This window comes from Bidens hawaiensis, unplaced genomic scaffold (assembly GCF_021521415.1).
Source record: "Bidens hawaiensis isolate Kalapana, Puna unplaced genomic scaffold, B.hawaiensis_p1.1 tig00051566_1, whole genome shotgun sequence".
Lineage (NCBI taxonomy): Eukaryota > Viridiplantae > Streptophyta > Magnoliopsida > Asterales > Asteraceae > Bidens > Bidens hawaiensis.
In genome coordinates, this window is record NW_027499260.1 from 1,595 (window position 1) to 73,683 (window position 72,089).

The window sequence follows — 72,089 nt, forward strand, 5'->3', positions numbered from 1 at the left end:
TGGAGAATTTACTTGTATAACCCACGAGTTGGGTCATATGGGCAAAGTCTTGGAAACAATTTCTTTTAATAAATATTTTGAGACTTAAAAGTTGATTTTGGGATGTAAACTATGGATTTTTAACTATGTATCCAATTTGTGTGTTTGTGTTTGCGATAATAATATGCTTTGACAACCATGTTCATCGCCCCTCGCGATTCCGTCATGAAGGGGTGTGACAGACACTAACTAAAATACTAATAAAAAATAACTAACAATCGACTAACAAATGTGATAAACTCAATCAATTTGCGATAATCTTGGAAGCACGATAGTAGCTTTACATAAACTCTAGTGTGTGATGTTCTTGTAATTTGACTGTCATGATGTTGTTAAGGTCATATAACTATATACACTTTAATATTTATAAAATTTGGGTTACTTAGGCTATGTGTAGTAGGGGATGATTTTTGACACGTCAGCAAAGAGACAATTTTATTTTAGGGGTGCAGTGGTGTTATAGCTCAAAAATCGCCCCAATGCTTGCCATTGGTTTATTTAATAAAATAATAATATCCTTTCACACTCACTGACGACAAATACATGTCACCCCTTGTCTCCTCTATTAAATCGCCTGGGGAGGAAGGGGGGGTTATCGCCACATATTGCTCAATTTTGGGCTATTTGACGCCCCCGTTACATTCTACCTTAGGTATGTTTATACCCTTGCATAGGTGCATCTAAGTTCACATGTTTATTGTTCTATAAACATACAAGTTTTATGCACACATTCTTGATAATTTTATCGAATATGAATAGTAAAAAAATAATAGGAATGATTAATTAAACAAACCGACTAATAACAAAATTGTTAAGATAAATAAATAAATATAATATAATAAGAAGATGCTTGGGTTTTGCGGTGGAGACCCAAGTTCGATTTTCACTTGTGTTATTTTTGATGGATTTGAAGTAGACGCAGTGCATGGTTGTCAGTTCGAATCCCGAGCCCACCGGGTTTTCGTCCCACCATGTGTTACACTAGAGAATTCCGCTCCTGAGGCGGCACAATGACTGTCAAGTGGTAACCTGCAATATGGTTTCCTGGGGAAACGTCCAAGCCAAACTCTGAAGCCAATGTGGACCCGGTTAAGACAACATAGTCTGGCCGGGGGGCAACACTAAAGGTGCACAAAAAACCCGAACCCGGAACCGCACCTGAAAAAAATACTCGGAACTTGTTTTAACTATACCCGAATACGTACCCGATCATATCCGTAGAGTATGGATAGGGTATGAATTTCAGTACCAAAACCCGTATCCGGAAATGACCCGATTTATACCCGATAATTACCGAAAACTGGAACCGGTCCCGTACCCGGAACCGGGTTTTTTCAATACCCGAAACCGGGTTTTTCAAAATACTCGATATTTACCCGAAAAATACCATAAAATACCTCTAAAAAGTGCATTCACTTAAAAAAAATCCCAATCTATACCTGGAAAAACGCCCCAAAAAACCCCGAAAAGAGGTTTTTTCAATACCCGAAAATAAGATATTCAAATACCCGGTTCTCCACCCAACCCAAACCCGATGCATAGGGTATTATTGTTTTTAGAGACAATACTAGAACCCAAACTCGACCTGGGTTTTGTCAATACGCGATTTTTTAATACCTGATCATACCTGAAACCGGGTATTTGAAAAATCGGATTTGTAACACGGAGAGTGAGGTAACCCAAGAAAGTAAAATTAATAAAATTACAAAATTAAGCGTTCCATTGGACTTAAAAAAAAAGTCAAAAACCTTTTTCTCTAATACACGTTTCTCGTTTGCTTATTATCATCAAAATCTTCAAGATCGACAAAACCCACATCAAATTCGAATTCTATTATTAAACTCATCATGTCCAGTGAAAACAAAGGCTCTGTTCTTCAATTTGCACCTTTTCAGAGTTCTATTGATGAGGGTTTTTGGCATGGATTATGTTCTTTAAAACTCAACAAGTTCAAAACCAATGAAGACCCAATTCAAATCATGGGTATGTTAGTATTAGTGATGAATTCATTTATAATAAAGTTAAGATTTTGGCTATTAATATGATGGTATGTATATGTTTTATTTAGGTTTTTATGCACCTTGTTCTAATCCTCATGTTTCAAGCCATTTTAATCTGCTTGGTGAATCTTTGCCAACAGAGTCAGGTGGTGATGAGTTTACGAACCCCCGTGGGAATCGAAATAAGTGTTCAGTGCCCGGGTCGATTTATAATACCAATACATTTGAAGGGTATCAAGCTATTGATAAAAAAAGTTTGTTAAAGGCGGAAGGAAAGAAGGTATATGTTTACGCTTGTGTTATCTGGATTACTATACCGTAGGCGTAAGAAAATAAGGTGCAAATGAGCCGAGACCAAGCTTGAAATAAAGCTCGTTTAGTTATTAAGCCTGAGCTAGAGCCTTGTCTATTTATGTTGTACCTCTTTTAGACTTTTATGCATTAGTTTTACATTACCTAGTTGAGCTTAAGCCAAGCTTAGGCTCGTTTGAAGTTTTTTTTTAAATATATAAAAATAGTTAAAAACGTATATAAATTCATTAATAAATATAAAGGAGCCGAGCCCGAGCTTAAAAAAACCAATTGACGAGCTGAAACCCTACTGATAGATTTGTTATGAGTAAGATTATACTGAGTACATCTGTTTGCTAGACCTTCTTGGTGAAATATGAATATCAATCAATCAATCAATCATGCCCAGTAAAATCCCACCGACAGCAAAGCTTGGTGAAATATGAATGTGATATCAAAATCTTGAATGCCAGATTTGGGACGATATTAGATCAGGAAAGGTAGAGGAGGACTGTTCGTTGCTTTTGAGGTTCCTTATTGTATCGTTTGCAGACCTTAAGAGATTTCACTTTGATTACTCGATTGCTTTTCCTGCTTTGGTTCTTGATCCTCCGGCAACGTTGGTTGATTTAAAGCCCGCATCGGAATGGTTTACCGGCGAAGAGGTTTGACCATATAGTTTTCTTTTGCTTGCAATCGGTTTATTATTATTTTTGGTTAAAATGTACAACCTTACTTTTGTGGCATATAGGCTGAATCTGTGTTAGCATGCTGTAATGAGTGGCGTAAGTCGAATTTAACAGCAGGTAGTCATTATGACTTTTTATGTGTATACGTGTGTTGATTATCGGTCCAACCAATCTCTTTGAATTAGAAAATTGTTAAGTACTTAACTTATTCATGTGTATGATTTTCTCACTATTTTATGTTATCAGTAGTTTACGGCTACTATTTTCAGTACCTTTTGTTTTGTTTTGGAGCCGGTAACCGGTTTATGTTATATGGTTAACTAGATAGTAACATTTGTAAACGGCATGCGGTTTTTTCAAATAACGTTACTAATATAATAATATATATATGATTTTGTAGACATACCGTTCTTTCTAGTTTGCATTTCTTCAAATTCACAAGCTACCATTAGACCCCTGAAGGACCTTAAAGCATGTCAACATAAAGATCATAAGGTGAAGACACATCTTTCTAAACATAGTACTAGGGCTGTAAATGAGCCGAGTCGATCCGATCCATGTTGGTCTCGGGCTCGGCTCGCTTTTGTTAACGAGCTGAAATGTTAAGCTCGAACTTGGATTGCCAAAAGTTTTCTAGCTAGTTATTTTGGTTGCAGATTTTATTTGCCTTTTATGACCCATATCACGGCCCAAACAACCCCGGATGGCCGCTTCGAAACTATTTGGCCTTTATTTCCGCTCGATGGAATATCAACATGGTTCCGTTTTTATGCTATCGTGAGAATCGCGGCTTTGCTGATTTGAGTTCATCTCTTGTTGGTCAAGCTCTCATACAACCTTCACAAGGTATGCAATTGTTTCTTCTAACATGTGAAAAAATAATAATTAATTTTTTTTTCTAAACTTGATTTTGTTTTTTAATAATCTAAATTAGCATGGAAAGATGATGAGCATGTGCCGAATGTTATTGGATGGGAAGTGAATAGTAAGAAGAAAGTATCGAGACACATTGACTTATCTACTTCTATGGATCCAACTAGGTCAGTCGGGTGGTTATTTTTTTTATAATATAAAATTCATGAATCAAGTAATTAAAATGTTTAAATTATGCAGGAGGGTTATATCGGCTGCAGATTTGAATTTAAAGCTAATGAGATGGCGTGCATTACCGTCTTTGAACTTGAACATATTGTCTAGTACCAAGTGTCTTTTGTTGGGAGCCGGGACTCTTGGATGCCAGGTGGCACGCATGCTCATGGTGAGTCACATTCTTCATTCTTGTTGACCCTTGTTGACCGTTTCCAACCATGTCGAGTTGGTGACTGTTCAACCTAAACACGACTTTTTTCAGTGTAAATCACTGGTAACCCCCACCCAGTTAAAAATTGTGTAACTTGAACATGATTTGTTTTCTCGTTTATATAAACTTGTCAAGTGGGTTGGCTGGTGTTATTCGTGTTGTAAACGTGTTAATCGAGTTGTTGGGTCGTAAAAGTGGGCTAAATGTGCCATAAATGGGTTTGTGGGTTGACCCGTTTAATTAAATGGGTTAAACAGGTTGACTAGAACCCGAACAAATGACCAATATTTCTATTTGTGTCAAAAACATCAACCTTAACCCGTACCCACTTAAAATCGTGTAACCCGAACATCACCTGTTTAACCCTTTTTTCAATATGGGTTGAACTAGTTGGCGAGTGATAACCATGTTGTAAACGTGTTAATCAAGTTGATGGGTTGTAAAAAAATACGTTAAATGGGTCATCAACAGGTTAGTGAGTCGACCCGTTACATAAATAGGTCAACCAGAACACATGACTTGTTCATCTAAACAAGTCAATCCAAACACGACCCATATTTTTTAAAAGGTTAGATACACCAACCCAAAACCTGTTATTCTCTTGTCGTGCCAGAAATTGCCGCCACTAATATTTCCCTATTGACCCTTGTTGACTTTTGTTGACGGTGTGCTTATAATCTTACGTTTATATGCAGGCTTGGGGTGTGCGTAAAATAACATTGGTAGATAGTGGTCAAGTGGCCATGTCGAATCCATTAAGACAATCGTTATATACGTTCGATGATAGTGTCAAAGGTGATAAAAAAGCCGTTGTAGCAGCCGAAAGTCTTCGTAAAATTTTTCCCGCAGTGGTAAATTAAATTTATCTAATAAAAATCTAAACATTTTAGTTAATAAATTTTTATTTGTTGAGTTGTATTTATTATAGGAAGCGGAAGGCATAGTAATGTCTATACCGATGCCCGGGCATCCTGTTTCTAGTAGAGACGAGAAAAACGTGCTCGATGACTGCAAGCATTTGCAAGATTTGGTCGAGTCTCACGATGCTGTTTTTTTGTTGACCGATACGAGGGAAAGTCGTTGGCTTCCGACTCTATTATGTGCCAATGCTAATAAGGTTAGTTTGAGTTCAATTTCAAAAGTCAAAGTGTAAATCTTTATGTTAAATGAATGTGAAAAGACGAAAAAGAAGCAATTTTTATGCTAAATGAGTGGCTTAAGCTTCACTTGCAAAATAGGCTGTGAACGAGCCGAGTCAGATTGGAATCGGGCTCGGCTCATTTATCTTAACAAGTTGAAATGTTGAGATCGAGCTCGGCTTGTAAAAAGCCTGAGCCTGCTCGTGGCTCATCAAGCCAACTCGTTTTCATAAAAATATTATGTATTTACAGATATTGTATATGTAAAGAAAAAAATTATTATTTTAACATACACATAATGCATAATTAATGGACTTCAAAATTTCAATATAACTTGGGCTTTAATTTAAACGAGCTGACGCGCGAGCGGACGATCTAGTTAAACTAGGCTTAAGAACGAGCCAACGAGCTGAGCTTACCTTGGCTCGGTCTCGGCTCATTTGAAAACCGATCCGGCTTGGCTTGCTCGTTTATCTCAACGAGCTGAGATCTCGAGCCAGCTAGTGGCCCGTTACACATTCTTGTTTATATTTTTTAAATAAAATAATTTTGAATCTTTACACATATTGATATATATATAAAGAAAAAAAATATTATTTTTGCATAATTGATATATTACAAAATTCATAACTTTTTATATATTAAAAATTTGGGCTTTAATTTAAACTTGGCTCGGCTCATTTACAAACAAGCGAGCTGCGTGCCTTTTGAACAGCCCTACTTGCAAACAAGTTTCTTATAATTTTTTGTAATATCGTAAATTACCATTATGCTCTTATGGGATTCTGCCGCCATGAATACTGACATTGATGTATTTTTAAACTATCAACTTCAGCTTACAATAACCACAGCATTGGGGTTCGACAGTTTCTTGGTGATGCGTCACGGTTCGGGTCCTCTTAGTGCAACTGATGAATCAAAAACCGAACCCGTTAGCTCGTTATCAGTTGGTGTTGAAAAAATGTCACTGTCACAGAGTGATAGCAAGCCGAGGCTCGGTTGTTACTTTTGCAATGACGTTGTTGCCCCTGTTGATGTATGTGACTTCTTCATTTGATCTTTGGCTGTGTGTTATACATGTTATATGTAAACACAAAAAGAGTTATCTTTATTAATTAGTCAAAAAATTTATCATGCAGTCAACCGCTAACCGAACTTTGGACCAGCAATGCACGGTGACACGTCCCGGTCTTGCTCCTATTGCATCGGCTCTAGCAGTCGAACTGTTTGTTGGAATTTTGCATCATCCTCTCGGGTAATGCGTCGGTTATAAACTTAATTATATTATCAAAAGTATTTACTTATTATTATCTTCTCATTTGCTTTTTTAAAGGATATCAGCAAAAGCCGAATTTGGCAACTCTATGGATAGTGGAGACAATGAGCAACCGCTCGGTATATTACCGCATCAAATCCGAGGCGCGCTCTCACAGTTTTCTCAAATGATACTTGTCGGACATTCCTCTAATAGTTGCACCGCTTGTTGCCCAACGGTTAGTCGAGTTATATAAGTTGTAAATATTTTTTTCCTTAAAATAGAAAAACAAAAAAGATTCTTGGTATTTAATTGGTTACATAATTCTTGTCAATTTTGAATTTGAAAAGTAACAGTTTTGACCTCAAAAGGCAACTTTTTTTCTTTATGCTTAATTTAGGGGTGCTAGATGGGTCGTGTTCACGGGTTGTCGGGTCGAATCTGAATATATGACTTGAACCCGGAAATTGTGTTAGACACATGAACATGAACAAGGGTTGACGCGAACACTTCTCGTTTAACCAGATTTTTTATGCATATTAATATTTTTAAAATATAAATTACGACAAAAAAAATGCAAACGTGCATAAAACAATTACGTTTAAGTTATATTAATTTCTCTTTTAGTTTTTGGCATAAACGTGCATAAATACACACTTATTTTAAGCCATGACGCTAAAAAGAAATAAATGGGTTAAACGGGTCAATGATTTTTTACAACACTGCTTACGCAAACACTTAATGATTTTGGAATTGTTGTGATTTGTAGGTGGTTTCAGAGTATAGAAAAAGGGGTCTGGAATTTGTTCTGCAAGCTATCAATCATCCAACTTATTTAGAGGATCTAACGGGACTAACGGAATTGATGAAATCAGCTCACTCTTTTGAACTTGACTGGGATGAGGCCACTGATAATGATGATGATGATGATGATGACTGTGTTGAAATCTAATTCTATTTGTGTTTTTTAGTACATGTTATTCCAATGTAAATTATTGGGTCATTTAGTAGAGGCCGATATTGTTAACTTTAGCGACAATTGTACAAAAACAAGCTTCATGATCATGATTTTAATTAGTTCGAATATACATTAATTATACATGGGCGTCTAGCCTTCAGGCAGTTGGATAAGAAGCCATCATAGCAATGCCGCACATCCCTTCTTTATATTCAACATCTCTTTGCATCCTGATGTACCCTGCTTCACCCCAATCCGTGCCCCACGAATTCTTCACGAGCCAGTACTTCATACCATCATCACTCGTTCCATACCCGACAACTGTGACTCCATGGTCTAAATCAGTACCGCAAGTTCCATTCAAAACACCGCTTCCATAAAACTGAAATTTAGACGCGTCAACCGCAACCGAAACTGGCTGCATAACCACCGCCTTTAGTAGTGCTGACTCATTGTTTGCGGGTACGTTTTCGTACCCGCTAATCGTTGCTACATGGATGGCTTCTTCTTTAGTGTTGCAAGTTCCGTCTGATCCGGTGTATGGGTATGCTGCCTCGGTGTTTATGCCGTTGTTTTGAACTATAAATTCAAATCCGTTAACCATGTATCCACCTTCACACCCGTGGTCTTCGCTGTTCGTGTCACAATCCATTAGCTCTTGCTCCGATAGTGAGATTAGTTTCCCGGTAGTGATTTCGTGAATTCCTTCGGTAGCAGCAATTGTCGAAAATGCCCAACAGCTTCCTATTTAGACATAAATGCATATATAATAATTAGATATATATTAAGATGTTAATTTTTTTATATTTATTCCTATAGGCTGAGCTCCGTTTGTGAGTAGTTTTTCAAACTCTCGAATTGGCTGGTTTGTTATTTGATAATTAATTTTTATACATATAGAATTATTATTTATAAATAAATAGTTTAATTTTAATTTTATGAACAACATAATATATATTATTTTTTGATCTCGAGTAGCTCATAAGCCATGCTATATGTATACGCGTATGCATATATAATGGAACAAGTTTATGATTGGCTTACCACATGGACCTTGATCCTTAACCGGAGTCACAGCTCCCTTCGTTCTCCAATCCAAGCTAGACGGAGCATCAGACACATCTTCATGCCTAAATGACGCGATTTGAACAGCCAATATTCGTGTGGACGAAACCTTTAGCCTGTTACGAGCAGCTTTGAATTCTTCATTTGTTTGGTCAGCAAATTTATTGACACTCAACTTGTAAGCCTGGTTTTGTGAGTTGAACTCTTCTATGTATGCCACATTGTTCTTGAATATCTTAAACCGCGCTTCTTGCTCATTCGGATCTTTATATACACGTCCATAACGTGCCATCCATTGTTCATGTTTATGTAACATGGTCTCTTCGTTTAGCACGCGTGAACGACGTGATGATACGTGACATGTGCTCGTTATAAAAACGAGCACCACGATAACTAGAGTGATTGATCTATTAAGTGACAAACACATAATATTTAGTTTTATAGTGTAGTTGAAGTTATTGAATAATGTGGAGGTTGCCATGAGAGTAAATACTAAATAGTGTATTTATAGATGGATAATAATCATTAATATAATATTTTTTTTGTCTTAATATAAGATTTCTTGTTTGTCTACATTTTCAAAGGAAAAACCAATCTAGAGTTCAATTTTCTGTTGGGACAGACAGTTTAAACGTAATTTGTCATTTGATCTTCTTTGCATGTCTACTACGTACGTAGTCTGTAGTGTGGTATGAAGTGTCTTTTATTAACATTGGTTAAATACGTTTGAATTATAAAGATGTTTGTTTTCAAGTCTAGATCGATAAACATACACGACCTAAACGACTAACTCTCTTTCATAGTAATCAGAAAAATATAACTCAAAAATCTGATTACAATCTCAAGCCCTGACTCGGTTTTACGCTTGACAAACCCTATCTTGGTTGCATCTTATGTTCTCTATAATGTCTAACCATACTCAGTTTATAAAGACTAACCTGGTTTGCTAGCTATTAAAGACATTACCAATTAAAATTACAAAAGAATTAGAAAACATAACCAACTATGACGTATCTGCCAATATTGGTCCCTCAAGTTTACCGACTTGTGACTTGAGTCCGAAATTACGTCCAACATGTTTAGCATCTAGCATATCTATATAAATTAGGAGTTTTTTACCACTTAAAGTTAGAGGTGTGCAAAAAAAAATGATAAACTGAAACCGGACAAAACTGAGAAATCCTAACCAAAATAACCAAGCCAAACTAATGGCTGGAGGTTCGGTTTTGGTTATGCCCTGCTCCAAGAAAACCGAACCGAACTGTATAACCAAGCATGTATTGCACCGAACGTGTTTGAATCTTTGTTATCAGAAATATGCCCCGAATTCATTATTTTGGGCCATAAGTTTCATATCGAAGTTCATTAATAGATAGTTAACAAAATTTCCAACTTATAAGTTTTAAGCACGAATTCATTATTTTGGGATCAAACATTCCAAGTCCAAATGTAAAACCCACAAGTCACAACCAACTCATAACCGAACCGTGCATACAATAAATGAAAAACCAAAACCGAACGTTTTTTAAAACAAAGAAAAAACCAAAACTTAGGTTTGGAATCAGTTTGAGCCAAAATTTGACCTATACGTACCCCTAATTAAAGTGTTCAATATGCCAATATGTGACTCACTATTTTATTCTGTCAATAGATGTTATATCATAATAAATATTTTCACCATAATAAAAGCACGATTTTTTTCTTCACGACTAAGAATATACATATCAAACTGTTTACAAAATTACAAGAATTGTTTTACAAAACTATTGTCTTTCATTCTAACGCCTAACTTCTATCCATACGTTTCATATTGTTACAAGAGACATGAACGATGAATGGCTAGTTATGTACGGGCATATAAAGTATAAACATCATTAGTTACAGAACGAAACATGTTTCAAGATATTCAAAATCAATGTGGCATAGGTAGAATCTTTCAACAAACGTTGGCAACCGAATCCATTGGTGAACCTGTTAATCACACTTCAATTGAATCCATTGGTGAACCTGTTAATCATCAACTGGTAACGTTTTTTGAACAATTATGTTGACTTTCAAAGTCAACGGACTATATTCCATCTTCTAAATTCTTGCAGACTGCTTATAATGATTAATAGACATAAAATCGCGAGGTTGAAAATCAATCATTATGACTTAAGAAACTAAACTTTGACACTAAAAATAAATAAAGATTAGGGTTGTTCAAAATCGTTGAAACTGGAACCACATAAACCGAGCTAAATTAGCCAATTTGGCCTGGTTAAGAGTGAACCAACCAAAGTATTGGAACTGACCATAACCCATATTTATACCAAACCCAAACCCAAACCCACAAATTACTTTCCGCATGCAAACACCCAACATGTTAATCCAATTATTTTCTATGTTTCCACCAATTATATTCTCTAAAATCAAAATCTTTTTGTCACTCGTGTCGGTATGTCAAATTCTAGCTGATTTTCTTGTCTCTCTTTGACTTCAAATTCAATCCAGTTGGATTCGGGCTTTACGAATTGACCCGTATTACTTGAGTATGGCTTAATAGTTAATCACACAATGCCTAAAACTAGATTTAGATAGGATTTTTCATGAACCGAGCCAAGCCGAGCTAGGGAAAGCTCGGATTAGACCCAGTTTCAAAACCGAGCTAAAAACTGTAGCTGAGTGGCAGTGGAGACGGTCGATGGGTGGTGGTAACGGAGGTTGTTGGGGTTTTATATTAAAGGAAACAGATGTGTGGGACCCACAACATGTTTTTTATTTATAAAAAATATAACATTAGCACGAAAACTAACAGAGTTAGGGCTCATTAAGTTCGGGAGTGCAAAAACAAATAGGGTGAAAGTTGAAAGTGATAGGTAACAAATCAAAAACTCAGAGTGTTATCAGACAATGAGTGAAAGTTGAGAGTATTAAAAATTAATATCCCAAAAAAATAAATATATATACAATGGGTTGAGTTATTCTCCAAAGGGTAACAAACATAAGAATGATGAGAAGTCATAATTTATTGTCATGTGTCAAGTGGGGTCCCAATAAGGAAATGACATAAAAGGAAAAACACATATTTTCGATAGTCACATGGAAGATACATGTTAATTCCCCCATCATTTTAAAACGTCTATAACAATTTCATTCGACATTTTTTTTAAGTTCACCATAATATCAAACGTTTTTTATCTTTATAATATGAGTATGACTTTATTTTATAAAAATAAAAAAATATGTTATTGTGTATTTCTGTTGGTCATTATGTTTTATGTTCATCATTGTGTTTCTTTATTTATTATTATGTCTTTACGCTTATCATTGTGTTTTTTTAAATGATGAAATCTGAAAATTGTAATAGTGAAATAATACCGTTATGTAATTATAATATTTAAATATAATGATAAAATAACAACTATATTAAATACTTAAAAGTATAAAACAGAATGATTAATGCATATTACATAATACACACAACACAATAGTTAAAACATATTACACAATAATTTGAAATGTAAAATACAATAATAATTACATAATACAAAATGATGGAAGAATTTACATCTGCGTTATTTGAAACATCTCAATTTCTTTATAAACATTCTACGAACCAAACACATGTCTTTTGCTTCCGGGTAACGTGGATGGAATCAAAGATGGTATCTTAATGTCTTTTGTTTTCGGGTAACGTGGATGGAATCAAACATTTAAAGTGGACATCAAAGTTTGTTGTTATTAGTGGAAATTGCAAACGTTGAGTACATAGCACGAAAGTGAGGCTGATTATATTTAACAATCAAAGTCCCTACACTAAAGAGAACTTATTATGGCTATTATTAATGCTGGCAATGGGTCTTTACATCCAAGATAAGCTTTAAGAATCAGGACCAATTATTTTCAATTATTTTTATTTTGTTTTTCATAATTAAATAAAACAATGTACACTTGTATTAGACAATTATATAGTGGAAGAGAACAATTGGCAAAATGGTAAATTATTAAATTACTCATTTTCAAATACTCAAAAGTTATATGCTAGTTCGATATGACACTTTTATAAAAGAAAAATATACTCTTGAGAGCAATATTGCAAAAGTCGCTAGACGGTCTCTAGGCGGCCGACCTCCTTGGAAGGAGTACTTGGAGTACTCGGGGAGTACTCGAAGAGTACTCGGACATGATAAATATAAAGAAAATTAATATTTGGTTATTATATATGTGTCAAATATCATAAGTTTACTGATATTTATAACAAAATAGGTGAATGTTAATATAAATAAAAAAATACATTTTTAAATATACAATATTCTAAAAATTACTAATCATTAATTAAAAAAATGATATTTGTTCTTTAATATTATTGAAATAACAATTATGTTTTATTTTTTTGAGTCAAAATCGGCCCAAGTTCACCGATAAGATGTGATTCTGGCTGAGATTGACCACATTTGACCGATTCTTAGTAACTAGGCGGATTTAAAAAAACTCGCCTCGGTGACATACCTTGTAGCGAGTATTCGGAGAGTACTCGATCTTGTAATCCTATTTTTACAACATTGCTTGAGAGAGAAAACAATATTATTTTTCTTATTCGCTTAAACTTTACATTTTTTAATTTTTTAACGTGAAAAAATGTAAAATTTAATTCAATATATTGGTGTATATGTTAAAATATAAAAACTAACGGACAGAGAAATGCCGCTCAAATAAAAAAGAGAGAGAATATACTAGACGACAAGGAAAACTCGTTAACTAATTACAAACAGTGATCCAAATTAGCCGTTCAAATAATAATAATAATAATAATAATAATTTTTTACAAAAGGGTGTGTTTGCCCTTTTGATCCCACATGTTTCTTATATAAACTAAAAAAAGATCCAATTATAATAGAGAGATATGTAAGCGGACAACAAGTTACGTCGTCACCCATTTTTAAATAGCAAAACCGATAATAATAATAATAATAATAATAACAACAACAACAGAAAAATCGAGTACAAAGTTTCTAAGAGAAATCGGTGCTTCACATATATAGCAAATTGCGTTAGGTTGTTTATAAACGCGGCTGGCGAGTCGTTTTGTTCCGGCTTATATGCCTTTTAACTTCAAAAATAAATAAACAAATAATATAATAAAAATCAAGGCATTGCTAATTTGAAGTTGAACTCTTTATGATATTTTTGCATATAAGAGTCCAAATACTTTCAAGTCCACAAACTTTTAGGTCAACTCATACCAAACTCTCATGCTAACGTGTGATTCATAATTTATGACCACTTTGGAATTGAAATGGACAAAACTTATATTTATATTTGATTATTTTTCTTAAATTGCAAAATGCTACAAAAAAATGAAAAGAAAAGAAAAAACCCAAAGGCAGAAAGCTAGAGACCAAATACATAGATCAAGGAATTATTACAACAAAGGAGCAACTAAAATGGACAGTTTATAAAAGCATCATTTCTCTCAATTAATTTAAGTTTGTCATATTTGTTCTAAGTTTGACCCATAAGAAAGAACTCGCATTTACGTGTTACTAAGCTAGTAATTGAGTTTGGTTTGTTGTTGCATATCCTTCATTCCTTCCTTGACCCCTAAATCAACCAACATGTAACGCCGGTAACTAATTACATCGCATGACACTTCTCCTTGGGTAATTGATTTTTTACTGTGAATTGCAACTGTTCTTGTGTCGACCAAAAGCCTCCTACAACTGCCATTTTGACCCATGAATGGATCAACGCTCCAAACCATTTTTGAAAAGGCTATAAAATTACCAGTGGATACACAATTATCATTACCGTATCCTCTCGAGGTATGGGTGGTTTTAGTGAAGTTTCTATCCTAGTATTTGCTCAAGAGTATTTGATACATAAAACGATGAAGGCAAAAAATGTGCTAATGTTGCTCTTCGCAAACCAAGTTGAGAGGTAGCTCGAGCACACCTTGGCATGGGCATAGATATGCCCCTACCCACAATGCTACCATTTATTTGTTTGGACCTGTCACAAGCCAAACAGTCTTTGATTGATTCAAGTTTGAACAAGGAAGAAAATACTTCCTTTGGTTCTTTGGACCGATAAATTAACCTAGTAAAAGCCTGATCAGATCTACTATTGTCTTTGCACACTCCTCCCAAACAAGCTTTTGCCGGTATACAATCCTGTGACCTTCTACCACTGTACAAAGCCGATATAGTCCTGGCCCACAACAAAGTCTCGTCATTTTTAATATGGCCACCACTTGAATAGTAAAGTCGTGTTTATTGCTTTAAACTTCTCACCCCCAAACCACCATTATCCTATTCCTTAGCAAGTGTAGGGGTATGGTACTAAACCCGGTTTTACGACCCTAAATTTATTATGTTTGGCTTATTTTATTATACGGACTATTACAATGTTATTGGGCTGAGGGGGTTTTGTGGAGGTAACCCTAACTGGGCTAGGCCCATTAGGGTACCATGATGGTGGCCATGAGGCTCTCTATATCAGGAGGTCTTCACCTCCTTATTAAGGGGGGGATGCTCAGTAAGAGCTGCCATCATATATTTTTGTGTCTGTAAAACAAGAGATCCTTGAGATTTCTTAGCAGTCACCTCCACACCCCCAAAAAGCCATTGCAGATCTCAAGCAACCGGAGAAGAAGATAAAGGCGTGGTTCGTTTCATCTCGAAATCCGTGGAAACATCGTCATGGATCAGGTCAAATTCATTTCATGCTTCGACATTGGCGCCATCCGTGGGACTAAACCCGGTTTTACGACCCTAAATTTATTATGTTTGGCTTATTTTATTATACGGACTATTACAATGTTATTGGGCTGAGGGGGTTTTGTGGAGGTAACCCTAACTGGGCTAGGCCCATTAGGGTACCATGATGGTGGCCATGAGGCTCTCTATATAAGGAGGTCTTCACCTCCTTATTAAGGGGGGGATGCTCAGTAAGAGCTGCCATCATATATTTTTGTGTCTGTAAAACAAGAGATCCTTGAGATTTCTTAGCAGTCACCTCCACACCCCCAAAAAGCCATTGCAGATCTCAAGCAACCGGAGAAGAAGATAAAGGCGTGGTTCGTTTCATCTCGAAATCCGTGGAAACATCGTCATGGATCAGGTCAGATTCATTTCATGCTTCGACATTGGCGCCATCCATGGGACGGCAACGAACTACCCTTCGATTTTCGTCTCTGTCCTCAGATCTCTCCCAAGAAAAACCCAGATCTGGAAGTTTACAGAAAAAGGATTCAAGACTTGTTCTATTAAAGCTCAAAAAGATCCATAGATCTAAAAGAGGCTTCCAGATCTGTGCAAAAATGAAGCTGAAAAAGATTTGTAGATCCAAAAAGGAAACTACCTGATTCGGATGATCAAACCTCCGGATCTGTGATGGTTTTAAATTCTCTCCGCTCCGAGCTTCAGATCTATCTAGATCTGATTTACAGATCTAGATCTGGATTACAGACCTGGATTTTAGGTTTAAAATTACAATCTAGATTACGGAGACTCCCGCCGCCACGCACGCGCGCCAGCGAATTCTCACTCCGCGGAAACCACCATGTGGGTTTTGCGCAAAAGACTCGCCGCCATACATGCGCGCCCGCAAGTCACCGCTCCGCCGCCATGCATGCGCACTGCCAAGGAGCAAGCTCCGCCACCATGCATGCTCGCCCGCGAGTCACGACTCCGCTGCCATGCATGTGCAAGCCTGATTTTGATCTTTGCATACATGTTTCACACTTCCTTTTATTAATTTGAGCAATATGACAACATTATATTGACATCAAACTAAAAATAAAACGAAGTAAAACATACATGCGCGAGCTTCAAGCTCAAACGCGTTGACGAGTTTTAACTCTAAAACGTCAGGGCCTTAGCCCGATAATATGAGCCTTAGCTCAAATTACTCATAGCATCCATCCCGCGTATTGCGCGGCTCGACCATAACATACCTAAGCACAACTAAGGCAAAGCACATGCCAAAACACAGTTGTTGAGGTTTCAGGTCGGGGCCGCGCATGGGATTATAATGGATGCGCCAATTATAGACGCGCAAAGGCTAAAGAACTCATTCATAATTCCCTATGATAAATGCACGATAACGTCGCGCAAAAGAGGAATAACGAAATGCCAAGACACGTGTCAGCATATTCAAAATATCGCAAAATAGCCTGAAATATGACAACTATTAAGGAGTACTTAATAAATTCCTTACAACCTTGTTCAAATTTCAACGTGTAAGCATACCTTATATTCAACAAGCACACGCGCGCGCCATCGTGCATGAGCCACCATGGTTCGATGTACCGCCATCACGCATGCGCCGCCGCGATTCAATACATCGCCACCACGCATGCGCCACAACGATTCAATACATCGCCATGAAGCAGCAGCGCGCCGTCACTCATGCGCGCTAGCGCCGAGCACCGCACCACCGCGATCCAACACCAACCAACCACGTGCATTGACGATTCGTTTTCACCAGAGGGATGGAATCACGCGCAGCGCGCGTGCAAGAAAAGAAAACGAAAAAAACAGGCCCTATTGAAAAAGCAAACTTGTCTAATATCTACCTTATCTCGCTCGCGCGAGACAAGACACATTAGACTGGGGGGCTTGAAGGGGGTATGCACCCGCCCTACATCGAGCGAGGCGGGTCAACCCTCAAAATATAGACGAGGCTTAAAATAAGGATGTCATGAAGACACAAAGCCAAAACCTACACGTATGCTCACGCATCACGTATGCTCACGCATATGCTCACGCATATCACATCCGCGCGTGAAACATCTGCGCATGGCGCACATCACATACGCGCCAAAACTTAAAGGTTGAGAATCCACATAAACCCATAGGCCACGTGCCAAACTTAAAGGTTGGGAATCCTCATAAACCCATAGGCCGCGCGCCAAACCAAAAGGTTGGGAATCCCCAAACCCATACGGCTACACGCCATATTCAAAGGTTGGGAATCCTTATAAACCCATATGGCCACGCGCCAAACTTAAAGGTCGGGAGCCTAATAATATCCCACATGGCTACGCGCCAGCTTAATTATTCTTATAGCTCGTAAGTCGCCTCGCGCGCAAGCTTTATTATTCTTATAGCTCGTAAGTCGCCTCGCGCGCAAGCTTTATTATTTTATAGCTCGTAAGTCGCCACACGCGCAAGCTTAATTATTCTTATAGCTCGTAAGTCGCCTCGCGCGCAAGCTTTATTATTTAATAGCTCGTAAGTCGCCTCACGCGCCAGCTTAATTATTCTTATAGCTCGTAAGTCGCCTCGCGCGCAAGCTTTATTATTTTATAGCTCATAAGTCGCCTCACGCGCAAGCTTAATTATTCTTATAGCTCGTAAGTCGCCTCGCGCGCCAGCTTAATTATTTTATAGCTCGTAAGTCGCTTCACGCGCCAGCTTAATTATTCTTATAGCTCGTAAGTCGCCTCACGCGCCAGCTTTATTATTTTATAGCTCGTAAGTCGCCTCGCGCGCAAGCTTTATTATTTTATAGCTCGTAAGTCGCCTCGCGCGCAAGCTTTATTATTCTTATAGCTCGTAAGTCGCCTCGCGCGCAAGCTTTATTATTTTATAGCTCGTAAGTCGCCTCACGCGCAAGCTTAATTATTCTTATAGCTCGTAAGTCGCCTCGCGCGCAAGCTTTATTATTTTATAGCTCGTAAGTCGCCTCACGCGCCAGCTTAATTATTCTTATAGCTCGTAAGTCGCCTCGCGCGCAAGCTTTATTATTTTATAGCTCGTAAGTCGCCTCACGCGCCAGCTTAATTATTCTTATAGCTCGTAAGTCGCCTCGCGCGCAAGCTTTATTATTTTATAGCTTGTAAGTCGCCTCGCGCGCAAGCGTAATTATTCTTATAGTTCGTAAGTCGCCTCGCGCGCAAGCTTTATTATTCTTATAGCTCGTAAGTCGCCTCGCGCGCAAGCTTTATTATTTTATAGCTCGTAAGTCGCCTCACGCGCCAGCTTAATTATTCTTATAGCTCGTAAGTCGCCTCGCGCGCAAGCTTTATTATTTTATAGCTCGTAAGTCGCCTCACGCGCCAGCTTAATTATTCTTATAGCTCGTAAGTCGCCTCGCGCGCAAGCTTTATTATTTTATAGCTCGTAAGTCGCCTCCCGCGCAAGCTTAATTATTCTTATAGCTCGTAAGTCGTCTCGCGCGCAAGCTTTATTATTCTTATAGCTCGTAAGTCGCCTCGCGCGCAAGCTTTATTATTTTATAGCTCGTAAGTCTCCTCACGCGCAAGCTTAATTATTCTTATAGCTCGAAAGTCGCCTCGCGCGCAAGCTTTATTATTTTATAGCTCGTAAGTCGCCTCACGCGCAAGCTTAATTATTTTTATAACTCGTAAGCTGCCTCGCGCGCAAGTTACATTACATTATTATCGAGACGCGCACTCTATCTTTTATCAGGCCCCGCGCCACTATTGTTATGATGCGTGCTATATCTTATTCATGCTAGTGCACCATCATTATCATAAGGACCACAACATTTCACCATCATGGAGAAAACCTCCCAAAACTCAAAGACAATAAAGACAAGGCCGAAGAAAAGGGAAAAAACCGCCTCACGTCCTAACACACCTTATAAAGTCCAGCGCTCCACCTAAACGCTTGCACGCCTAGGAGCAACACTGGACTTGGGGGGCTTGTAGGGGTATGGTACTAAACCCGGTTTTACGACCCTAAATTTATTATGTTTGGCTTATTTTATTATACGGACTAATACAATGTTATTGGGCTGAGAGGGTTTTGTGGAGGTAACCCTAACTGGGCTAGGCCCATTAGGGTACCATGATGGTGGACATGAGGCTCTCTATATAAGGAGGTCTTCACCTCCTTATTAAGGGGGGGATGCTCAGTAAGAGCTGCCATCATATATTTTTGTGTCTGTGAAACAAGAGATCCTTGAGATTTCTTAGCAGTCACCTCCACACCCCCAAAAAGCCATTGCAGATCTCAAGCAACCGGAGAAGAAGATAAAGGCGTGGTTCGTTTCATCTCGAAATCCGTGGAAACATCGTCATGGATCAGGTTAGATTCATTTCATGCTTCGACAGCAAGTAAGACTTTTGCCATGTCACATAACTTGTTTTTTCTTTCTCGTACGTTATTACCACTCATAGGAATATTTTCGTTTGCTATCTAATTGTTAATTGGCGCCCGAATAGCACGAAGTAAGTAGCAAGTTCCCAAGCTCTCTATACTTATTTTATTAAAGTTAAAACGCCCGCCAAATGATAATGCCTTCGCCTTCCATCTTTACAGGATAACAGTTACATATAACACTTATAAAACATTTCTTTGAAATGAACTCGTTATGTTTTCTAAAATATTATACTTTTTAACTCAAAAAATAACTATCAATATACACAATATTCCGAATTTTAGGGAAAAATAATATATATATATTCAAACAAACAATAATTAATGTTTACAATCACTGGGGTTGAAATGTCTAGAGGATGGTAAAGAAAACTGAGATTATTGTAGATGGGCCTCATGTCCGGTGGATCATTTTAAATCAAATAATAATTGCCCATAACAACTTGGTGTCACTACTTATAGTATTATTATATATATATGCAGTGACGAAGTTTTTTTTTTTTTGATTTTTTTGTTCCGGATTTATTTTTCTATTCATATACACCGCTAGTTGTAAGTAAGAAGGTAGAAATTTGTGTTTGGAACGGTGGACCGGAGCAGCCAATTATTGTTATTGTTGGGTTGGGTAACCCAATCATTTTAATATTTGTTTCTTGTACATACATGTGCTTATTATGTATAGTATTAACCTTTGATTGTGTACACAAGTATATTAATTTTTTTAATCTTATTTTTGTAAGTTTAAGGTGTTGTTTGTTTTTTAAGACAAAAATTGTCTGCAATTTAATTTTATCTGATTTAATGTCTGCAACTGAAGATGTGGTCTAAAGGCCTGCAATCTGAAAATATAATATTGTTTATTTTATAAATTGGATATCGTCTGTATAAGCTGAAAATTAGTTACCTATCATATATACTAAAGTAGATAAAGTCATTTAACGTTTGTAGACTGCTAAAATAATTGATAGTGGTGTATGAACTATGGAAGCGAGTAGTGGTAGACGATTGTGGTAGGCAGTGAACGGTGGGTGGTGGTGATGGACGGTTGTGGTTGTGGGTGGTGGACCGTGATGGTGGCCGACAATGGGTGGTGGTGGTGATGAACGGTGGACTAGGGTGGTGGTGGATGGTTGTGGCGGCGGACGGTGAGTGGTGGTGGATGGTGGTGGCGACGGACTGTGGGTGGTGGTGGTGGATGGTGGTGGTAGTGGACGGTGGTTGTGACCGACGGGGGTGGTGGTGGTGATGGACGGTGGTGGTGGTGGGTGGTTGACGATGGTGGTGGCGGACGGTGGGTGGTGGTGGCGGCGGACGGTGGATGGTGGTGGTGGCGGACGGTGGTGGTGGTGGGTGGTGGTGGCGGCGGACGGTGGGTGGTGGTCATTTTGAACATTGGGTGTTGGTACTTGGTAAGATGTTAAGAAGTGTGAAGATGTGTGAATATGGTGAAAAAAACTTATTTTTTAAGACTATAAAAGCAATTTTCAAATCTTTTTTTTTAAAACAAACAGTCTTCAAGAGCTTATGTCTACGCGCCTGCAAACATAGGCTCCTTGCAAACCTTATAAGCAAAAACAAACACAACCTTAAATTCTTATCGTAATTTTAATATTATAGTCACAAGTCTATTTGGTTTTTATTCTTATCATTTTTTAAGATGCGATGGTTTGCAAAATCTTATGTATATTATTGCAACGTGTCTATTTTATCTACTTTTTAATATAATTCTTGTTTTAAACCAATCTTGATTTTGAAACAAGAACAAATTACAAATCATATACAATCCTGTTCCTGGATACTAAAAACTGCAGCATATATAAATACAAGTCACCTTATCAAAGTAGAGGTAGAAGATTTTACGATCACAACCAGAATCAACATCGTCTCCTTAATTTTTGAATTTATCTTCGGTTTTCATTATTTATAATCACGTTTAATTCGTTCTTTCTATTAACTTGCTGAAAAAAAAATCGAAGTGATGAAACTTCAATTATCTCCCTATCCATCTGTAGGGGTATGGTACTAAAACCCGGTTCTACGACCCTAAATCTATGATGTTTGGCTTATTTTATTACACGGACTAATACAATGCTATTGGGCTGAGGGGGTTTTGTGGAGGTAACCCTAACTGGGCTAGGCCCATTAGGGTATCATGATGGTGGCCATGAGGCTCTCTATATAAGGAGGTCTCCATCTCCTTGTTAGAGGGTCATGCTCAATAAGAGCCACCACCACTTTTTGTGTCTGTAAATAAGAAATCCTCAGGATATCTTAGCAGTCACCTCCACACCCCGAAACCATTGCAGGTCACAGGCGCAGCCGCAGAAGAAGAAGATCAAGACGTGGTTCGTTCATCTCGAAAACCCCTTTTTTTGGAGTCACCAGATTTGCTTGATTTTTAAATGGAGCATTCTCATGCATTTGACCCGAATTCATGAGTATGGGTCTTACCAAACCCAGATATTCCTTAAACGAGTTATAACATCTCATTAAATTAAAATTTATTCTCACCAAATTATTGATTTAAAAATCCTATAAAATAGGATATAATAAAAATTAGTATCTTATTTATTTTAAAAAAGATATATATATATATATATATATATATATTATTTAAATTAGAAAACCAATTTGATAGTAAAAAAATAAACGAGTCTTGGGTCTCATCAAACCATAAGTATATTATTAACTTTCATAAATATTATTTATAATTAATAACCAATTTTATAGTAAAAAAAAATAAACGGGTCTTGGGTCTCTTCACAAATTATTAACAAAACCTATGCAATTCTTTACAAGCTTCATTTACTTGCGCTAGAAGTTTTGAACTAAGCTTGACGACGAATCTCTTGCTTGTACATGTGATGTAGGACACAAAGAATGAAATTGTGGTGCAGTATATGTTCCTTCGAATAAACTCTTGAAAATCACCTTGTATGCCGCTTCAGTTAAGTGCAGGCCGTCCCAATTGGCGTATGTTTCGGGTTGAGCGCAACTTATAATTGAGGGATCACCACACTCTACCAGCGAGTTATAGTTATACAGTCCCCCGCCTCCACAACATGCTTTTAGAGCTCCATTTGTGAATCCTATATATTTCATTCCAAAAAAATCACTTGAGCATCTTGACCATAAGTTTGATTAAATAGCACTGACTTTCAGTAATTTTAAATCAATTAGTGCTTAACACAACCCTTTGACACAATATATTTCAATGTGGGCTGTTGTGGTTATAACTCGTAAGTATGAATATTAGTAATATTGGGTTAAATCTTGTCTCTATGAGGTTTAAAAGAGAGTTATAAAATATTAAAATTAAATCAAAATATATACGTTATTTTATATTGAAAAATTAAATTCATTATTGGGCACCTCAATTTCCATTTTCTCAATTTTTTTGATATAAAACTAAAATAGATTTATAAACTTCTAGTGTTTCCTTATTTGTCAACTATCTGATATATGGGCACTGAGAAAATTAAATAGTTTTATACTTTTTTCTAAAACAAAAAAAAAAGGTAGAAAAATTTTATATGTATTTAAGAATTAAAAATGATTGATCTACTCATCTACATTTATATCAACATTTTATAACTACAACAATATACTAGTAAAACAATTAAAGTTTTGGAATGATATTATTTTAAATTTGTTTTTTCTAGCAAAAAGAACCTTTTAGATGTTAGTTAATAGTTACTGTATTTGGTGAGTTTTAAGTACGGTTCAGTTAAACATACTTCAACCCCCTCTAGAAAAATTTATATGCATTCCATCTCTCTACGTCCGTATACCCACCCTCGATACACATTTATAATTGTGTAGCCACCCTCTTTAAGCCCATGTATCACACTCTATATGCCCGTGTGGCCGTACATTGGCGGACCCACACTATAAGTGTAGGGTTCGGTCGTATCCTATACAAATGGTTTTTTTAAGAGGTAATATATGTTAACATCTCGTCCGACTCCTATGAAATTTTAATGACGACCTCTTCCGACCCCTATGAAAATTTTTGTAGGTCCGCCATTGTGGTCGTATATAAGTAAAATCATCCTCTATACATCTGTAATATACCACCCTCTATACATTCGTATATATGGAGGGTGTGACAAGCATATTGTGATACATTTAGCCAATGCCGTTAATAAGTACCGTATTTTTCTGGAGATCGAAAAAATTGCATGGCAGCGTTGTAGTAATCGGCATAGATGATATTAACTTCAGGATGAACTTCTCGGATTTGATTTAATGATGTTTTTAGCAATTCATTGTGGTATTCAGCAAAATTGTTCAGCGTGATCATGCAACCTGTTGTGTTATCGTATTCTACTTCATCAGAATCATAGTAAACCGTTAAATATGCAGCCGAGCATCCAATCGGTAGGTTTCCTGGGACAACAAGCGTTTCTGCCCCAAACTCAATGAGTTCCTACATGTCACATATGAACTAGTTACATATAATGCATGTAGCAATGTACTTTATGTGGTTATACTTGTACTTGATCGTGAATACCTACATTAATAACCGACACGATGGTGTTAATAACAAGAGGAACAAATGGTTTGAGTTCATCAATGGATTTTCCAACCATTACTGCGTGATTGTAATCGTTTCCTCCAATCTCCCCCATGAGAATTAATGAATTTCGAAGAAAGTTTTTGCAATCTGTAAAAAACCATTTAAATGTCATAACTCAAACAAGCTACTTTTATTTATAAAAATATAATAGATTGAGATGATATGATAAGAAAAATATTACAAGTTTAAACTTGCAATTTAAAGTTACAATGTAACTCCGCCTAAAATGAAGTTATTAATCTGATAATACGGTTTATCTCGATTATCAATTTTTTCAACAACTAACAAATAAAGCTGACTACATGTGTTAACCCAATAACAAAAGACAACTTCATACGCTGGCAGGCATCGTTAGATAGCCCAAACCCATCATCTCGTGTTTCAAGAAAAGCATGCTACCCGAATTCTCATTGCGATAAAACTCGGTTGGGATCGGATTCGAACTTAAGACCTTGTGGTTTCCGGCCCAAATTTCCACTTCCCCTCTAATGTTAAATGTGCTCAAACTTATTGGCACGATTTACCTCATCAATCATCTAATATTATTTGAAAAAATAATTAAATAAATCTAATGTGTTTTCTGAGGGCGTCTGCGTTTTAACACCAGTTGGCTTTCGCACGGATGGGTTTTTTAGAACTTGACTAACTTGGAGGCGCTTACGTTGGGTAAATTGGCAGTGACCTTTTGCAATTATGTTACCTCGTATGAAGTACTAAGGCAATTCTGTGTTTGTTGGCTATTTAAAGAAAGACTTTTTTATATAAAATAATTGAAACAAATTCTTTCAAATTATATCATTAGTTGAGATTTGAGAATCTAAGATAACCCTCGATTAATTTTGTTAATTTTATAAATTATTAGAAAAACTTAGGTATTAACTACTAAATAACTACAATGATAAAACACAACCTACTTAATTATAATTAAAGATATATTTTTTATTATTTTGAAATTGATTAATTAATCTTTTAATTGACTATATTGTTTAAAGGGACTATATTTATTTTCTATTATTTGGTAAACTCTTTCTAAATGTTTAGATTAGTTTATATTCTACAAGTTAATTATGTGTCTTAATAAGTTGTTAAATCCACTATTCTTCAATTTGTTAGAGTAATAAATGCTTGAATAATTACTAATTCACCATCATTTGAGAACAAATGAGTAATTACACCTTTACATCAATAAGCTTCTTCAAATAAGCTAAAAACCCATCTTTAAATAAACTTATTCAAATTAACTTATATAAGCTCATAAGCAAAAACTTAAAAAGCTAAACCAAACACCAAGTTAAGCTTATTTTGTAAAAAAAAACTAAAAAACTATAAGTTTCGTTAAAAAAGCTAGGCCAAACAACCCCCCTAAAACAACATGGTAGTTAAAACCCACCTATCACTTAATTTAAAACAAGTTAGAGATCCCGTAGGATTTGATGAATCAAACTTGATTCGCGAATGAACCATAACTCCTACAACAGTTACCTCGCCAAAAGCTCGAAAGGATCCAAAGTCTCACTAAGCTGCTTTAAACTGGCACGTTGCGACGTGGTCGTGGCGATAACTCGGTGGTATTGGTTTAGTTCATTACTCTATCGTCAAAACATTTTTTGTAATTTTTGTGCAATTTGTGAAAGTATAAAACTTTTATGGCCAAAGTTAAATTACTAAAAGTATTTTGTTAAAAGTGTAGTTAGAGACATGAACTTTCTGTATCTAAATATTGAGGAAGAAATAATTTTGGTGATCAAAGTTGAAAATTTAAAAACTTTTGAAATTAAAACTTTTCAACTTGCTTTATAAACTTTAATGGGCAAAGTTATAAGTTCTATATTAATTATGTTCTTATGATACCACACATACAAATTCTTTCAAATTTTCAATGCCAAATTACCACATTAGTTTTGTCTACTACGAAACTTGAACTCTCACCATTTAAAAAGTTTTCACTTAACAAACATATTGATACCATTATCTTACAAGCCGTTTATTGTTTTGTCCAGCCCATTGCACCTATGAACCGGAACGATGATTATATCGGATTTTCATATTAAAAATATATCTGTTTATGTTGTTAGTTTTTAAAATTAAAAAACATGAAGCTTGTACGTATTAGTCTTAACTGTATTTAAGAGAATAGAAAGTAAAGCCCGCACAAAGTCGTTATCACTACACTTGTGAAAATGGAATAAATCAAGTTAACATGTAGATTAATTAAAATATTCTTTTCGGTTGGTGATGATTATTGTTGCCAAGGTTGTGAGTGGATTGCAACACATAAACTTCAGTCACACGGTTGGTAAACAACAATGATTCTCAAAGAACAATAATAATATAATTGCCCTAGTTGAGCATATTTAAATCCTCTTCGCCTGAATCGACCGGTTATTTGACCATGTATAGTGGATGTAGTCTCGATAGAGGCATTTTGTGGCACATGGTGCCACTTCATTAGTGGTTTTTTTTTTCAAAGTGGGTGTAGTGGATAAAACCTCTTCAATCATTATTCAATTAATGTTTTTTCTTTGTTTTTTTATCCTACTTTTATAAAAATAAAAGATCTTATTGACCGAAGTTTGTGAAAAAAAAATGATTGATTGGATGAATAATGGGAGAGCGCTTTGTAGGAAACATCCTCAACCCAAAACGAGCCCAAAACGCCCTGGGGGGCGGTGTGCCGGGGCGATTTCACGGGCTGAAGGGCCCACTACACATGATCTTAGTAAGACCAGTTGAGTTGATAAACATGAACAATTGGCTGGGCTGTGTTTCAACTATATTTTTTAAATCTTTTATGATAGAGATCGATTTGAGATACTCAATCTCCCAATAGACCCATAAAGTGGGTTATGCTTCGAGATCAAAATAGAAGAAGAGAAACCGATTTAATATTTTTTTTTCTTAAACAAAGATTAAATAACATTATCAAAACTTATTAAAATATAATAAGAAAACTAAATAATAGATAAACTTAATTAATATTTAATAATTAATAACCTATCTTTTTTTCCTTCCAAAATTCCTTTAATATCTAATTGAGCTCTATACCGTGTTATCTAAAGCTTCATTGTATATTAACATTACAAATATATATTTTATTTTCGTTCGGTTTTCGAAATTGGTCAAAAACAGTCGTAAAATATGGCAAGCATATAGGTTAGACTCGGTTACCTGACCCATTGCTGCAAACAGAAGGCAACCAACTTTTGAACCATTCCAACTCTATACCTAAAGACACATTGGTATATTGATTGATCACCCCATGAGCTTCATGGAAAGACGAATCCAAAGCGGTCGCACCTGCCACCGCAAAATTCACTCCTTGGCCTATTTCAATCATGCTGTTTTTTCGAATAACCTCGGATGGCGGTATCAACGGCATCCCAAGACTCTCAGCTTAAAGAAAAAATAGTACAAAATGGTAAAAAAGATTATTAGTACTTGAAGTACAAGTGACCATATATGTGTACATATGAAAAACCAAGTGTGTTACATATATATATATATATATATATATATATATATAGTACCAATAAAATCGATGATGAGGCGGCTATCGGAGCACCGACCAGTGGGTTTGTGGAAGAATGTTTCACCATAAGGTGGAAGCAAGAAATGGGGTGGTGCACTGTTTGATCTAGCTGATAATTCTTTTAGGTTTCCAGTATCGGCTAACGAGTCTCCAAAGCTTATGATCGACGTATAGCACGCGTTAGCGTGTAACGTGGTATCGGTTAATAACAATATTATCAAGAAAGGTAACATAGGGTAAATGGAGGATGAAATAGCCATTGAAGGTTTGTTATAATTAGCAGCTTGGTGCTGGTTATGCATATATGTTGTGTCTATATTTATAAGTGGGAAAGATTAAAGAGAACAAGAGTTGCACATACAAGACATGCACCGAGTTCTTTGTGAAATTACGGATTTGCCCTTTTTTATGTTAGGTGACACAGTCAAACAACGTTCTAACTACTTTTATTCATTGGGAAATTTAAATTTAGCTTATTAATACTATATTTTCAGTAGATACACTATTTTAGCAATGTGTTTTGCTTTGAACGTTAAGTGATAATGTGATATAGATTTTAAATAATAAGGGTAGGAGGGGCTTCTTAAGGTAACCGGTAAGACCATCCTTAGTGGGGCTTTATGGGCCGCGTTTTGGATGATAACGCCGGGGGCACACCACCCCCAGGCGTTTTGGGTTTTTTTTTTCCCGGCGTTTTCTATATAACGCGAGAAATGGCTCAAAATCCAAAAAAAAGTATCCGTTGAGAGGGGTATCCGTTGGAGAGCCGTTGGTTTTTTTTTTTAAAAAAAGAAAACTTTTCAAAATAATAACCAAAATATACTATATAAGATTATAAACACACCCAAACCTCATTTTTTACACAATTTTCCAAAAAACACACCAAAGAACCAAATTGTTTCCGTTTAACAACCAAAATGTTTTCGGTTTCGGTCAATTTTCCCGTCAAGGCAACGCAAGCAGCCAAAATCTACAACTGAACCATCCACCTCCCCCGATGCCAACTGTCCCCGTCCCTCAATACCCGTATCCATTCGAAGCGCATATGGCCGCGTACATGCAATATCTTAGTTCGGGAGCCCCTTTACCAAATACGGTGCCAGGTTTTCAAAACCCAACCACAAACATTTTTGCCGGTTCGGTTCCCAACCATAACCCGACGACGAGTTTGTGCCAGAGACACAAATAAACCCGGAGCCACAACCCGTCCGGAGACTCGCGGCGTTTCAAGCCAACGCGGATGTCCGAGAAAACACTAAAAGAAGCCCGCCGGCGAAGCTCGGGCTAAAAAGAACACCATACCGTGGAGTATCGACTAGTGCGAACTATGTGCTCGTGCTTGGTGTGCGATATCGGAAGATCCCGAGTGTGGTAAGTTTTTAAAAATATATATATTTTTTAAATTTCTTAGAAAAACATTAAACTTGTAATGTTTTTATTTTTTTAGCGAACTATCAACAAGCGTGCTTATTTTAGCACAAAATTAAAGAGTTGTTCCATTAACTTGGCGGGACTCGCGTCAAGAAAAAGATTCGGTGCATTCGAAATGGAACGACATCAACACCAAATGCACGGGTTACCATACGTTTCACTCTCGGATGACTCGAACGTGGAGTAGCGGTGCATCTGACGCAGAAATAATGGAAAAGGCGTTGATAGAGTATCAACATAAGGCCAAGGAGACTTTTCCAATACTTTGGCATTTGGAAACAATACCTGAGGTTTCACCCAAAATGGGGCCCGGTTATGGAGGCCAATACCGAAGGTGGTCCGCCTAAAAAAAGGTCTAGAACATCGTTTTCGGTTGATCCGGACACGCCCCGTTCCGACGCTCGAAACTTCAACCTAAGGATAATGAAGCCGGGAATCCTTATGCGGATATTATCGAGATGACTCGATCGAGGGGTAGAAGAAGCAAGGGAAATGGAACGAGGAAAGGGGTCGCGTCGTCGTCAGCAACGAGTTCGAATGTCAAAATGGAAAGTCATTTTAAATAAATGAACATTCGACTCAAAGATATACAAGAACTTGGAGCTAAACGTCTTCAAGTAAATTTGGACGCCGTCGAAGTACTTAAAAGGAATGAATTGAACAACGACATAGAGGTTCTAACAAAGGAGTTATCTGAAGACGACCCGAGAGTCCAATCTCTAAAAGCAATTCGGCAAAAGAAAATTTTTGAAAAATACAACATGTAGTCATATTAATTTAGTTTTTATTGTATTTTTTAATTTAATGTGTTTTTTTTATTTTAATATAGTTTTTATTTGTGAGTTAAATATACTTTTTTTAATTTTAATGTAGTTTTTTTTCTAATTTTATATCTATTATTTAAATGAATTATTATTAAAAAAAACAAAAACAATTAATGGTGACTGGGCGCCACATGTCGCATAATGCCTAGGGTTGAGGCTTTATGACCACACCATGTTTTTGTATATAATCATAACTCTGACTGAGGGCCACGTGTCGCATAATGTCTGGGGCTGGGGCCTTATGACTACACATGGTCTAAGTGGGTAAGGTAAAACACCGCCCCTCGATTTTCTTTTTTTTTCTTTTTCTTTTGGGGGGGGGGGGGAATTCATGCCTTGTAGCCTGTTTTGTGTTCAAATATAATAATTTTTTGATAATTTGTTTATATATATATATGTATATATGGATGATTTAGGACAGAAGTGAAATTAATGCGAGAAATAAATATGAACAATTGATTAGGTGTAATCAATGGCATACAATAAAAATGACAATTTTGTAATAATTAAGAGAAAATTAAAGCATGTTTTTAAATGAAAATGGTGGATTAGTCTTTTGAGTGTATGCTAATAAATTAAAGCTAGTCAACCATTCTCGTTTTACACGTTAATTAATTAACTCTAATAATGTCATATGACAAAATCGAAGGTTCAAAAAACTACACAGACTATACGCACGAGCCTACACAGACTATACGCACGAACATTGTAAACTTCGTTTGTGTAGGATACATTATGATGTGTGGGGCTTGTTGTGTTACATATAGGATATGTTTTATAAGGTGTAGGATGTATTGTTTAATGTGTAGGATATTTTGTATGGCGTATTGTCTAATGTGTGTGATGTATTTATAATGTGTAGGATATGTTGTTCAAATTCGTGTGTAACATGTATTTTTTTGTGTAGGTTATGTTTAACGTGTAGGATATATTTTGCATAAGCATGAATAAAACAAGGATAATTAGCCGAAATGAATTTGATTTTATTTTGATATATAAAAACCTGAGTAATGAAGAGAAATTTAGGATGATGAAATATTAACGATATATATATTTTAAAAAAATAAAAATAAAATTATGATTTTGAAATTTACTGACAAGTTTTTATTCGTTACCATAAAAACCACATATAAAAATTTACTAGCATGCCCATCAAATTAATTAAATATAAAATAAAAAACTATAGCATTGGTTAGAATGACTTCTCACATTTCTCGCATTAAGATCACTTTTTTCTTGAACTTAATCATATCTACCTATACTAATAAAAGAAAATAATTCTGGACACATGACATTCTGAGGTTAATTCTCACTATCAAATTCCCGTCAAAATCACTTCTCTTCTATTGATGGAAAAGAAAAAAAATATTGGATCTAAATACAGTATTGATTATAAGTTCAACATACCGTATTACTCGGTCAATCTCCATTGATTAAATTACTAACGCAATATATTATATTCTAAACATACTTAATATAAAAAATATTAATGTAATAATTACGTGCATTAAATATATTTTCTTTAAAATTATATATAAAAGAGTTATGTTTAAATAGTACATTAACATTCAATTTTTGAGAAATATTCATATTGAAGAAAACTATAATAATTTTTTCTTAATTATTTTACAAATATTAAGTCTTAAAAATCATAGACAAATTTTCCATTTTTTTATATTTATAATAAGACTATTGTGATAGTTGAACAATAATGTGTTTATAAGGACAACATTAAAGTTGTTTAAAAAGGAAAATATGGTTCTTTTTTGTCTATGGCCGTATATGAAATGTAAAACATTTTTGTGAAAGACTTTAGCTACATTTTTCACATCGAAAGACCTCATTTTTTTAAATGTTGCTTCTAGTGACATTACTTCATTATTGTTACCGATGGTAGAACAACCAATTATTGATTTAAAATTCAAATATATTTGATGATATAAAACAACTATATTTGTAATACATATTTTTTACATAATATAAAGAGACTTAATTATCTTGTTTTTTATTTATATTAAATTATTCCTAGTAATTTATACATTAATTTATTTCATGTAATACACGGGTTTCTAAAGCTAGTATATATATATGTAGAAGGGTTCAAGTAAGAATAAGAAGTTTTTTAAGAATCGTAAGAACCAACAAATTTTTTACATTTGGCATTACAAATGATGGTGAAAGAACAATTTTAAGAAACTATGTCGGTTATTGGTAATTTTAAATCTTAACCATTGATTAACATGATCCATGCAATAACTATGATTTATTCTTAGTCTTCCTAGAAAACTATTTATTTTTATGATAACTTTCCTATATATATATATATATATATATATATATATATATATAGGGGAGGGATATTTTGAAAACTTGATGAGTTGTAAGAACTTTAAGAACTTAATTTTAGACCACACATTTAATTAAATGATATGAAATATGTGGCTGAGATTAAGTTTAATTAAAAATGAATCAGGAGAGAGATTAAGTATTTTTGATAATTACACAAGTTTAAATGTTAGTTACACATGTGTAATAAGTCGATTCGGTATGTAAAAAAATACTGTAATTTTTTATACATTATTTACACTTACGTATTACACATGTGTAAAAAAAAATTCAAAGTTTTTTTTTGTTACGTTGAGTTCTTAAAACTCAAAGCGGTTCTCAAAAGAAATCAATCCTATATATATATATATATATATATATATATATATATATATATATATATGATTTAAGTTGTCTAACCTAGTCACTAAAAACTCTAAATCACTAATCTTATCACTATTCCCCCTATTGACTTTTAATTATATTGTTAGTGTTGATTTTCCAACTAGTTTAAGGTTAACACGAGTTTAGAAAAGTGTTTTTTAAATAGGTTTCAATTCTTTTTCTTCACTTGGTAGGGCTGTAATTGGCAAACGTTCAATGAACAACTCATGAACCGTTCGACGAGAAGTTCGTTTACGTTCGCTCATTTAATAAATGAACAATACGAACAAGAAATTTTGTTCATTTAGTTAAATAAACGAAAATGAACAAGAGTTGTGTTCATTCATTTGTGTTCGCGAACGTTCAGAAATGCGCTCATTTATATTCGTTTGTTTTGTTCGTTATCTAAAGGTTTGATTTATTTTTTTGTAATATTTTATTTTAATAACCAATCTAACATTTAAATGTTATAATCTTATTGTTTATGTTCAGTTTGTTTCCTTAATAGTTTGTTTTATAAAATCTTGCTTTAACTAACAACAAATCTAATGTGTGATTCCTTGACATTATCAGAATAAAACCGCCGATTGAGGAATGATCATGTTTATGATTATTATACAAAAAATGCTTGGCTTTATATTTAGTTAAGGTGATTATGTCTAATGTTTCGGATTAAAAAATATAGTTTTTTTAATCATAAATAGTACATGTTCGTTTGCGTTCATGAACAAGTCCATTCCTTAACGAACGAGCACAAACAATAATTTCCATTTGGTTAGTGTTCATTAACCGTGTTGGAAAAGTCCGTATAATGTGGCATTATTACCATTTAAATAATTATGATTAGGAAAATAACCTAACTGAGCCCATAAGATATATGAGTTATTTGATGGACATACCCATATATATTAGGGTTTTCCTTAGATGTCACATAACAATAACAGAGCATTAAAACACACTCTAATAACTTTCTCTCCAAGATCTCCATCAATCAGTGACATTATAACAGAACCGAATCAAGATCCATCATGGCATCATCATCATCATCATCCTTCTCTATGATCTCAATTTCTACAAGTAAGTTATGTTATTATGATGTCTAAATTCATATTTATGATTGAATAAACATATTAGGGTTTATATTTCACCCATGTCTTATAGACATGGGCGGATCTAGTTACATGGGTGCGGGTTCACGGGAACTCACTGAGTTTCGGATATTATATATAACGCCTATATAAAATATTAGAGTGAACCAATATATAAATTATGGTTAATCCATATACAATATGGCATCATGTTCATATGGTAAACTCCATATCTTATTATTGTGGGAACCAGGTTCAACTCCCTCTTTCAAAATTTCTTTTTTGTTTTCTTTCCCAACTGGTTACTTAATTAGGGCCTGCCCTCTCCACACATCGGAACAAATGCAGCAACCACCATTGTCAAATCATTAGCAAGAATTTTGTTACTTAAAGTTAAATATTATTTGAATCCGCTTTGATTTTAGAGTCTCATTTATTTATTTCATTTTACTTTTAATTTCTACTTTGTTGTTCTATTTGTACAACAACAAACCTGAAACATAAAGTAACATAACTTAATTTATGACTTGTTGGACGTTTGTTTGTGATTGGTTCATTGTTACGTAACTTAAATGTGAATTTCGGATTTCCATTTATACAGAATGTGGCTTTCTTTTCTCCGGAATATACTCTAATTTACCGCATAATCTAATTTCTACATATTAGTTGTATACTTTATGTTGTTGTGCAATACTTAGTTTTTTATTGTGAATTATTAGACTCTAGTTTAAATACAACTAATATGGCAACATGTTTTGGATGGTTGGTTATTACCAATGATCGTTTATTAGTATCCCGCAAATGACTCATGGAAACATTGATGTAATTCAACTGATATTGTATTTTATTATGTACTACGCCCCTACTTGACCCGACCGGCCTGAAAATTCTAATGTTGGTTTCGAAAATGAGAAATTTGACAACCTAAAAAAGGTGAACCCATTAAAAAAATTCTTGAATCCGTCACTGCTTATAGATATAATCTTCATATGATATCAGAACTTATGTTAATTATATTAATTCAATCATAAATTCGGTTTCCTTGACAAATAATGAATAGGTTTGTTAATTGATTTATTTATTTTCGAAATCGTTTCAAACCCTCACGAGATTTACTGTTGTATGCAAAAATAGTTATGTTCGCATAATCCTAAAAAAATGATTTGTGGCTGTATGCAATTCACAAATATTCGCAATAAAATTAGTTTTGGCCTGTGAATAAAGTTGATCCACACAATTTTTCGTCAAAGATTAAATAATTAATTATCATGTTTTAATTTATCATTACTATATATAATGCACAAAAGAGGGTCAAATTAAGACGCTAGAATTTTAAGGGATTTACATCACCCAAAGCATTATGTATAACCAATAAAGCATGTAGTATAGGGGCAATGTTGTCCACTACAAAATATGTTCTTCTGTAAATTCAGATTGTTGGAAAATAGTTACAATCTTGGCCCTCAAACTTTACTAACTTTTTGTAAATTTACAAAAAAGTACAACTTTTATCCCTCATGTATATGAAAAGTTTATATATTTTCTTGTATTCTTCTACGTATCTCTAAATATATTACGTTTACAAGAAAATTGAGCTTACCAATGCATCGTACTTATTTTTGTCGACGTTTTGACATAAAATTTATACAATACCGAGCAACATATTATAATGTACAAGTCACTAAAGCATTAATTTACAACTCAAATATGCAATTATCTATACTATATACTATATATAAGGATGCAAATATGAGCAAGTTAAGACGTTTAATTTTAAGTAAATTACAATACTTAATACATAAGTTACAACCTAACAAAGCATGTTGAAAAGGGCAATATTGTCTTTTGAATGATATTAACACGTGCATTTTTAATTCATTAAAGATACTTACAATTTTCCCCCCTTAACTTTAATCACTTTTTGTAAATTTAAACAATACTTACAACTATGAACCTTAATCTTTTACCTATGTACTCTTTTTATTTTCACTTTTAACCCAACTTTTCCCACGAAATTTGAATTGACCATAAATTTTTTATACGTTAATATTTTTTTATAAAATATTGCACCATAAAAACGAGCATTTTATTATCTTTAATTTGAGTATCATATTGTATAGTTTTTCAGTTAAAAAATATCATTTTATGTATGAGTGTTTACGGTTTGCTTTGGATGGTTTTTAAATTAAACCGTGAGCCAAAATGTTAGTAACGTCTTTTGTCGTCGAAAACCGAATCCACCCCGTTGAAAAATGAAATCGGTTGGCCGAAGGTTAAAGAAAAAAATCAATCGTGAAATCAAACCAATGACCAGTTTAAATGTTTCACGGTTTCAAACTTAACAACGAACACACATAAACTTGTAATGTGATTACCAAAGCCGTGTTTCCAGCAGCATCGCGCGGGCACCCGTCTAGTCTTTACTATATATAATACAAAGGGCAAATTAAGACGTTTGTTTTAAAGAATTTACAATTTTTAATGCGTAAGGTACAAGTGTAACAAAGGACAAAGTGGTCTTTTAAACACAATCTACACACGTTCAATTTATTTTAACAAATATAATTACAGGTTTGGTACCTCAACTATAATCCAATTTTGTTAATTTAAGAAATAATTACAACTTTCATCCTCATGTTTACCCAATTTTTACTCTAACTTTATTCTTTTTGGTTTTCTTGTTATATCTTTTATAAAAACTTGATTACAACTCAATCTGAACATAGCAATTTAACGAGCTTATTTTTATAGGCATGTCAATATAAAAAAATTTTAAAACCGATAAACGTCTTAAAATGTACAAGTCATTAATGCATGGATATAAGCATTAATGTACAAGTTAGTTTTATAACTAAAAATTAATTACAAGTATAATACCTCAAGTTTACTCAAATTTGATTATTTTAAGAATTACTTACAACTTTAACCCCTCATATTTATATAAATATTATTTTCTTTTGATATATTTTACAAAAATTATGATTAAAGGTACTCAAATCATATAAATATCAAAATAATCAAGATGAACTTGAGTTTAAGATTTTATCTTTAATTTCGAGTTGACCTGAGTCGGCTCGGTATGATGTTCGACTCGAGCTAGGTTGACTCGCTAACAACCTTTTAAGTATTGTTTCACGTTACCTCGTTGCGGGCATCTGACTAGTTTATTCTTTACAAACGAAAGTTGTAAAGAAAGAAGTTTGTTTGTTATTTCCTATACGCCTAATGTTACAAAATATATTAAACTTCCTTTCATGAACTCATTTGAAAGTTTTGTTCAGGGAACTGTATGTTTAGTATGAGGTAATGGAATGAACTATGGATTAGAAAGAACGAAGGAATAGAATGGACGAGGTAATGGAATGGATCATTACCATTCCATTGATATGTTTGGTTACCATGTAAGAATGACATGAACTATTTAATTTTTATTTTTTGGTAAGCTAGAAAAAGTCATAATTAAATAAAATGGTAGTGAGTGGCGGTGAGATGGTGGTGGTAGGCGGCGAGCAGTAATGGTGGTGGTGGGTGGTGGGCGGCGGGAGCGATTGTTGGTGGTGGCAGGTGATGGTGATAGTGGGCGGTGGCGGTTGTAAGCAGCAGGTGATTGTGGTGATGGCTAGGAGCGATGGTTGGTGGTGGCCGTGGTGGGCGACGATGGTAGGTGGTGGTGGCTGGTTAGTGGCAGAGGCAGTCGTCAAAGGCGAATGGGGGCGGCAGGCGTCGGAGGCGGGTGGTGGTGGCGGCGGGCGGCGGAGGAGGGTAGTGTCGGAGGCAGGTGGTGGTGGCGGCGGGCGGCGGCGGGTTGTGGCGGCCGGCGAAGGCAGTGTTGGGTGGTGGTGGTGGTGAGAGGGCAATGGGTAGTAGTGGTTGGAGGGTGGTGGAGGTGATATAGTGTGAAAGAGATATGGAATGAAAAAAAAAACAATGGGGTGGATTGAATGAATTTGGGGTGTTTTGGAGGGAATGAAATATGGTAATGGGTGATTCCATTCCATTGATCAACCAAATACATTGTTTTTTTCACTCCATTAAAATGGTTCATTTCATTCCGTCTCTCATTTATGCATACTAAACACTTCCTTAGGATTATTTAATTTTTATAATTTTTGTTTGTCTGGTGTAACTTTCGTCTGAGCTTTATTTGTTTTGTACTTACTTTTGTTTCACTTATAGTTTCGGGTGTCATTACTTTCGCATGCCATTTTTTAAAACTTTCGTCAAAGAATTTTGACGAAACTAATTTTTGACGAAACTTAATTTTAAACGAAACTTATTTATATCTTTTGGTGAAACTTAGTAACATTCGCTTGAATATTCAAATGGCCTAGTTTTGCTTAAATAAACGAAACTGTGTGGCTTAAATTTCGAGCGGCCGAACTTTCGTGTGACTCGAGATTACGAATAGCCAAAGCTTTCGTTTGATCGAACTCATGAATGGTCTAATTCTCGTATGCCACAGGCTTTCGGGTAAACAAACTTAAAAATGTCAATTATTTTGAAATTTTATTTTGCATGTAAATTAATTATGTTTAAAACCATAACTTTCGCATAAGTTTCATGCAAGTTAGAACTTGAACGGTTAACTTTAATGAATGATTGAGTGATTGAACCAACGAGATATCATTTGATTTGAATTTGAAGTTTAATGAAACCATTTTATGCAATTATGTGAATTGTCAAATAATATAAACCCAACGGCTAATTGTTTGATGAAACATATAATGAACTATCGGCCTAATTTTCATAGACATTTCATTTCTGCCTAAAGGTAATGTGTTATGTCTGTGAGCTCTTACTTTATTTACGTGCGTTCATTATATTTGAATTTTGATTATAGCCAATGCAAAGCCAAAGTTCAATTAGAACCTTATGCCTTATCTATGTTCATAATATTTGAGTTTTGGTCATAGCCAACGCGAAGCCAAAGTTCAAATAGAACCTTAAGTCAGTCTTCTATGTTGGTGTCATAATTAACTTTATCTTCAATATATTATTTTGTCTGCTTTGTTGGTTACCCCTAATTTAGCTTAATCAAACTCTTCTATCTATATCAATCTAGTATCCACTTTAAGTCTTAGATTTGTTTTCGAACTTTGCCACTTAGACGAACACGATTAAAATCATTCTTGGAATGATGGATCTTAATTATGCGTGAAGACAAGGCACCCTCATAGCTCTTACTGCTTGAAGAACTACAGATTAGAGATTAGAGCATAATAAATGAGAGTAGTCGAACATAACGTCTTTTATAAATATCGATAATTCTATCTCAAGTGCCATCAGGGGAGCTAGACTTAATACATTGAATGACGAAGTTTATTTGGATTCAAATGAGGTACAACTTAAGGTATCTTCTAAAGTGCATGCGAGCACGATAGAGTTAGTGGTGTGCGTAAGCACATTATGACGATGAGAAACATGGCCCATAAGTTAAATGGATTAGACATGGAGATCGGTAAATGTTATCTAGTGCCTTTTGTCATAACTTCTCTTCCTACACGTTTTGATTCTTCTAAGATCAACTATAACACTCATAAAAGACAAATAGTCCCCGAGTGAGTTGATAATAAATATGTGTGCAAAAGTAAGAGTGATTGAAAACTAGAAAACCGAAAGTTGCTTACGTCACTACCACTAACTCACTAGAGAGGAATGGGAAATTTAAAGAGGAGAGTTTAAGGTCCATAAATCTAAATCAAGTACTATTCCTGACCCTAATGTCTCTAAGGGACAATCACGTGTATATTGTGCCATAATAAACGTTACATGTTATGGGATTGTTCAAAAATTTAAGAAGGGGCTAACTAAGAAAGGATTTCTTACAATCCGAAAACTGCAAAGAAACCAAATAACTCTTAGAGCGAGAGTTGGTGATGAACTTAATGTGTTTTGTTTGGTTCGTGTGTGTGTTGGACCTGTCAAGTTTTAATTTGTGTCTCGTGGAAAACAAAAGGCAGTAAGGCCATATTTTATTTTCACATTTAATTGTGTGGGTCTTAAAATTCAATGGAAGCAGACCAGTTTGTTTAAGTTTGTATGGGCCAAAATTGTTGGCAGTTTAGCCCGGAAATAATTTCGGTCGATCCTATTTTGCCAAGTACGAGCTAGGAACAGTTGAATCAAGATCCTATTTTTTAAGAACCGTTGTCAATCAAAAGAAGCATTAAAGAAACGAAGAGTCAGTGCCAACCGCGTTTGTCAAGTTTTATCGTTTCAGTATTTAAAGTTTCAGTTTCTGACATTTAGTTCGTTATTCCGCTGCGTTTGAATAGGTTGATTGTTTAAAAAAGTTCAGTTAAACAACCATTAATTTCTAGCCCGTGCCATTGCTGTGTCTGTCTATGTTTTTATCCAGTTTTTGTTTTAGTCATTCTCATGGTAGAAGACGGAAAGGTTTCGATACAGAAGTTTGATTGACATAAATTTGGTTGGTGGAAGATGCAGATTGAGGTGCTACTTTGTCAGAAAGACTTGGATGTAGTGCTTGAGGATGAAAAACCAAAAAAGTTATCAGATGAAAATTGGAAGAAGTTATACAAGAAAGCTAGGGCTTGTATCACTTTGTCGTTGTCGGAAGATTTGGCGTTTAACATCATGAAATAAAATACAGCGCATGGTATGATGGCGGCACTATCCTACATGTATGAGAAGCCTTCGGCAGTGAATAAGGTCTATCTTATCCGAGAGCTATTGACAATAAGAATGAAAGAGGGTGGATCAGTTACAACGCATATTAATAATCTTAATTTGAACCTCTATCGTTTAGTGTAAGTCGGCAGTAAGTTTGATGATGAAGTTCAAGGTCTTTTTGTAACATCACGGGAATTTTGGGCCAAAAATGACAACTCTCCAATGTTAAGGGACTAATTCGGCCAAATTCAAACTCCAAAGTTAAAATTGAAAAATCTGTTTCCTTGTCCTATCGCGCTACGCGATGGGGACAAGGGACAAAGCCATCGCGTATCGTGAAGGGGCTTGGTCAAACCTTCTGGAAGGGTCAACAGCGATACGCGATCGGTGGTTGAACCTACGTCATCGCGTATCGCGATGACGTGTCCCGACACCTCTGGCACAAGACTGCCATGCGTCCACACGTGGCACACCTCTCGCCACGTATCCCGACACGTGGCAACACGTGGCACATCGTCCTCCACGTGTTATCACGTGGCACACCGTCTGCCACGTAGCAACACGTGGCAGACCTACGTTGTGACTGTGCATAGCTACATCGCGCTACGCGATGGGTGACTAGGAGCCTATCGCGTATCGCGATAGGATCCAAAATTTTACCTATAAATAGCAAGTCTGGGGTCTTCATAACTCACACCCAAAATCAGTTTTCAATCCTCTCTCTAACATCTCTCTAAGCCTCGAGATTCGTGCCATCGAAACACCTCGAAAACCGTGCCTCGATTCCTCGATAAACGTGCCATACCTCGATATTCGTACCTCTCCCCGACGACGTTCCAATCAAGAAGGTGATCCCGTACCGACGTCCCGACGATCATCTCGAAGTGCGTGCCGTGAAAAGTTGGTGTCTTGAGAAGCGTGCCGAAGTGAAGTGGCGATCAAGGCGAGTGTTGAAAATGCTAAGCGGCGTAGAAGTGCTGCTCGAGTATCTAGGAAATATTAAGCCGAGGAAAGGTAAGGCTTACTACCAAACTAAAATAATAATAAAATATTATAAAGGCTTAATGCCCTAAGTCGGAATTATACTCGATGTTTATGAGAAGAAATAATACAACAAAGAAAAGAAAAGAAAGAAATATAAAAGTGTAGGTATATATATATGTGTGTGTGATTATATATATATAATTCTTTGTTGTGAATATTATTTAAGTAATAAGGGTATTCTTAAATAATAAAAGAAAAAAAGATACGTTTCTTAGAAAAGAAGAAACGTCGGGTTTTTATAATAAACTAAAGGTTTATAAATATTGCTTTTAAAACTAAAGGTTTTAAAGTAAAAGAAATGAACTAAAGGTTCATCGAGGTAATAAGACTAAAGGTCTTAAGCCGGATTGTATATCCGACTAATAAAAGTTATACTCGTACTATAGGTGCGAGATAGCAAGAAAGATTACGCAAGGACGGTGTTGGAAACCGATCCCGATCAAAGGTGAATACGCCCCACTTTTACAAACTTGTTTTCAAATAAACAAATGTGTTATGTGTAAAACTTTACATGAGACTAAGTTTCTCTAAAAACATTATTAATAAGAGTAAAAGCCTAGCCCTCAGGCTGTAGTATACAATTGTCTGAATCCTTACATATGTGGTAAAATGCGGTGGGCACATCGCACCACAACTGGTCACGACCTCCAGCCACGATGGGCCGAACCAAAGTATGTTCGAGTGAGAATGACCTTGTGTATATTTATGGTACCTAAGTACGTCGGGACGCTGCAATGTCTCGCTGGGGTGACCTAGGTAGAGACTCGAGTTTATAATGATATTGTTTTAATTTTGTTATTCCTAAGCCAAGATGGGCCGATGCACGCGTAACCCTCGAGGGGTAGAAAAGCAAAAGAAAATATTTTCGCGTCAGCATATTCACCAGCATTCGTTGCTGACGTATTTTTATAACATTTTGCAGGTAACCAAGATTAGAGCTAAAGGACGAAGGCTCAAGAATCTGATGGCTCGTATAAATTTTGTTTAAATCTTTAATATGATGCTTTTGTAAAACATATAAACAAGTAAACCCAATCGAGACTTTTTGTCTCGACTTTTGACATGTAAATATTTTACAACTTTAATCCTTATATTTTATAAAGTCTTCCGCTAACAAATCGTAACTCTGATTTATTTACAAATGTGGTACCAACTATCGAGTCACACGCCTAGGCCCAAGATGGGGGTGTGACAGGTTGGTATCAGAGCCATCGATCTTAGCGAATTGGGTATCATAAAACAATACCCAAGCTTCGATCCAAGCATAGGAAAATTATCTTACTTGCTTATTTGAATAGGGATAAGATTGGCTGGTAACCGTTTCTTTCCCGCTCTACATTCTAAACCACCCAAAGATGTCTTATGAGAAATTAATGGAGTATTATGATAATGAAGCAAGAAGAGCAAGGGAATACTATAAATTCTCAAAGGACGTCATGGATGAAGATTACTTTGAGGCCTTCTTTAGCCGCGACCAATACATTGAATGACCAAACCGATATATTTCCCCGGGACTGAGCAATGCCCAATTAAATTACCCGATAGTCCGCCACCAGCAAGAATCGAACCATCAAGACACTCGAGGTATCATCCACCGAAAATGCCTATGTATCAACCCACGAAAATACCAGCATACCATCCCTCGAAAATTCCCACCTACCAACCACCACAAGTACCACAATACTACCCAACCGGATATTTTCCAAATGCACACCCATCTTATACCTTCCTTTCAAACCGACCCATAAAGGAAGAGCCAAAATCCCCATCCTCCGATTGGATTCAGTGCCACTCCGACCAGAAAAGGTGGCATACTGGAAGCTCTACCGCTCACGAAGTCAACTCACAATCCAACAATGGCGAAGGATCATCCCGTAAACCAAGAATGAGGGTGACGATGCCTTACGAGAATTTCAAGATGCCTGCGATTATCAACGAAGCCACTCCGTATATGGAAGAGGAGGAAGTGCCTATGGAGGAAGAAGTAGAGGATCCCAAAGAGGAGGATCCTATGGAAGAAACCGAACCGGAAGAAGAGCATCCCGACAACCCTAATGAGATATCAACATCCATTGATGGATCAATCACTTCCAACAACCCAAGTTACGGTTCTGTCGATCCTTATGTGCAGTATCATGAGCAGTTAAGGAACCAAGCTTCATCAAGCTTCCCGTCATTTCAAGGAAGGATTCCTTCAATTCAAGAACAAGTTGATGAGGTTCACGAGCAAAATCAAGCCGCCAAGACATACCTCTACCTTGCAGCTGATCAGACTTACGTCCTGTATCCTGAACCGAGAAACCACTTCGAGATGGTGACACTGGGTTACCGTGACCCACCGCCACAATATGGATACCTCGACGTTATTCCGCAATCATATAAAGAACACCTGGATCGCGCGTTACACGAGACGGATGATTGGAGGAAGAAGGTGGCTGAAGAAGGGAAAAAGAAGAAGAAGATAGGAGAGAAGCTTCTTCACAAATGCAACAAACTGACAAGGGTTGTTAAGAAGTTTCTAAAGGACTGAGATGATGGTGGTAATGGTGTGTTTCAAGAGAAGAAGCGTGTGCGTGCTCAAATATATGTGTGTAATCTAGTTTATGTGTAATGTGATGAATAATGTATGGATAAGAATATATATACATCGAATATGAATGTATATATAAGTATGTTGTAATAATCCTTGTATATGCCCTGTATGGTATATACAAATGATGAAATAAAATGTGTGTTTAATGAAGAGCCTTCGTTAAAATTTCAGATATAAAAGAATAGAAAGAAAAAGATAAATTTCTCAACAAAGTAATAACATTGAGGTTTCCTGAAAGGAATCCGAAAAACAAAAAGAAAAAGGAAAAGGACCTGGAAAAGAACAAGAAGATCCAATTCCCGAAAAATTTATGGATCGAATCCAAAAGATGATTCAAGACGCTGTTAGGGAAGGATCCTTGGCTAGGTCCCAATCTCGTCAAACGAAACATTCTCACTCGGTTAATCCGTCCCAAAAATCTGTTTCCAAACCCCGCTCTAGACCTTCTCGTATGGATGAGAGTGTACACGAGTCAAACTCTGATGGAGGAGTTCGTCAAGAATTTATAAGGCTTAAGATTGGGGGGGGGTGTACGTTCAAAGACTTCAAGTACTATGGGCCGAAAGAATTCCACGGCGATAAGGAAGCCATCGCGACTGTTAGGTGGCTTGAAGAGACGAAGACGATTGTAATTACGAGCAAGTGTTCGGAAGAGGAGAAGATTCAATACTCCGCCCTGATGTTCAAAGGCGAAGTGTTAGAGTGGTGGAACACACTAATCATAAGTAGATGAAGGGAGGTAATGTATGGGCTGTCATGGAGCGAGTTTAAGGAATTGATAATGTCGAAGTTCTGTCCGATGCATGAGACGGACCAAATCCAAACCAAGTTCCTATCTCACAAGGTTGTCGAAACAAACCTCCATGAATATAATACCAAATTTCACGAGTACTGCCGATTGGTGCTTCAGCTGGTTACCCCGGAATCCAGCAAAGTTACACGCTATATATGGGGGCTACCGCGGGAAATTCGTGACATGGCGAGGTCGCCCTTGCCTCAAACCGCCGACTCCGCGATGGAATTGGCAGGATACTTAATGGGCGTAATGATCCGCCACAAAGAAGAAGATAAGAGGGTTGTGTCGACGCAAGATACGAAGGAGGGAAATGCCCGTTTCAAGGGTAAGGGAGTCGACCAACGAAGGTCTGGCTTCGGTTATGGCATCCCACAATGCAAAACTTGCAAGAAATACCATAGGGGTCGATGCCATCTAACTCCCCGTCCTTGTGAGTCATGTCACAAATTCGGTCACGCCACGGCCGATTGCTGGAAGAAGAAGATGACTTGCTACAATTGAAAGGAGATGGGACATCTTAGCTTTGAATGCCCCAAGAATAAACCCGCGGCTCATGGTGCGGGTGGTAGCGGTCAAAAGAGTGAGCCCAAGAAGGGCAATGCAAGAGTATTCGTCCTTGATACGAAGAAAGCGGCCGATACACCGGAAACCATTACCGGTACGTTTCTTGTTAACAATACCTATGCTAGAGTCTTGTTTGATTCAGGAGGCAATTTAAGTTTTATAGATTATAAGTTTTGTAGTCTATTAAACGAACCCTTAATCAAACTTAATAAAACTCTAAGCGTCGAGACCGCTAGTGGTGAAATTGTTAAAATCTCCGAAACTCTAGAAAACGGAAAAATCTTATTAGCCGGTTACGTTTTACCTATTCAATTGTTGCCCATGACTCTTGCTGGTTTTGATGTTGTATTGGGTATGGATTGGTTATCCGACAACCATTGAACTCCAATCCCCGGACAAACGTATGATACGAATCGAAGGGGATAAGGACGCGGGCCAAGTTAGCCTAGTCTCCATGATAAGGGCTAACAAATGTTTAAATCAAGGATGCTTAGCATTCATGGCCTACGTCACTGAAGAATCTAAACCCAAAGAAATCAAAGACGTTCCCGTTGTTTCCGATTATGCCGATGTCTTTCCCGACGAACTCCCCGGCATTCCTCCCGACCGCGAGGTGGAATTTAGAATCGATCTCATTCCCAGCACTGGTCCGATCGCCAAAGCTCCATATCGCCTTGCACCAACCGAGATGAAAGAACTGAAGAAACAACTTGATGAGCTTCTCAAGAAAGGATTTTTACGACCAAGTTCATCGCCATGGGGAGCGCCGATACTTTTTGTCAAGAAGAAGGATGGATCCATGCGAATGTGCATAGACTACCGAGCCCTCAACAAAGTTACGATCAAGAACCGATACCCACTCCCTCGAATCGACGATCTCTTTAACCAACTTCAAGGTGCTGGCTTCTTTTCCAAGATCGGTCTTTGCTCCGGCTATCACCAACTTAAGGTTCGATCCGAAGACATTCCAAAGACCGCGTTTTGAACAAGGTACGGCCATTACGAGTTCACCGTTATGCCATTTGGACTTACTAATGCGACGGCTGCGTTCATGGATATGATGAATCGTATCTGTAAGCCTTACTTAGATAAGTTTGTAATCGTATTCATCAACGACATATTAATCTACTCTAAGACTAAGGCCGATCATGAAAATCACCTTCGAACGTTACTTGAAATTCTTAGGGCCGAGAAACTGTACGCCAAGTTCTCGAAATGCGAGTTCTGGTTGCACGAGGTGCAATTTCTTGGTCACATCATCAACGTTAACGGAATTCAAGTGGACCCCGCTAAGATTGAAGCTATCTCTAAGTGGGAGATCCCAAAGTCGCCAACCGAGATTCGAAGTTTCTTGGGATTGGCCGGCTATTATCGAAGGTTCATCGAGAACTTTTCTCGAATAGCTGTTCCCTTAACCTCCTTGACTTGAAAGAACATCAAATACGAATAGGGAATAAAGCAACAAGAGGCGTTCGATATACTTAAAACAAAAGCTTACCCAAGCTCCTATACTGACCTTGCCAGAAGGTATTGAAGACTTCGTCGTCTTTTGCGATGCGTCCCATTCTGGCTTGGGATGCGTATTGATGCAACGAAAGAAAGTAATCGCTTACGCCTCTCGTCAACTCAAGGTGCACGAGAAGAATTATACGACTCACGATCTAGAGTTAGGCGCCATAATCTTCACCCTTAAGATATGGAGGCACTATCTCTATGGAGTAATATTTACCGTGTACACTGATCATAAGAGCTTAAAGCACATCTTTGATCAAAAAGAGCTGAACATGCGCCAAAGACGCTGGATGGAAACCCTAAACGACTATGACTGCGAAATTGTCTACCACGAAGGTAAAGCCAACGTTGTGGCTGATGCCTTAAGTCGTAAGGAACACGAAAAGCCAAAAAGAGTCCGAGCGTTAAGGCTAGAACTTCAAATCAATCTTATTGACCAAATCAAATCCGCTCAAACTCAAGCAATCAACGAGAACCAAATCTCTGATGAAAAACGTAATGGCACCATTAACTTGTTAGTCAAAGGTGATGATGGTATTCTTAGAATGGGAAACCGAATTTGGGTACCAATTGTTGGAGGATTGTGCGAGAAGATATTAAACGAAGCCCGTAAGTCTAAATATACGATGCATCCCGGGAGCGACAAGATGTACCATAACCTCAAGGCAAACTATTGGTGGAACGGGATGAAAAAGGATGTCGCTTCGCATGTGGCGAAATGTTTGACATGTTTGAAAGTCAAGGCTGAACACCAAAAGCCTTCGGGATTGCTTCAGCAACCCGAACTTCCCGTATGGAAGTGGGAGTTGATTACCATGGATTTCATTACCAAACTCCCTAAAACGACTCGACAACATAATGCAATCTGGGTAATTGTGGATCGATTAACAAAGTCCGTATACTTCATATCCATCAATGAGTCTTACTCAATGGAAAAGTTAGCTCGTATCTATGTTAACAATATTGTGGCTCGATCAGAAATATTGTGTCCATTATTTCTGATCGAGACAGTCGTTTCACGTCTCATTTCTGGAAAAGCTTCCAAAAAGCGCTAGGCACAAAGCTTAACCTTAGCACCGCCTATCATCCACAAACTGATGGGCAAAGCGAAAGGACAATTCAAACGTTGGAAGATATGCTCCGAGCTTGCGTGATAGACTTAGGTGGAAGTTGGGATGACCACTTATCCCTAATGGAATTTTTGTATAACAATAGTTATCATGCAAGTATTCAAGCCGCACCGATTGAGGCGTTGTATGGTCGAAAATGCAGAACGCCCGTGTGTTGGTCTGAAATTGGAGATAATCAATTATCTGGATCCAAGATAGTCCAAGAAACCACCGACAAAGTTATCCAAATCCGCGAACGACTTAAGACGGCACGTGATCACCAAAAGAGTTACGCCGATGTCCATCGTAAGCCGTTAGAATTCAATGTCGGTGTTAAAGTTCTTTTGAAAGTCTCGCCATGGAAAGGCGTAGTCCGCTTCGGCAAGAAAAGAAAGTTAAATCCTCGATTCGTTGGACCCTTCGAGGTACTTGAACGAGTTGGTACCGTCGCATATCGATTGCGACTACCCGAGGAAATGCAAGGGATACACGATGTATTCCATATCTCGAATCTGCGTAAATGTTTAGCCGATGAATCTCTCCCGATGTCGTTAAAAGATGTTGAAATTAATGAAAACTTGAAATTTGTTGAGCACCCAATTCAATCGAAGATTCAAAACTTAAGAAGCTTAAAAGTCAAACTTTGAAAATAGTGAAAGTAAAATGGGATTCCCGAAGAGGACCTGAGTATACTTGGGAACTCGAGTCTGAATTGAGAAAGAAATACCCCCACTTATTCTCGTGAAGCAATCTCGAGGACAAGATTTATTTCAAGGTGGGGAGGATGTAACATCACCGGAATTTTGGGCCAAAAATGACAACTCTCCAATGTTAAGGGACTAATTCGGCCAAATTCTAACTCCAAAGTTAAAAATGAAAAATCTGTTTTCTTGTCCTATCGCGCTACGCGATGGGGACAAGGGATAAAGCCATCGCGAATCGCGAAGGGGCTTGGTCAAACCTTCTAGAAGGTTCAACAGCGATACGCGATCGGTGGTTGAACCTACGTCATCGCGTATCGCGATGACGTGTCCCGACACCTCTGGCACAAGACTGCCACGCGTCCACACGTGGCACACCTCTCGCCACGTATCCCGACACGTGTGCCGAAGTGAAGTGGCGATCAAGGAGAGTGTTGAAAAGGCTAAGTGGCGTGGAAGTGCTGCTCGAGTATCTAGGAAATATTAAGCCGAGGAAAGGTAAGGCTTACTACCCGACTAAAATAATAATAAAATATTATACAACAAAGAAAAGAAAAGAAAGAAATATAAAAGTGTAGGTATATATATATATGTGTGTGATTATATATATATATAATTCTTTGTTGTGAATATTATTTAAGTAATAAGGGTATTCTTAAATAATAAAAGAAAAAAAGATACGTTTCTTAGAAAAGAAGAAACGTCGGGTTTTTATAATAAACTAAAGGTTCACAAATATTGCTTTTAAAACTAAAGGTTTTAAAGTAAAAGAAATGAACTAAAGGTTCATCGAGGTAATAAGACTAAAGGTCTTAAGCCGGATTGTATATCCGACTAATAAAAGTTATACTCGTACTATAGGTGCGAGATAGCAAGAAAGATTACGCAAGGACGGTGTTGGAAACCGATCCCGATCAAAGGTGAATACGCCCCACTTTTACAAACTTTTTTTCAAATAAACAAATGTGTTATGTGTAAAACTTTACATGAGACTAAGTGTCTCTAAAAACATTATTAATAAGAGTAAAAGCCTAGTCCTCAGGCTGTAGTATACGTTTGTCTGGATCCTTACATATGTGGTAAAATGCGGTGGGCATATCTCACCACGCCTGGTTACGACCTCCAGCCACGATGGGCCGAACCAAAGTATGTTCGAGTGAGAATGACCTTGTGTATATTTATGGTACCTAAGTACGTCGGGACGCTGCGGTGTCTTGCTGGGGTGACCTAGGTAGAGACTTGAGTTTATAATGATATTGTTTTAACTTTGTTAATCCTAAGCCAAGATGGGCCGAGGCACGCGTAACCCTCGAGGGGTAGAAAAGTAAAAGAAAATATTTTCGCGTCAGCATATTCACCAGCATTCGTTGCTGACGTATTTTTATAACATTTTGCAGGTAACCAAGATTAGAGCTAAAGGACGAAGGCTCAAGAATCTGATGGCTCGGATAAATTTTGTTTAAATATTTAATATGATGCTTTTGTAAAAATGTATAAACAAGTAAACCCAATCGAGACTTTTTGTCTCGACTTTTGAAATGTAAATATTTTACAACTTTAATCCTTATATTTTATAAAGTCTTCCGCTAACAAATCGTAACTCTGATTTATTTACAAATGTGGTACCAACTATCGAGTCACACGCCTAGGCCCAAGATGGGGGTGTGACACTTTCGTTGTTATCCTCTTTGCCCAAAAGTTGGTCGCAAATAGTGACTGTAGTTTGTAGTTCATCTACAAAAATTACTTTTGATGGGATTTGAGATTTGATTCTTGGAGAAGATTCAAGTTGCAGAAGTTCAGGTGAATCATCAAGTAATATATTAGTCACAGAAGGTAGAGATAAGAGAAAACAATGAGGCAGTGGGAGCAGGAAGAGGAGTCAGTCTAGGACTCGTAAAGATATTGAATGCTGGGGTTGTAAAGAGAATTGACACTTTAGGAATCAGTGTCCGAATGGTAAGAAAGAAGTGAACGTTATGGAAGACGACACAGATGACGTGGTCACTAATGATGAGGCTTTGGTTTGTAGTGTTCAGAGTAACGTTATTGATTGGGTGATGGATTCTGGTGCATCGTTTCATGCCGCTCACTGTAGTGTAACGATGAAGAATATAAAGTTTGGGAATTTTAGAAAGGTTCGACTGGAAAACGATGATATTCAAGAGGTTACGGGTATGGGAGATGTTGATTTGATAACTTCAGCCGATACTTCTTGGACTTTGAAAGATGTGATGGTTATTCCAAGTTTGAGGAAACGTTTGATTTCAGTTGGGCAGTTGGACGATCAGGGGCACGATGTTACGTTCGGGAATGGGAAGTGGAAGGTAGTCAAAGGGAATCTCGTGGTTGCTCGTGGAAAGAAATGGGTTTGTTTTATATGGTTGATATGTCACCGAAAGGAGTGGATCCAGTTTTGGTGAATGAAAAAATCCAGTTTACAGAATCTCGTGGGCAGAAGAAGGTTCGTTTTCCAAGTAACAAACCCAAAGCCAAAGTGAAGATTCAGGATGAATGAGCTAGGAAGGTTAAATCAGTCGGTGGACATCGTGACAGTGGGAGCACAGGTCGTGTTTCAGTTATAGTTCCAGGTCGACGGTGGATTAAGAAAACCAGTATTCCAGCTGTAAAAGTCTCTTTAGTGGATTACTTGCTGAATATAGAGAGTGTTTGTTCTCGGATATCTTAGGATCCGGCAGTTCATTACAGTTAGAGCTGGTAGGGACAGAGAACCTTGCAATTTGTTATTCAAAACTTATCATTGTATTACACTTTTTGATACCTTAATTTAGTGTCAGTACCAAAGTTAGACAATGATGGTTATGCAGTTTTGCATAGGCATGACAAAGTCACTATTAGTTTAACCTCTAAAATTCTTGGTTGTGCTTGTCGTGATTGAAATCTCTATAAAGTACGCTTACTTGTATTTAGTTGAAGGAAAAAAGTTGAATAATCTGACATATATTAAACATTTATGGCTAAAGTTAAAATTCAACTTAAGCATAAGATAAAGGTAATCTATCAGACATAAGAGGTGAGTATATCGACCAACATACGAATTTACCACAATGGGTACTCCTCAACAGAACTTCATTGTTGAGAGAAGAAATATAACCCTTGATGATATGATAAGAAGTGTTAGGTCACAATTTTTATACTGAGGATCCTTTATCCTTGACTGTCTTATGGATAGTTTATCCTTGAAATATATATAAGGATATAAAGGATCGACGATCGTCGGTATTGTTTGTTTACTAATGATTGTGTTTAGTATGGTGATGTGTTAGACAGGTATATCAACGTTAAGACGAACTTGCATCAATTATCCTCATGGAACATCCTATAGCTGGAACATGGATCTAGGATCCTAATTCAACATAGCTGATTCTCGACGAACTCTTTAGAAGATTGACGTTTAAATAATAACAACGGTATCTAGACCTAGTCTACCGCTTTGTTCGCTAGTGAGTGACTATCAGCACGTGGTCAAAGAGCACGTTGGTGAAGAATGGAAGACTAGCGGATTTATAGGATGAAGTTGTTAAGTTTGTTAATTACTTTTTCCTTATATATTTGAGTATGATCGAGCTAGAAACACACATGTACTTACACACACACTAGAGCAGAAGCAATTACTCTCTCTACACACTAGCTTTCTTTGTAATCTCGATCGTATACTCCACAAACACTTGTAATCACTTTTCGTTTATCAATAAACTCGACGGTGATAGTTTTCACCGTCCGGGGCTTTTTTGTGCCGGAGACCGAGATAACCATATACTCATCGACCAAAGGTTACCTTGTTGATCATTGACTAGAGTAATCCGACCAAAGATTATCTTATTAATCCTTGACCGGAGTTATTTTACCAAAGATTACCTCGATAAGTTTTGACCGAAGTAAGATTATCTTGGTTAAGGGTTTTTTCCCTTGTAATCAAACCTTTGTGTTCACCGACATCACGATTATACACTTGTCATTATTGAGTTAGCACCTCACCTCACATAACAAATTTGGATACTTGATCCTTAGCAGATTTTTGTCTAAAACAATTTGGCACCCACCGTGAGGCAATTGGTGCTATAATCCATATTATTCCTATCATTTTCAACCTTCTCATACCCATATCACTATCAATGACCTCTCAATCAACCTTTTCTTCATCAACCATGCCGGATACGGTTCCTCTCTCAGCAAGGACTTTCCCACCGATGCCCTCGCCAATCACGGGAGCACCACGAACTGCTGCTGCTGGAAGCAAGATACAACTACCAGTCTTCAAGAGCTCGAAAACCGCTGCTGCCACCTCGGTGGTTAGTACTAACAATGATGTTTCATCTATGTTTTCGTAGGTTAAAGCATATATGGAGCAGCAGAACAAGACCAATCAAAGGATCCTCCATGAGATAGAAGATTTCAGGAAGAATAAGAGGCCAGCGGAGGATCACACTCCCCTGATACCCAGGATGCTGGATTTCACTAGTCCAGGATCCATGGCTCAGTTTACTCAAGGATCATCTATCCTTCAACAAGGGTCCATGGGTCAACAGATTCAAGGATCCTCACTGTTTCAGCCATGATCATCTATCCTTCAACAAGGTCCCATGGGTCAACAGACTCAAGGATCGTCGTACTTCCAGCAAGGATCATCTATCCTTCAACCGGGGTCCATGGGTCAACTAGCTCAAGGATCCTCAACTTTCCCACAAGGATCATCCATCCTTCAACCAGGATCTTCTGGGTTATATCACCAGGGATCCTATAATTCACAACCTCAAGGATCATTCTTTCAGAATCAAGGATCCTCCGGATTTCAGCATCAACGATCTTCTGAAGTTCATGAAGGAGATATAATCCCCATGCAAACCATAGCTTCTGGAGGACCTACTCCAATTGTTGACTCCTCTTATCCCAGATATTCGTCTGGAATACCAAACTCCACCCAGCAGAGAGGTAACTGGTACGATCCTATATCTTTAGATGCTAACCATGTTCCCATGCAGGATTCAGGTATCAACCAGGCCATGGCCAGAAAATTACAGAAGCTAAAAGATATGATATCCAGTGTCCCGGGAGTGATACGTCCAATCCCTGAAATACCGGAGGGGAGTCACAAATTATCCAGATTCGCTCCGCCCATATGTGATGCTGAAATCCCGAAGCGGTTTCAAACTCCCAACATGAAGACGTATGATGGGAGCACCGATCCTAAGGAACCTGTAGCCCAATATCGGGAGAGAATGGAAATTAATCTTGTCCCTGAGAGACTCAAAGAGGCTTGCCTTTGTAAAGGATTTGGAGCCACACTAACGGGAGCTGCACTAAAATGGCTGCCAAGTCTCCCCCTTTTCTCGGTTACATATTTCTCTCATTTAGTTAATTTGTTTAACACTCAATTTCTTGTAGTCGGAAATTTGAGAGATTTACCAGTGATTTATATTGTGTTATCTAGCCTAGTGATGAATCCCTTAGGGATTTTGTTACCAGGTTCGGAAAGGAAGCTCTGGAAATCCCAAACCTTGATATGACTACTGCTGTTGAAGCATTCAAGATGGGAATTCAAAAGAGCTCCCCTTTTTATGATGATTTAGTGATGACTCCATGCAGGACATTAGATGAAGTCAGAAGCAGGGCATTAAGATACATCCGCTTAGAAGAAGATAAAAAGATCCAGGATCGTCTCAGGGGACAAATGAAGCAAGAAACTCCTGAAAAGAATAAAGGATCCTGGAATAGGAACAACAACTCAAAGCCGTACGCCAAGCCCAATAATCACAACGTACGAGCAGTTGAAGAAGGAGATGAAGATGAAGACTATCCTTGCATATCCGATTATTGTTTTTCTGTGGACACTCATGGCTTGATCTGTGCCATGAAGGACTTGGGAGAAAAATCAAGGTGGCCAAGAAAGAATGAAAAGGTTGTCGGCTTCAAAGACAAGTCTAAGTGGTGCGCTTTTCACGAAGATTTTGGCCACATTATAGACGAGTGCATCGCCTTAAGGAAAGAAATTGGATACCTCCTGAGCAAGGGTCACTTTAAAGAACTCTTGGGAAGGAAGAAAACCAAGATCCAGAATCCTGAAGATCCTCTACAAAAGTCGACACCGCCACCGCCGGATGCTCATGTGATCAACTTTGTCTCCAGAGACTACGAATTGTTTAGAGATTCTTGTGCCATAGCAGAAAGTCCCGCAGAAGAATTCGAGTTGGATAATGAGAGAAGACCACTCATCCCCACTACTCGAGTGACTGATCAGAGAATCTTTTTTAATTCAAGAATCCAGGATCTTCAACAAGACAAGCCAGATGTGCGAGCAGTTAACTTCATCTCGGGAGGTTCAGACATATGTGGAACTTCCTTCTCGGCCGCAAAAAGATTCGCCAAGGAGATCAAGATGGATAACGGAGATTGTCCAATAGTGTCAACCACATTAACTACAGACAAAAGAATATTCTTCGATGAAGAAGACAAGCTGAAAATTCAGGATCCTCACCATGACGGGTTGATTATTACTTTATTTATCTCTAACCATTATGTACGCAGGATCCTAGTAGACGGAGGCAGCTCGGTCAACATTATCTAACATGATGTCCTTAAGAAAATGAACATCCCGGATTCAGAAATCATCCCCAGAACATCGGTGCTAGTTGGCTTCAGTGGCGAAACCAATAAGACACTGGGGGACATCAACCTACCAATTTATAGCGAAGGGTTAAATTCATACCAAAAATTTTGTGTTATAAATACCCTTTCTTGTTGCAATGTTATTTTAGGTAGGCCGTGGCTCCATGGAATGAAGGCTGTAGCCTCAACTTATCACTAGTGCATCAAGCTACCTACTCCTTGGGGAGTTGTAAAGATAGTAGGTGACCAAGCGGAGGCCAAGAACTATTATTCATCATCGATGAAGCCAACAACCAAGACAACCATAGCATAGCAACTACAGCAACATCCTAGGGACGTGATGGAAGATCGGGAGAAAGACCTTAAAGAAGTATCATTGGACCCCGAGGATCCTGAAATAAAAGTGTTCCTAGGATCTAGTATCCCAAGTATGATTGAGGAGGATATAATATCCTTCTTAGGGCGAAGAAGATCTACCTTTGCCTTCAAGCACTCGGACATGACAGGTATTTCAAAAGAGGTAATCACTCATAAACTTGGCCTTGATTTATCTGTTAAACCCGTCCATCAGAAGCGAAGAAAATTCGCTCCTGAGAGGAATAAGATCATACAAGAAGAAGTTGAAAAACTTCTTAAGGCCAGTATGATCAGAGTGGTTCAATATCCTCGATAGCTAGCTAATGTGGTCGTTGTTTCAAAAAAGAATGGAAAGTGGAAGGTGTGTGTCGATTTTACTGATTTAAACAAGGCATGCCCCAAGGATCCTTTCCCATTACCACATATAGATTCCATGGTGGATGCAAAGGCAGGACATGAAATGCTTACCTTTATGGATGCTTCCTCTGGATTTCAACAAATTCAGATGTAACCATCTGATCAAGAGGATACAACATTCATGACTCCTACCGGCATATATTGTTATACTGCTATGCCGTTCGGACTAAGAAATGCATGGGCAACATACCAAAGATTAGTCAACATGATGTTCAAGGATCAGTTAGGTAAGACTATGGAGGTCTACATAAATGATATGGTGGTGAAATCAAAGAAAGCTGAGGATCACCTTAGAGACCTCGAGGAAGCATTCAATATCCTCGACCAATATAACATGAAATTGAATCCATCAAAATGCCACTTTGGTGTTAAGGCTGGAAAATTTCTGGGATATATGGTGACTAAGAGAGGAGTTGAAGCAAGCCCAGAACAAATTGAAGCTATCCTCAATTTGAAATCTCCTGCAAACACAAAGGTTGTCCAAAGGCTTACAGGAAGAATAGTTGCTCTCAACCGATTCATCTCAAGATCCTCCGAGAAATGCAAAGACTTCTACGATATTCTTAGAAAGAATAAGAAGTTTGAATGGACAGAAAAGCATGAGGTAGCACTCAAGTCGTTGAAGGATTACTTATCCTCAGCACCCTCCTTAATGAAGCCTGTAGATGTAGAATCCTTGTATTTATACTTAGCAGTTTCAGGTAATGCAGTAAGTGCTGTTCTCGTTAAGGATCATGAAGGTGAACAACACCCCGTATATTATGTAAGTAAAAGTCTGTTAGATGCAGAAGCCAGGTACTCTCATCTTGAAAAATTAATTCTTGCTTTAATCATGGCTTCTACTAAATTGAGACATTATTTTGAAACTCATCCTATTATTTTGAGAACTAATTATCCTGTGAAGAATGTTCTTAGAAAACCAGAGTTATCAGGTAGAATGGCCAAGTGGGCTGTGAAATTAAATGCATTTGATATCCAATATGAGCCAAGAACAGCAATCAAATCTCAAGCATTAACGGACTTTGTGGCTGATTTCACTAGTGATCTACAAAAAGAAGCTGACTTGGAGGTCCAACAATTGGAAAAGATCAAGGATACTTGGATACTCTTCACAGATGGAGCATCCAACATAAGAGGAACATGATTTGGGATCCTACTGAAATCGCCACAGGGGGACATAATACCCCAATCCATATCTTGTGAGTTCCAAGCAACAAACAATGAAGCAGAGTATGAGGCTCTGATCGCAGGTTTGCAATTAGCCAAAAACATGAAGATCAGGTATCTTCAAGTTTATGTAGATTCTTTATTGATAACTAACCACTTTAATGGCTCGTATGCTGTTAAAGGTGAGAAACTAATGAAATATTTAGATGTTGTGAAGGATTTATCGAAATCCTTCGAAATATTTAGTATTACACAGGTACCGAGGGAAGAAAACGCTGGGGCAGACGCCTTGGAAAACTTAGCCTCATCTCTGAATATTCCTGAGGATTTGAAAATCCCAATAATCCACATACTCTCGCCAGCAATAGGAGAGCAAGAAGTTGGAGAAATAACAAGTGATAAACAGGTTGTACTTTGGGATCCATTATCCTCGGACAATCAAGGATCCTGGATCCTTCCGATTATAAAGTACATCCAAACAGTAGAAATTCCAACAACAGAGAATCCCAGATCTGTCAAACTCAAGGTATCACAATACATTTTATTAGATGATATGCTATATAGAAAATCTCTTGCAGGTCCATACTTAAGATGCATTGAGGATCCTGAGATCAAAGAAGTACTCAAGGATTTTCATGAAGGAGATTGCGGCAATCACACAGGTGGAAGAGCATTATTTTCTAGAATACTTAGAACCGCGTACTTCTGGCCAACAATGAAGAAGGATGCAGTGGAGTATTCAAGGAAATGTGATGCTTGTCAAAGACACGCAAACGTCCTTCATCAGCCAGCGGAGCCTTTATATCCTATATCTTCCTCATGGCCTTTCATGAAATGGGGTACGGATATTGTAGGCAAGTTACCAAAAGCACCCGGTGGAAAAGTCTTTATGCTCGCCATGACTGACTACTTCTCCAAATGGATTGAGGCAGAAGCATTTGTACAAGTTAGAGAAAGGTAAGTAATATCTTTTATTAAACGAAATATAATAACTAGATTTGGTATTCCTGCTGAAATTATTTGTGATAATGGTTCCCAGTTTATCGGGAATAGAACCACTAACTTTTGTGACAGTTGGGGCATCAAAATGATTACTTCCACTCCGGTTCATCCTCAAGCCAATGGTCAAGCAGAGTCTAGCAACAAGATCATCATCAAAAATCTAAAGAAGAAGCTAGGATCCAAAAAGGGAAAATGGGTTGAAGAACTTCCTTACGTTCTTTGGGCAGACAGGACAACTCCAAAGAATGCAACAGGTCAAACACCATTTTCACTGGTGTATGGATCCGAAGCAGTAATTCCCACAGAAATGGTGGTTCCTACTGCGAGAACGAGCATCCGTGATCCTCAAACCAATGAGGATATCCTTCTTGAAGACTTGGATACTATAGAAGAACTCAGAGACCTAGCAAAGATCAGAATGACAACTTATCAACAAAGGGTAGCTGGGGCATACAACAAAAATATCAGAATCAGAAGATTTCAAGAAGGAGATTTGGTGTTAAGGAAAGCCTTCCAAAACACAACAAATCCGGCTGATGGGAAGCTAGCGCCCAAATGGGAAGGACCTTATCAGATTGAGTCGGAAGCAGGAAATGGAGCATATCATTTGCTTACAATGGAAGGCAATAGACTACTAAGAGCATGGAATGCTATCCACGTAAAGAAATATTTTTTCTAATTAGGATCCAATATCCTGAGAGAATATATTATCCTTAAAGGATCAAGGATCCTAAAATCGGTAATATCTATCTGATTACTTATTCATTTTGTATTCTTGTTATTCTAATAATATATTTTTAACGTTTATCTCTTCCAAGTTTTTAAGTAACCATGCAGATTCTAGTGAGAAGTTCAATGTCTAGGAGGTTGGCCACCTCTCCTTTACATATGAGGTATTTTACTATTTCCCTTGGCCTTGCCCACGATTGGGTATGACCCCCGATTGTCATATCCCCTATGGTTTAAAGGTTTTCACCTTTCTCACGATCACCAGTTGCGCACGCTATCCGATGTATAGTCCGGGGCAGCGGGACCAGTACACGCTTAGTGGCTGACAATTTCGTTGTTTCCGGCTATATAGAGGATCCTACGAATTATGGTAGACGTACCATTTCCTAAGGTTTAAGGGGTTTTCACCTCTTCTCCAGGGCCATGTCGCCAGTTTAATCCTAAGGTTTAAGTGGTTTTCACCTCTTCTCAAGGGCCATGTCGCCAGTTAACACCAGTTTATTGGGCTTGCCCCCAGAATATTTGTTGGGCTTGTCCCTAGTTTATTGGGCTTGTCCCCAAAATATTTATTGGGTTTGTCCCCAGTTTATTGGGCTTGTCCCCAGAATATTTGTTGGGCTTGTCCCCAATTTATTGGGCTTGTCCCCAGAATATATGTTGGGCTTGTTCCCAGGTTATTTTATGGGCTTGTCCCCAGCTTAACGGATTTGATCCCGATTAATAATATGAATTATTTGCAGCGAATTTTCTAAGTTATTACTGAAGATCGAGAAACTAAGGATCCCGGATCTTAAAACTACTCTTGTAAGGAACATTAAAAGTTCAATACTTCTGGTAACTTAGGTCTATCTAGACCTTCTGGTATGATCTTTATCGTTAAACTTAGACTTGTTATTCATTTCAATAAATTTGGATATTCCAATTGGAAAGACTATTTTCTTAAGGTTATTTGGATACTAAAAATTTGTCTATCTTAGGGATACTTTATCCTAAAATTTATGATTTAAGGATATTCTTTTCTAAATATTTTCTTCCTTAAGGATATTTTATTCTAAACAACTTTTAAGAATCTTTTATCCTAAAAACCTTTTACTTAAGAATATTTGTCAAACTATTAATAATGCTAAAAGTTATATCTAACAAATATTTGAAGATGAATAACATGTAAATAGTCAAAAGATTTATATATTAATTAAGATAAGCCCTGAGGACTTATCCAAAATTACCTAACCCGGACTTCACCATACGAAAAGATGGACCATCCATCCGGGTTAAGTGAAAGTTACTAATTGTTCATAAAGTGCAGGAAATTAAAAACAGGGGAAACAAAGGCTTCATCCCCACAACCAGAGGATCCCTCCACCTTTGTCACCCCCGCCGATTGTCTTAAGGATCATATATCCTTTATCCTAAATACTATTGTTTATTACAGACCATGGAAATTGTTCATAAAAACATCAACACCAAATAAAAAAGTGGGTTCGGGCTTTGTATTTAATATCCTTCATCGCCCACTTAAGCTGCATCTTCAACCGCAGCATCACCTTCCCCCTTGCTAGCTTCAACCACCTCTTTGACGCCACCAATCCCAGCCTCAGTATTCTCAACCATCTCCTCATCGTCCTAACCACCAAGGTCATCAAGAGCAGCCTTCCATTTCTCAACATCCCAAGCTGACTTGTCGAAAGAGGGATCACCGGCTTCTGTCGCCATCTTGATCCGCTCTTGGAAGATCGACCTAGCAGCCCACACCTTGGCTTCATCGGTTGCCTGCTCCACTGCTTCTTGACGTTGGGCTTCGACTGAGGATATGTGATCCTCCAATTGTATCTTGAGTTGGATCATGGATTTATCCTTAGCAACCGCAGCTTTCCCTAAACCTGCCATCTTTTTGCTCATCTGAAGGATAGTCTTCTCATAATAATCCATCATAGCAATCACAGCCTACCAACAATTTTTCATATCAAGATTGGGACAATACTGGATCCTAAATTATTAAAGACGAAAATACGATATACTTACAGAGAAGACAATGTCACAATGAGTCTCGGGATCAGAGGATCTTTTCCTCTTAGAAGCTGCAGATTTGGCCCTGGTTGTGGCAGTCTTTGGTTCAGAACTGGTTCCAGCCTTTGAAGCTTCCTTCTTGGCAGTGGGGGAGGTCACCATACAATCGATATTGTCCAGGGAGAACTTGATGGCAGACTTTCCAGATTTCTTGGTGCCTAAAGAAGGAAAATCGACAGATAAGTATTCTACTTTATTCTAATTACTTTAAAATTATTAACTTACTTGACATGCTTGAACTTGAGGTGATATCACAAAAGCCTTAAACGAATCGAGCTTGAAAAGTTCTAACTGTGGTATCCAGCTCCAGGAACCGTTTTTCTTTTTCTTCCATTCCAGGTAGCTTGCTCAATGAAGCGTAGTTCTCAACTGCAGACAACAAAAAGGAATACGTCTTAAAACTAAAGAATAAAGGATCCTACTATTCCTTAAGGATCCAGGATCCTACCCTTCGTGGCCCACGTTGAAGGAAGATCAGTCCCCCCTGGTATCGAGTCGCGTTTAACAAAGAAAAATTGATTCTTCCACACGGAATCATTAAGCGTGGCTTTGGAGATCGGATGGGGCTGTCGGGGCTTGGATTTGAAGATAAAACGGGAAGAACCGAAGGTAGTGAGGGTATACAGATATGACAACTCCGGAAGGCCAAAATCGATTTTTTCCTCCTTGATGATTCTTTCGATAGTGCTAAGAACCCTCCAAATCATCGGCATGGCTTGTATGTAAGATATGCCGGTAGAATCGAAAAAACTTTGGGTGAAAGGCGGAAAGGGGTATTTATAGCTGATAAGAAAGGGAGTTGCCGGAAAGCAGATCCAAACCTTGGAGTAAATATCGCATCTAATGCTGGATTCGTAGGGTCGGAACAGGGTTCTTTGAGGAAATAATGTATGAAATCTGTCAACCTCGGGATCTGTGAGCTTACAAATTTCAGAAGATGGGTTGGAAAGCAGACCTTGGGGTTCCATTTCGACTAGTTCGGAACCACCGGATGACTGTTCATAAGGTTTAGAAGGGGCCGGAGAAGAAGAAGAAGCGGCGGACATGATTAAAGAAAATAAGATACAGAGGTTAGAAGAATACATGATGCGTCGGATGAAGCTGTATATAATCCAAGATATAGGGCGGCATATATAGATGGTTATAATTAACCTTGGGGGCTAAATGGTAAATTTTTTGGCAAAACCGTCCCATCATTCAGTTTTCACAGGATTTTGAATTTCAAAATGACAGTTGTGCTCCACTGTCACCCGCCATTTTGGGGGCAATTGTTAGGTCACGATTTTTATACTGAGGATTCTTTATCCTTGACTGTCTTATGGATAGTTTATCCTTGAAATATATATCAGGATATAATGGATCGACGATCCTCGGTATTGTTTGTTTACTAATGATTGTGTTTAGTATGGTGATGTGTTAGACAGGTGTATCAACTTTAAGACGAACTTGCATCAATTATCCTCATGGGACATCCTATAGCTGGAACATGGATCTAGGATCCTAATTTAACATAGCTGATTTTGGACGAACTCTCTAGAAGATTGACGTTTAAATAATAACAACGGTATCTAGACCTGGTCTACCGCTTTGTTCGCTAGTGAGTGACTATCAGCACGTGGTCAAAGAGCACGTCGGTGAAGAATGGAAGACTAGCGGATTTATAGGACGAAGTTGTTAAGTTTGCTAATTACTTTTTCCTTATATATTTGAGTATGATCGAGCTAGAAACACACATGTACTTACACACACTCTAGAGCAGAAGCAATTACTCTCTCTACACACTAGCTTTCTTTGTAATCTCGATCGTATACTCCACAAACACTTGTAATCACTTTTCGTTAATCAATAAACTCGACGGTGATAGTTTTCACCGTCCATGGGTTTTTTGTGCCGGAGATCGAGATAACCATATACTCATCGACCAAAGGTTACCTTGTTGATCATTGACTAGAGTAATCTGACCTAAGATTATCGTATTAATCCTTGACCGGAGTTATTTTACCAAAGATTACCTCGATAAGTTTTGACCGAAGTAAGATTATCTTGGTTAAGGGTTTATTCCCTCTTAATCAAACCTTTGTGTTCACCGACATCATGATTATACACTTGTCATTATTGAGTTACCACCTCACCTCACATAACAGATTTGGCTACTTGATCCTTAGCAGATTTTTGTCCAAAACAAGAAGTATGATAGTAAACTCAAATCTTCTTAACTTTTTTTGGACTGAAGCCTTAAAGACAATTGTTCATATATTTAATTTGGTTCCTTCTGAAATCTGCCCACCTTTTAGGATTTGGACTGGAAGGGAGCCAACCTTACAATATATGAGCGTATGGGGTTGTCTTGCCAAATCTAAAATTTATAATACTCTACAACGATAACTTGACATGAAGATTGTCATTTGTTACTCTGTATCTCGAACATTCAAAGGGATTTAAATTCTATTATCCTTCGTATACAGCTTGCATAATGGAAACTCGTAGTGCCGAGTTTCTAGAGAACTCTAAGATTAGTGGGAGCAGTGAAAGTGAAGTCTTTGATTTCCAAGAAGTGCAAGAGGAGAAGGGATGGGCTCTTCAACTTTACCTCCTATTACACCTCTTGTATATAACAATTCACCACCTAATGTTTCCTTAGAAAATAATGCTTCAAATATTCTTCAGAGTTAAGGCACGTCAAACACACAAGAGTAAATCCCTGAACCTATCAATGATCATGAACCCGGAAATTAACTTGAGGGTCATACAGGTCTAATAGGCATACTAACTTTGAAGCTTATGTAGATTTGAATTTAGGAAAATATAATTATCAAACCTCTTATAATGAAGCCATTAGTATTGATTAGTCTTGTGAATGAATTTATATATGATTGATGAGCTTGATTTCATGAATAAGAACGACCTTTGGGTGTTGTTAAAATTACCGGAGGATGTAAAACCCATAGGTTGTAAATGGGTTTACAAAACCAAATTAGTCCCGAATGAAAACGTCAAACATTATAAAGCAATATTGATTGCTAAAGGCTATACCCAAAAGAGAATATAATTAGGAAACATTCTCACCTGTATTATAGAAGGTTTCCTTGGGTATTGGTATGACATTAGTAAAAAATCATGACTTAAAGCTACATTAGATTGATGTCTAAGAGTTGCTTTCCTAAATGGTGAGTTGCATAAAGATGTGTTCATAACTAAACCTAAGGGATTTAATACTGAGGGTGAGGAACATGTAGTCTGTAAGCTACAAAAATCCAAATACTGGCTAAAATAGATATCACGTCAATGGTACTTAAAGTTCGATGAAATTATGAAGAATACATGTTTTATGAAAATCAAGTGGATCAAATCACCTACTTCAAAATGAGTGGGAACAATTTTACTATACTTTTCATTTACACAGATGATATCTTTCTGGTAAGTAATAGTTTAGATTTATTGCATGGGTCAAAGCGATCATTCTCACATAATTTTGACATGATGGATCTTGGAGAAGCCACTTACGTATTAGGCATAAAAACACACTGAGATCATATCTACGAGACATTATGTCTGTCTCTAAAGGCTTACATTAATCGTGTTCTTACACAATATAGCACGCAATGTTGTTTTCCATCAGTAGCTCCAGTAATTAAGGAGGTGTTTTCACTTCTATTTAAATGTCCGAAAACAGAGGTTTAGAAGGAGTGAACGAATTAATAGCTTATGGTTTAGTAGTTGAAGCGTGATGTATACTTAGTTTGTTTTCGTCCGGATATCACAGTTATTGTTGGAATGTTAGACCATTATCATTCTCATTATGGTCTAGATCATTATAGGACAATAGATAAAGTATTGCGATATCTATAAAGAACAAAAGAAACTTGAAATACAAACAACTGATAATTTGAAACTAATTGACTATTTTGATTCTTACTTTGCTGAATTCAAATATGACAAAGAAATCACTTTAGGGGTATCTCTTTATTATGTTAAGCGAACTAATGTCATGGAGGAGTCATAAGTAACAATCAAGAATCTCCATAATGATGGTTGAAAATGTTGTAGTGTACAATGCAACATGCCCTGGAATGTTGTTAGGAAATTTGACAAGTTGACTCAAAATTGTTAACTCCTTATCACGACAATTGAAGATTTACTTTAATGAGTCAGTTGCAATTAGTTTCTCGAACATTAAAAATAATAGTGGTGCTGCATTATGTTTTGATACAAAGTACTTGTTCGTAGTCGTACGTGAACGAGTACAGGAAAATAATCTTTGTATCAAATACATTAACGATGTGAATATGCTATCAGGATCCGATAACTTAAAGTACCCGGCCCATAAATTTCCAATAACTTATAACGCGGATGTGCATAAGGTAGAGACATTGTAAAATAGCATATGGTGTGTACGAATTATTATGATTTCCTCAAATGCTTTGTTTTTGTCTATAATAACGATTATGTGCACATTATGATATACAGACAAAACTTATGCAAATTAATTAATTGTTTTAAAGGGTTTATTACAGTTATTTGACACTAAGTTTTAAATGTTGTGTCACACCCCCATCTTAGGCCTAGGAGTATGATCAATAGTTGGTACCACAAGTGTTAATAAATCAGAGTTACGTTACTTTAGCGGAAGTCTTATAAAACTTGTGGATTTAAGTTGTAAATATTTACATAAACAAAGGTCCTGGTTTTAAAGATTCCCGAACTTAAGTACAAAAGATTACTTGTTTTTATATTACAAAATCACCATTATATATTTACGTTTATACAAAATAAAATCCGAGCCATCGGATTAAATATAGCATTTCGACATCCCAAGCGCTATTCTTGTTCACCTGCAAAATGTAAGAAAATACGTCAGCAACGAATGCTGGTGAACACGCTGACGCAAAATATTTTCTTTTTACTTTATTACTCCTCTAGACTACGCCTGCCTCGGCCCAACGTGGCTTAGGAATAACAAAGTCAAATAACACATTATAAACACGAGCCTCTACTCTAGGTCACCTCAGCAAACACCGCAGTGTTCGACTTAGTTAAGTACCCGTAAATATACACAACGGTCGTACTCCCTGCAGGAGAGCGTCCTACGACCAAGGGTGGTGCGATGTGCCCATTCATCGCGTAGTACCACCTATGTAAGGATCCAAACACACGTATAGCACAGCCTGAGGGCTAGGTTCATACCCTTATTTATAACGGTTTTAGGAACACATAGTTCCTTGTAAACAAATTTCATATAACAAGTTGACTCATTTTAAAACAAGTTTAAAAGTTTGGGGGCGTATTCACCTTATCGCTTTAGGATCGGCTTCACTCACCGTCCAAGGGTCTTTCCCTTCTTTATCTCGCACCTATAGTACGAGTATAAATATTTGTTAGTCGGATATACAATCCGGCTTAAGACCTTTAGTCTTGTTCTATACCTCGATGAACCTTTAGTTCATATATTTCATTTACTTGAAAACCTTTAGTTTAAAAGTAATTATAAACCTTTAGTTTATATAAAACCCGACGTTTCTTCTTCTCCAAGAAACGTAATCTTTTTCTTTTATTATTTAAGAATACTCATTATTACTTAAATAATAATTTCATAACAAAAAATGTATATACTTGCACACAAATATATATTTATCTATCACAACATTTCTTTATTCTTTTCTTTGTTATGTTTGTATTTCTTTTATCGAGGCATCGAGTATAACCTCGACTTAAGGCTTAAGCCTTTAATATAATACTATATTATATTCAATTGACATTACGCCTAACCTTGTTGGCGTTTAGAAACCCTAGGAATTCGAGCAGCACTTCGACGCCGCTTTACTTTCTCGATCAACTTTGGCACTCCAACGAATGCACCAATCTTCGACAATCGATGGCACGACTTTTGAAAACAAACGCCTTACTCGGTTGAACGTGGGTGGAGGGTGGCACGCACTTCGAGGAAACGTTGGTACACAAACGAGGAATGGGTGCACGCAAATCGAGGTGGATCGAGGGTCGGGTTTGTAGGTTCCCTGGACGGATCACACGAGATATCCCGATATACACAGGTGCGGAATCCCTGTGTAGATCGTTACGGACGTAGAACACAAACACAAACACACGAATACGATACGAACAAACACACGTTATATTAATAACTCAACACGTGATACTTACAGACTCTCGACCTCACGTCACTTGACTCACTGAATTACACGTAACTTCACCTGCCTCTTAAACAGTAACCGTAACCTATATAAATACACGACAACTTCGCCTGAGGCGAAGTTGTCCATAACTTCGCTTGTTCAACAAGTTCGCCTAGGCGAACTTGTCAACAACTTCGCTTGGTTAACAAGTTCGCCTAAGCGAACTTGTCAACAACTTCGCTTTAAACAAACAAATACATAAACAATATTACAGACTCGATTACAGACATTAGACATATGAACTACTGACATTTATGTACCAACAGACTCCCCCTTGGCAGTAGCTTCATATCTTGATCTTTCAGCTCTTGTCTTGTAATCCTGTATCTTCACGCATGCACTCATTCTCTAACACATACCGTGACTACTCGCTGATATTTCCTTGCTTCATCCTTCCAAGCAGGAATATAGAATATCTTCTTTTCATTCAACACTTGCAAATCAGCTTTCGATAAGTTAACAAGATGCATCGGATCATACACCCTCAGCACTTCTTGTTCGTCTTCGTCTTCCATCACGGCTTCAGCAGTCTGGCAATCAACGTACCACCATTTTAGATCTTTGAGCACATCCTTGGGCATAGGCTTCATCGGTACTTCTTTAAGGCACCGGATTGGTTTATACTTCATAACCATCCAAGGCTTTCCATCAGCTCTCAAACCTCTATCCCTGTCTTCAACAAGTTTCCCTTTCTGTGGTTTCAGCAGCTCAAACTTCTTTTCCTTTATGCTCTCTTTCCATACAATTTTCCCTATGACTCTAGCCATATTATCGTCACTTCGATTGATCAATCCCAATCTGGCTAAGTCTTTAACCTCGCACTCAGGCAGTGTGTTTAACGATCTCAACATTCTTCTGAGGTACTGAACTCCATCATATCGTTTAATCACGAAGAGCCGCAACTGCTCATCATAAATCCAGCATATAATCCCTTTCTTTGCTTCAGCATAGCCCTTAATGTTGTAACTCTTTTTGAACATGGTAGGGACTGCCGGTTTCTTTGTTTTGACGAACCATTGAGCATATCCTTCCTTCCACCTCGGCTGCTCTTCCCATTCAGTATCTTCAACTTCTGTCTGATCACCCATATCATCCTTCTCAACCTCTGGAATGTCATGTTCGACGTTTTCCTCTACTATCTCTCCTTCCTCAATCTCATTTTCCTCAATCTCAATCTGCTCACCGATCTTCTCAATCACATCACTCGGCAGCACATCTTAATCAAACAACACATCATCACTGAACATATCATTGTCAAGTTCCCTCAACGCATCAATCACGTCATCATCCACCAACACCACATCATCACCACCAGCCGTGTCGGCAGACTCCCCCTCAGCTGTGGAAGTACCAAGAGCTTGAGAAGTTCTTGGCAGCTCACCACCTGCGTCTTTCGATGCATTGGTATCATCGTCTCGGTCATTTCTTCTTTTCGTCCTGAGCTCGTCGCCTTTACTACTCATCTCCCCCTGAGATGCCAAGAACTCCTTCAAGGCATCTATAATTTTCCCATGCTCAACCAGTAGGGATGATTGTAGTTGATTTGCTTCCACTAGGCGTTGAATAGTCTTCGATTTCTCTGCCACGATCCGCTCTAGTGAAGCTATTCTTTCTGAGTCTGACATAGGCGTAGGCGAGACATCAGAAGCAGGCGTAACCGCAGGTGGTACCATACCTGATAACCCTGCAGCAGTGACGACCGTTGACTCTACAAATCGTGCAGCTACCACCGACTGAGTAAGCGTTGGAGGCGGTAGAGACACGATCTCCGGAGTCGACGTCTGGATGGTTGTGGTGGATGGAATGCCAGCATATGATGTAGCCACTACGGGAACATCCGCAGTGCTTGTACTTGTAACCTGTACAGAAGAAGGAACGATAGACATACCAGACAGTGCGGCCGGAGCAAAACGTACCATCCTTGAAGTCTCTCCAGCTCCTATGCCAGCACCTGTCCTTTCCCGTCTTGATCTTCTTATCAGCTTATGTATATCTTCTTCCTCTTCTGACTCATCATCATCCTCCGTTCTCTTTCTCTTCCCAACCGTTCTCTCTCGAGACACCATCAACCGTCTCCCCTCATCCATGATCTCATCCAAATCTGAGTCAGCAATCGACGTTGCTGCTCTAGTAACACTCACACCCGTACCTTGTGCAGCCGAGACCTGCACCTCTTCAACTTGATCCATATCAAAATAGCCTTGACCTCCAAAAACAGCATCAAGATCGATATCCTCTGCAGCCGACACAACAGGCACAGCAGGTGCAGCTTGAGTTGCTCTTGCCTGTCGTGGTTGAGGATCTCTGAACTCGTCCCCACCAGCAGGAACATACTCTGGGTTGATTAAAAACCCAAACAGTGGAGTATGCCTTGGACGCCGTTCAGGGTTGCTCCTCGCACTCGAAGTGCGGCATTGAGCAAAGATACGTTTGCTCACAGATTCCGCATATCTTATCGGTCGTCTCTGAGGTAGACTCGGAGCCACATGGTTCAATATCATCTGAATAAAACGTGGGTACATAATGAACCGCTCCCGAGACATCGCCCTTCTCTGTCTGTCAATCTCGTAAAAGACCATCTGACTAAAACTATAGCGTTTATTGTAAGTCAGTGTAGTCATTGCGGACTGCATGGTCGCACCCATACCGTCAGTGCCCGCCTTCCTTCCTGACATGCAAACTATCATGACGTGCATAAGGAAGCGCCACTTATCAAGCAGAAAACCCTTCCGTCTCTGTGTATCGCCTAATGGACAAGAACAGCCCATTCGGAGAAACGCTCCATCACGAAACGGAGCCACAAACTCAGTTGGATCGTCCCTCGTCTCTTCTCCAAACCGTAATGCCACCCGAATCTGTTCAGAATTGAACTGAACTTGTTGATTGTTCACAGTCGCTCGCATGACCCGGGGCTCAACACGACAGTCGTATTCTACCGTCTGCCAAAAGTCTTCGATATTTGGTAGAGATATCGGCAGAGTGTTCGTGATAGCATGAAAAATCCTCGAGCGTAGGAGGAAAGTTATGATCTCGTGGTAATCGTCCACACCGCTCGCCTCCGGGTCTAAAGTGATGTACATATTGTGACCCGGGAAAAATTGTCTCTGATTGTCACCATCGTCTCCTCCTGCACCTCCAGCACCAGCTACCGCAGCCATATCTGCAACAAACTAACCAAGTTAGATAAACGTTAATGAATAACACAAGTTCGCTGGTTACCATGAGCGAAGTTGTGATAAACTCTGTATAGGCGAAGTTAAAGTTGAGGCGAAGTTGGGAACAACTTCGCTTCAGCTTTAAGTTCGTCTAATTAACATTAAGTAAAAATGATCTAGGCGAAGTTAATGTTAACTTCGCCTCATCACAACATCGCCTCAGGCGAATTTAAGTTTCAGGCGAAGTTACGGATAACTTCGCCTCAGGCGAACTTAAGCTTTAGGCGAAGTTACGGATAACTTCGCCTAAACCCTAACTTCGCCTGAATCTGAAACGGCGACAGTAAGGTTATGCAAACATCGAAAATCTGATGTTTCGGCTAGTTTAGACGATTAAGGACCCTTAAACCAAGTTTTTAAGGACATGTTGACGATCAGTATGGTTATTAACACGTAACAGCAAGTTTTTGAAAATCGGTTGTTAAAGGTCGATCGACCGAGGACACGAAACAGGTCGAAACGACCTCAGATTAACATCTATGAACATCGAATATCAGATATAGGAACCCAAACAACCTTTAGATCGGTTTGAAATCGAAGAACAAGTGAACAAGTATGGATACGTAATGACAAGTTCGCTGTGAAAAATCGATGGGTATAAGTTCGGTGAATAATGAGCTGTTTGACTCTAAGAATTCCTTATATAGGGGCGAAGTTATACAGGCGAAATTACGGATAACTTCGCCTAGGCGAAGTTATTCACAACTTCGCCTGTTTTAACAACATCGCCTATATTTACAAAATCAAACCTTATTAATTTGAACATTTTTCAATTAACTCTTTAAAACTTCCCTGTAAGAAATAAATGACATGATCAATTCTAAGTAACCAGTTAAAAAATCATAAAACTATCTAAGTACAAAAACTTAAAAATTTAAAGTATAAGGGATCAAATTTCAGTCTAGTTAGGGACTGCCACGTTTTAGAAAATATCCGAACAGGAATCATACTAATTACGTGAATGTCACATAGATCCGTGTTTAGCTGTATTATGACATATAGAGACAGGTTGTAAGCAGGTAATATACTTAAGATGGTTTTCATCGTTTCTGTGATACGAGTTAGGTTCAATTATGCCTCAAAATTTAAGTGGGCAACAACTCAGAAATATTGATGCCTCCTATCTCTCCTCAAAGCGTATTTGGCTTTCCCCAAGTCACCCCGAATTGACTTTGACCCATAGTGTCTGATTAAGTTTGTAAGTATTCTTAATCTGCTTTCCGTTCTTCTCACTTACTCAATGATTGTGAAGTCTTGATTTTGTCATCTCTAAAATGTTTCAATAACTCCAATTTTTTTTTTTTCGAACAAACATAGACTTCAAAGTAGAAATTAACTGCAAGTCCCGAATCTGGATCACT

At 37.6% G+C, this 72,089-nt stretch overlaps 3 protein-coding genes across 3 annotated transcripts; 1 reads left to right on the forward strand and 2 right to left on the reverse strand.

The window, feature by feature from the left end:
• The first annotated feature begins 1,849 nt into the window (after window positions 1–1,849).
• LOC143599159 (ubiquitin-like modifier-activating enzyme atg7) lies at window positions 1,850–7,728 on the forward strand. The gene is made up of 14 exons (XM_077077184.1): window positions 1,850–2,022; window positions 2,108–2,319; window positions 2,804–2,995; window positions 3,082–3,136; window positions 3,420–3,514; window positions 3,676–3,865; window positions 3,954–4,059; window positions 4,133–4,277; window positions 5,015–5,170; window positions 5,248–5,436; window positions 6,294–6,494; window positions 6,598–6,713; window positions 6,792–6,951; window positions 7,483–7,728. The coding sequence occupies exons 1-14, from the start codon at window positions 1,887–1,889 to the stop codon at window positions 7,663–7,665; spliced, it is 2,136 nt and encodes a 711-aa protein (XP_076933299.1). The 5' UTR covers window positions 1,850–1,886; the 3' UTR covers window positions 7,666–7,728.
• A 52-nt stretch (window positions 7,729–7,780) lies between these two features.
• On the reverse strand, window positions 7,781–9,218 carry LOC143599157 (senescence-specific cysteine protease SAG39-like). The gene is made up of 2 exons (XM_077077182.1): window positions 8,716–9,218; window positions 7,781–8,415 (listed from the first exon to the last, which is right to left on the reverse strand). The coding sequence occupies exons 1-2, from the start codon at window positions 9,215–9,217 to the stop codon at window positions 7,829–7,831; spliced, it is 1,089 nt and encodes a 362-aa protein (XP_076933297.1). The 5' UTR covers window position 9,218; the 3' UTR covers window positions 7,781–7,828.
• Window positions 9,219–22,637: 13,419 nt separating this feature from the next.
• Window positions 22,638–28,212, reverse strand: LOC143599158 (GDSL esterase/lipase At1g28580-like). The gene is made up of 5 exons (XM_077077183.1): window positions 27,951–28,212; window positions 27,592–27,816; window positions 24,362–24,510; window positions 23,997–24,273; window positions 22,638–22,933 (listed from the first exon to the last, which is right to left on the reverse strand). The coding sequence occupies exons 1-5, from the start codon at window positions 28,210–28,212 to the stop codon at window positions 22,659–22,661; spliced, it is 1,188 nt and encodes a 395-aa protein (XP_076933298.1). The 3' UTR covers window positions 22,638–22,658.
• Between the last annotated feature and the right edge of the window lie 43,877 nt (window positions 28,213–72,089).

Coding starts and splice junctions, on each gene's coding strand:
- LOC143599159 (XM_077077184.1), top strand. CDS start 1,887: ATGTCCAGTGAAAACAAAGGCTCTGTTCTTCAATTTGCACCTTTTCAG. Junction 2,996..3,081: donor AATGGTTTACCGGCGAAGAG/GTTTGACCATAT, acceptor TGTGGCATATAG/GCTGAATCTGTGTTAGCATG. Junction 3,866..3,953: donor TCTCATACAACCTTCACAAG/GTATGCAATTGT, acceptor AATCTAAATTAG/CATGGAAAGATGATGAGCAT.
- LOC143599157 (XM_077077182.1), bottom strand. CDS start 9,217: ATGGCAACCTCCACATTATTCAATAACTTCAACTACACTATAAAACTA. Junction 8,416..8,715: donor TAAGGATCAAGGTCCATGTG/GTAAGCCAATCA, acceptor ATGTCTAAATAG/GAAGCTGTTGGGCATTTTCG.
- LOC143599158 (XM_077077183.1), bottom strand. CDS start 28,212: ATGGCTATTTCATCCTCCATTTACCCTATGTTACCTTTCTTGATAATA. Junction 24,511..27,591: donor TGTTTGCAGCAATGGGTCAG/GTAACCGAGTCT, acceptor GGTTTTTTACAG/ATTGCAAAAACTTTCTTCGA. Junction 22,934..23,996: donor TCGATCTCCAGAAAAATACG/GTACTTATTAAC, acceptor TGAAATATATAG/GATTCACAAATGGAGCTCTA.